The 72,089-nt window shown below is 42.2% G+C and overlaps 6 protein-coding genes across 6 annotated transcripts; 3 read left to right on the plus strand and 3 right to left on the minus strand.

Annotated features, from left to right (window-relative positions):
• Positions 1-9,617: 9,617 nt before the first annotated feature.
• Positions 9,618-10,565, minus strand: LOC134656026 (uncharacterized). Its single transcript, XM_063511542.1, has one exon. The coding sequence runs from the start codon at positions 10,563-10,565 to the stop codon at positions 9,618-9,620; it is 948 nt and encodes a 315-aa protein (XP_063367612.1).
• Positions 10,566-13,017: 2,452 nt separating this feature from the next.
• Positions 13,018-15,648, plus strand: LOC134656027 (centrosomal protein of 162 kDa-like). Its single transcript, XM_063511543.1, has one exon. The coding sequence runs from the start codon at positions 13,018-13,020 to the stop codon at positions 15,646-15,648; it is 2,631 nt and encodes an 876-aa protein (XP_063367613.1).
• An 8,837-nt stretch (positions 15,649-24,485) lies between these two features.
• Positions 24,486-28,751, plus strand: LOC134656030 (uncharacterized). The gene is made up of 3 exons (XM_063511545.1): positions 24,486-24,563; positions 26,141-26,317; positions 27,306-28,751. Exons 1-3 carry the CDS (start codon positions 24,486-24,488, stop codon positions 27,777-27,779), a joined length of 729 nt encoding a protein of 242 aa, XP_063367615.1. The 3' UTR covers positions 27,780-28,751.
• On the minus strand, positions 28,592-31,589 carry LOC134656031 (putative nuclease HARBI1). Its single transcript, XM_063511546.1, has 2 exons — positions 30,461-31,589; positions 28,592-28,686 (listed from the first exon to the last, which is right to left on the minus strand). The coding sequence occupies exons 1-2, from the start codon at positions 31,587-31,589 to the stop codon at positions 28,592-28,594; spliced, it is 1,224 nt and encodes a 407-aa protein (XP_063367616.1).
• Positions 31,590-34,765: 3,176 nt separating this feature from the next.
• Positions 34,766-56,959, plus strand: LOC134655739 (probable 3',5'-cyclic phosphodiesterase pde-5). The gene is made up of 4 exons (XM_063511204.1): positions 34,766-34,964; positions 49,492-49,603; positions 53,146-53,226; positions 56,810-56,959. The coding sequence occupies exons 1-4, from the start codon at positions 34,816-34,818 to the stop codon at positions 56,957-56,959; spliced, it is 492 nt and encodes a 163-aa protein (XP_063367274.1). The 5' UTR covers positions 34,766-34,815.
• A 7,877-nt stretch (positions 56,960-64,836) lies between these two features.
• LOC134656032 (macrophage migration inhibitory factor homolog) lies at positions 64,837-69,069 on the minus strand. The gene is given in 5 exon segments (XM_063511548.1): positions 64,837-64,906; positions 66,471-66,538; positions 66,647-66,754; positions 68,963-69,048; positions 69,051-69,069. Coding segments are annotated over 5 exon segments (351 nt in total).
• Positions 69,070-72,089: the final 3,020 nt, after the last annotated feature.

A 72,089-nucleotide genomic window follows, 5' to 3' on the forward strand; every position in this document is an offset into this window, starting at 1 on the left:
GGGTGCGGCCTCGACCTCAAGAAGAGGCACACTGCACTCAGTGGTCGTAACCTCCACGGATGAACTCGAAACGGGAGACGAGGTCCTAAACAAAATAAGAAAAGCGGTAGACGCAAAGGACGGCTGGATAAAGGTGGAGAGGGTCAGGAAGGCGAAGGACAGGAAAGTTATAATGGGGTTGGAGACTATAGAAGAGAGAGAAAAGATAAAAGACAGGTTAAGGAAAGAGGGAACGAACCTAGTCGTCGAGGACGCACAAAATAAGGACCCGCTTCTGATCCTTAAGAGCGTCCTCACTATAAACTCTGATGAGGATATAGAGAGGGCTCTAATAAATCAGAATAAGGACATCTTCCGCTGCCTCGACGAAAAGGACAGCAAGATAGAGATCAAATACAGGAGAAGGACGCGGAACCCGCACACCTGCCATGTAGTAATATGCGTCTCGCCTAAAATCTGGCAAAGGGCAATGGAGGTGGGAACCGTCCACGTGGACCTCCAGAGAGTAAGGGTCGAAGACCAGACACCTCTGGTGCAGTGTACGCGCTGCCTGGGCTATGGCCACGGCAGGCGGTTCTGCGCTGCACCGGCGGACTTATGCAGCCATTGCGGCGGTCCCCACCTGCGCAACGAATGTGAAGATTACATCGCAAAGTTGCCGCCGAAATGTAGGAACTGTGTGAGGGCCGACATAGACGATACCGAACACAATTCCTTCAGTTCGGCCTGTCCGACGCGGAAAAAGTGGGACGACATAGCGAGGTCGAGCGTGTCATACTGCTAAAGGCACCCCAAAGACCGACTGCCAAGAACTAACGAGCTTGGACCACACTGTCAAAAATTTTAGACCAAAGCCTCAAAAACAGCAGTTAATAAACAGATATTGTATAACAAGCACACAAAGCACATTTAATGCAAACTGGGATCGGTTTCTTGGAAAACCGAACCAGGTTTTGTTGAAGACAAAAGTGATACACAAAAAAGAATACAAATGTAAAGCACAAAACATGACATGGTGGTCCACTGAACTCGATCAAATGGGGAAAAACGTAAACTACATCTGCAACGACACAGAGGTGGAGGGAACGGCGACATATTTAGCTATAGAAAAGAAAAGGATTATATGTACACCGATAAATAAAAATGTAAATAGGTATTAAGAGTATGCTTGTTAAATATAATGGGTATATTTAAAATAAGCATACAACATTAAGATAAGAAAATAACAAAAATATCAATAGTCGAAACAAAGCGAAACTTGTATTGTTAGAAATATGTAAGAAATTGATGTCCCCATATAGAAGATAAGGCCAAGAACATGTAAACCTATATGTTTTAAATATCTATAAGAACAAACTGTAAACTTGGCAAGAAAATAAAAATAAATTGTTGTTTTAATAAAAATTACAACCCCAAAAATAAAAAACTGTAGTTAGAATAGAGTAGTCGTAGCAAGGAGCTCCCACCTTGAAAATTGATGAAAGACGACGAATGACAGAAAGACAAAGTATGTGGAATGATAGTACGAGAGGCATGAAAAGCGAGAACTGGTATGAAAGAGTACATAGACAAACACAGGCTCCGATCATGTTGGAGGTAGAAAGCAAAAAAAAAAAAAAAAAAAAAAAAAAAAAAAAAAAAAAAAAAAAAAAAAAAAACCTAACCTAACCTAACCTTTTTTTAAGAGGGGAAATGCGTTACGCATACCACCCGGCGCGGGGACGGGCCGGGTGGTTATGTGGGACTCCCTGTTGTGGGCTGATGAGACCCCAGGTATACCCACTAAAACCCCTCTGTTGGCCGCCTCATGGCTTTAAAGGCGAGGCACGGGAAACGGCCGGGACCATGCTTCCGGAACCCCGCCAGCGGCTGTCCGAACTCCGGACTCGACTTCGGAGGAACTGTTTTCCTCTACTCTACATATAGTGTGCCATTTTTTGGCGCATTGGCCATCTCAGGGACCCTCGTGTAGGCGACAGATGTCCCGAGCCTGCCGCCCACGGGTACCCTTAAGGGGGAAGTCGGCGGTTGTGCGCCAAACGCCTCCTTCCTACGCGCTTGCGGCGCATCGGTTGGGAGGCCGGATCTTCCTCCCTTTCTCTTTCCGTGGTCTCTTTTCTCGCCATCACGTCTTCGCAAAAAGAGACCACCGCTTTCCATGATCTGTCGCTGTCTGCCATAGTTTTCACCACGGCAGGCAGAGACAGGTCGTGCCCCACTACAGCCACGAGTGTGGCCCGCTGTTCAGTCCAAGCTGGGCATACAGCCAGCGTATGTTGTCCCGTGTCTTCGGCCGCACCACACTCGTGGCATATCGGCGTCGGTTCTCGGCCCAATCTGCACAGATATCGGCCAAAACATCCGTGTCCAGAGAGGACCTGCGTCACTCGGAATGTCATAGGGCCATGGTCCCGGTCAAGCCATTGTTTTAGGACCGGACGTATTGCCTCTATGGTCTGGTGGCCAGCAATTGGCTGCTCCAGTCTCTCCTCCCAAATGCCCACCATTTCCAGCCGAATTTCTTCGCGCCGTCCATCTATTTCCCTCGGTGCTGGTGACTCATCCCTCTCATGCATCTCCTCGCGCCAGCGGTAAACAGCTGCGAGGGCTCTTGCATCGAAGTCCCAGGGCAGGGATCCCGCTAAAGCACACGCAGCATCCGTAGATATGGTACGGTATCCCCGGATTACCCGCAGCGCCATTGCTCTTTGCGCTTTCCTCAGCTGCGTAGAGTTTTGCCTTCCTAGGGCGTCAGCCCAGACGGGTGCGCCGTATAAAGCCATGGAGCGCACGACTCCCGTGTACAAACGGCGGCATGAGGCCTTGGGCCCTCCCAAATTTGGGAGTATACGCCCTAGGGCCGCCGCTGCACTGAGCAGTTTTGGAGCCAAGCGTTGGAAATGGGCCTGAAAGTTCCATTTGCTGTCGAGTATAACGCCCAGGTAGCGCAGGGTCGGCTTGACAGCAATCGAGACCCCGCCTACTATAATTTGGGCTCCTACCGGAGGACCTCTACGGTGGCCATAAAAACAAATGGCCTCGGATTTCTGTAGGCCGACTTCCAGGCCCAACCGCCGTATTCGGCTGACAACGTGGGCAACACCCGCAGTTGTCAGAATTGCCGCATCGCGAAAACTGGGTCCGCGGGCCGTCACCAGCGTATCATCGGCATAGCAGAACACGTCTACTCCAGGTAGGTTTGCCCCCCGCAGGACCCAGTCGTAGCCGACATTCCAAAGTAGCGGGCCCAAAACCGACCCCTGAGGGACACCGCATTCCATCCTTTTCTGTCCCCAATTTCGCTGCCCAGGCCAGGTCACAAATCGCTCACTTAAATAGGCCCTGATAATATGGGCCAGGTGAGGCGGAACCCTGTGGTAGCGCAAGGCCTCATTTATGGTTTCCCAGGGCATGGTATTGAAGGCGTTGGCTATGTCTAACGACACAGCCAAGACAGCCTCTCCCCGAGAGACAGACTCCTGTGCCAGCCTTTTCACCTGTAGGATCGCGTCCACTGTAGAACGGCCGCTCCTGAAGCCGTATTGATTTTCGGCCAAGTCTGGGCCAACCCCTTGCAAATGCTTGATGAGACGGGACGCTATGATGCGCTCGAATAGCTTCCCCACCTCATCAAGCAAGACAAACGGCCGGTATGCCGAAGGCGAATCAGCCGGGCGACCCTCTTTCTTTAGCAGGACCAGTTTCCCTGATTTCCATCCTACTGGGAAGCGGCCCTGCTCCAGGCATGCCGTGAAGAGACGGATAAGTCGCGGCTCCAGCTCTTTCAACGCGAGGGCCCAAGCGCGGCCAGGGACTCCATCTGGTCCAGGAGCAGTGTTTTTGGCTCGCATCTTAGTCACTGCTACGCCGAATTCAACTGCTGTTACAGGTGGCACTTCAGCTTCCTCCACTTCGTCTGCTCGTGGTGGTGCCATTGCTGGCGGCCTGTTATTACCTCCCCTAGGGAACAATGCCGAGACCACGTCGCTGACAAATTCAGGTTCCAACGTTTGGGTGATCGGGGGGCCCCAGGAGCGTAATTTGTTCCTGACGAGCTTGTAGGGCCGGCCCCAAGGATCCGCATTTAAGGTGTCGATAAATGCTTCCCTCGCAGCGTCTATGGCATTTCCTATGGCTGCTTTTAGGGACTTCTTTGCCTCCTTGTACAAGGCGTAAAGGTTCCTTTCCGCATCTTCGTCTGTTCGTCGGCGTCTCTGCCTTGTATACCGACGCCGCGCGGCTGTACAGTCCTTGTGCATTTGTGCAAGCTCAGCCGTCCACCAATACACCTTTCTTTTTTGCGGTGGAGGCTTGGCCCTGGGCATCGCCGTGTCGCATATTTGTGTCATGGCATCCCGGAACCAGGATGCTTCCGTCTCCACCACTACTTCACCTTCCGGCGAAGGGAGCCAAGCCTGCACAATAGCCGCCTCCAAAAGAAGGTCTCGGTCCATTTTACCGAGAGCCCATTTTGGACCTCCGCCGCCAATCGGTAGCCTGCAATTATGGCCGACTTGAGCTACTGGTGACGTGGAGACGTCGTAACGGATGTACAGGTGATCGGACAACGTCTCCACGTCTACCAGTACCCTCCAATCACGGACACAGCGTGCCAGGGCGGCATTTGTGAAAGTCAGATCCACTATTGATCCGCCTTGTTGCCGCACGCACGTGTTAGAGTCTCCCTGGTTGGCTAGGGTCAGCCCTGACGCAATTGCCCACTCTTCAACGACCTCACCGCGCACGTCCGTCGCCGGCGACCCCCACGCAGTGGACTTCGCATTAAAATCTCCGGCGACGACCACTGACCCCCGGTCATAAAGCTGGCTGACTCGGGCGCCTACCTCCACCAGGAAACGTTCAAATTCGGCCAGGCAGCGATTCGGAGAGAAGTAGATGCCGACGAAAGTGACACGTTCATAATTTGCCGCAACATAACCTTTCCCTCTTACGACGCTTTCGAATGTGCCTGTACCTCCTCTTGCCACCAAGGCGACAACTCCGTCTATGTCAGACACCCAATCGCTACGCGGTGGAACCGAATACGGCTCAGCCACGACTGCCACATTTATACTCCACTGAGCCAGGGACTGGAAAAGCAAATCCTGAGCCCTGGCGCAGTGATTGAGGTTAGTTTGCAACACCTTTATCGTCATTAATTGTCGGTTGTTACGATCTCCATCTCAGCCTCTTCCACCGCACCGGTGGAGGGGATAACAGCCTGGGAGGGGGCCCGGGGGCCATCGCCAGCGTGTTTTGCCTTTGGTTTGGGATTGGTGCATGCTTTGGACCCGATTTTATGGTCCGCAGGTTTTCCCGCAGCATGACACAAGATACATTGAGGTGATCCTGAGCAAGCTGACCTCTTATGTCCTGGTTGACCGCAATTGTAGCAGTGGTTGCTGTAGTCTTCAGACGCTATGCATTGGGCCCCAGTGTGCCCCATCTGTAGGCAGCGAAAGCACCTCATGGGTCTTTCTTCCAGCAAGCTAACTTTAGCCGAGAGGCCCCAACCGAGTTCAAGGCGACCAGCCTGGGTGATTTTCTTGGCTGCCGTGACAGGGCAGCGCACCCACAGAGTGCCGAGTCTTCTAAGACCTCGACGAACCTCGCCGGTCTTTACCAGTGCTGCCGGGCACTGGCCGACGCTGGCGATCGCAGCTACTACCACCTCGGGCGATATTGAGTCGTCCAACTCTGTCAACCGGAGCTCTGCGCATTTGACCGGTCTTGATACCCGAACAGCTTCTGGGCCTAGTTTTTCCACCAGCGCTCTGGCCAGTTGGTCGGCCTTGTCACCACTGGTAGTTCCCGGGACCTCTAGAACGGTGCCCCCAGTGATAGCGCGCTTGATCCGTAAAGCAGTGATGCCGAGTCCAGCCAAATCGACCCTGCTCTTGGCCTCCGTAAGGACTTTCGCATACGTTACCCCCTTTTCTACTGCCAATGGGAGCAGTGTCAAAACCACCGCTGAAGAACGCGGGGGTACCAATTTGCGCGCCTTCTTTGGTTGCTGTTTCTGTTTCGGTTGTGTTTTGGAAACAGCTTTGGTCGTCTTCTTTTTCCTTTTGCCCTTGGGGCCTACCTTTTGCCATTCTTCCCCTGTAGAGGGACATGCAGATGCTGGCTGGGTCCGAAAGGTCGCCGTGCTCTGGTTGACATTGGGCTGTGGGACAGCGCTTTTCTTGCCCTTGCCCTTGCCCTTGCCGCTGATCTTTTGCGGCTCTTCAGTATAGTTTGGTGGTCCCTTCTTACCGGCGACAGGGACCACTGACTTCGCGGGCTTTTGGACGACGTTAGCAGCCGACTCTTTCCTCTTGTCGCTTGCTAGTGGTGGACGGAGACTTTGAGCTGGCAATAGTCTGCCTTCCTTCTCTAAACCGTCAAATCGGGCATTAATCATGCTACCTACTTGCTTTGTAACAGCCTGGACAATGCTCTCTATGTCTAGGGCCGCAGTTTCGTTAGGCTTAGCCTTCTTTTTGGATGGCGCCGGTGGATGAGGTCCCGACGGCACAAATTGAGCCTCGTTCATTTCCTCTGTGGGAAGCGAGCTCCGATGCGACATTTCAAAACGTTGCATGTCCTCGCGAATTTTCCGGAGTTCAGAGCGGACATCTGCCAGTTCCGCTTTAAGGCGCTTGTTTTCTGCCTCTAGTTGCCGGGTTTCGTCGGATACCGTGTGTGTCCTCAGCACCTCAAAGACCTTCTTCATTTCCTTGGCTGAGTCCTTCAGGGCCTTTTGAAAGGTGCCCTTAAGATGACTGGACTTTTGGGCCACCATGTCGATGGCTTCCAGGCTGGCACGGACGCGATCGTTAAGGTTCACCTCGTCGTCGGTGGACGTTTCCGATAATCTCACTTGGCGGGTACCTAAGGACCGACAAAATTTCTCCGCCTCTTCTTCGTTGCGAAGCCGCAGTTCTTCGCGCTTCGCCTTATTGGCCGCTTCAACAGCCTTTGCATAACGGACATATTCCCCCGTGGTGGGAGTCCGGCCTCTTCCTCTGCGTGTAGGCGCTACAATTGTCGAGGTACCAGGACCATCGTCAAAATTCGGCGACCTAGATCGCGACCTTTCATTTGAGGCCACAAGCTCGCGGTCGCAGCGGGTCAGCACCACCCGCAAATCCGGGAGAGATTCTCTCCGCGAGGGGGCCGCTGCGATCGGGGGCCCCGCCACGGCCTCCGTGGGCCGTGGGGCGGTCTCGAGTGGCTGCTCCGGCCCCGAGCACCCAGCTCTGGCTCGGGCCGCACCCACACAGTTTCCTCGTCCTCTCTTATTTGGCCCGTAGCCGGGCCTTGCTCCGGAGACGGAAGCATCACCATCAGATGCCCCCGACCCGTCCTCCTCGCTCAGCAGCCGCTTCCGCACTTCCCCGGATTGGGCGGAGGTGGAACCATGCAGCGAGCCGTCGCAGTCGGTCGTCTCGCTTTCGGTGTCTGTTTGCAGCGGCGACCAGTAAACGTCCCCACCAGGCAGGTCGCGCATGTCCACTTTTTGGGGGGAAAAAAATTCCTCGCTACCTGACGGGAACATTTCCAGCCCGCTGCGAGCCCTTCTCCCACAAAACACCCTCGTGGGGATTGGCGTGGGCGACCGCACGTATTCCTGCGGTACCGCACGTAATCCATCTTTGGGGGGCCCAGTGGAGGCTCCTGCCTCCGCCGGACGACTATTCTCCCCATCACCCCCTCCTTGCAGCCTCAAGACCAAATCACTCTGCAAATCGGTGTCCATGAAGTATTTGCTTATGTCGTCGTTTCGGGATCGTGAGTGGGTTGCCCCCCCAGAATACGGAAGGCGACATGTCGCCACAGCATGGGCGATTGCCCGTCCTGTGGCGACATGGAGGATTGGAACCTCCTGGGGTAGTTTTCCATTTTCGTTTCCACTCATTTTGAATGCTATTTTGAGGAGGTATGCCCCTCCCTGACGCTTGTGACTGGACTCCCTCCAGCCACGCATCCCATCGGCACGTCAGACACACCTTGGGATTGGGGTGATTTTTATAGTGGTTTTCTTCCACTTTTCCATCCGCCGCGCTTGGTGGCCGGAGCCATCCCCACTCCTCCTCCACAGCCACTCCTCAATCGAGAAACTGCTCCTCGGGCAAAGATCCGGAATGTGACCCCCCGCAGCCGTCATTGGAAGCCAAGAGCCCCCCAGACGCACAACAGATACGCGCGGCATCCGGTGCGCGATCCTCCCGATCCGCTAACACCGCCGACCCGCCCGGAGAAAAGGATCTGCAATTGGGTTTCACAGAAGCCCAATGCACAATCCTTCCAGACAGCTAGGCAATGTCAGAAAAGCAGAAGGCTCCCCAATCCGGCAACCACCCACATCCACGACGCGTCAGGGAGCCCACAGCCTCCTCCAGCGCCTACGGGGGGAAATCCCCAGACGTCCGCGCGCGAAACAGTGACTTGATTGACACTACACAGCTCCTCCTCTCTGCTCGTCCACTGCGCCGTCTGCTTATTCAGAGGGACGCGTGGAGAGCCATTCTCGGGTACAAAACCCCCCAAATACCCCCCTGGTGTTTGGTTCGCGGGACTACGTCCTACCCCGGCACGACAGCGGGCCGGGGCATTCCCCTATCCACCACCTGGGGACGCGCCACGTCGGGGTTCACCTCCCCGCCCACTCGGACACCCGAGCAGGTCCGTGGAACCTTTTTTTTTTTTTTTTTTTTGCGTTGGAAAAATGCTTTATGCATACCCGCACACCCGGGGGAGGAAATGCGGGTTATGTGGGACTCGGCAAAGGTGCCGCTACCCACTAAAAAACCAACGGTATGCCTGCACGCCGCCAGTGGGGCGTGGCCACGGGTTCTCTATAGTACGCAACCGCAACCACGCCGGCGCCGCCCGCCTGTGCAGCGGGCCCTTCTCTTGAGGAACTTCTACCCCTGCCTCCTCAGAAGGCGCGTGGGCATACCACGCGCGCCCTCTCTGCGAGGCCTATGTAATGGGCAGCGACGCCCCCGCGCCGCTGCCCAGACCTCGCTAGGTGGGGGGGAGGAGATGGGCATACGCTCTCCTCCGGGCCCCTGTGCGCTTGCGGCGGATCGGGTGCGAGGCTGGGTTGGCCTCCCTTTCCCTCTCCGCTGCCTCCTTCTGCGACATTACATCCTCGCAGAAGGAGAGGACCGCTTTCCACGACCTCTCGTCGGCAACCATAGCCTTAACTACGGCTGGCAAGGAGAGGTCGTTCCCCACCACTGCCGCGAGTTCGCGGCGCTGCCCCTCCCAGGCTGGAGGTCCGTGGAACCTTTTTTTTTTTTTTTTTTTTTTTTTTTTTTTTTACGAGGGGAAATGCGTTTCGCATACTCCCGCCCCCCGGGGGGGGTTCGGGAGTTATGTGGGACTCTCCTCCCTTAGGGGGAGGCCTACCCACTAAAACCCCTCGGTGTACCCTCGCTCCGCCTGAGGTAGGGCTAAGGGAACGCTTGGCGCTTACCTCGGCCCTGCCATGTGCGTGTCGCCCTTGCGGGCTCGGCTATTGCGGCTTTTGCCACTGTCCCTCCCATGTGTGCACTTTTTGCGCCTTATCCGCCTCGGGACACTCTCGTCAGGCAGGAGACCCCCCGATCTCCTGCCCGAGGTCCCAGTTAGGGCGGCAAGCGGCGGTCATACGCGGCCCGCCTCCGCCCGGTCCTTTTTCGGCGGATAGGGAGCGAGAGGGGATCGTCCTCTCGCTCTCTCTCCGCCGCCTCCTTTAGGGACATGACAGCGTCGCAGAACGCGACGACCGCCTCCCAGGTGCCTCTGTTGCGGACCATCGCACTGGCTATTGCCGGCAGCGATAGGTCCGCTCCAAGAACCGCAGCCATCTCCGATCTCGGTTCATCCCACGCAGGGCATACGGCGCGGGTGTGATGCGCCGTGTCCTCCTCACCTCTGTCACAGTGCTTGCACACCGCTGTGTCCTCTCGTCGTGCCACTCGCCACAGGTACCTACCAAAGCAACCGTGCCCAGTAAGTACCTGTGTCAAGTGGTACGTCATTGGCCCGAAGTCGCGCTTCAACCAGTCCCTAAGGACTGGGCGTACTGCGCCCACCACCTCGCGGCTTGCGCTCGGGGCTTCTAGCCTTTCATCCCACCTCCGGAGAAGGTCATCCTTGGCCTCCTCCCTCCAAAGCTTGATCTCCTCCGGAAGTGGACGATTTCCCGCCGCCCGCTCTTCCGCAACTTGCCAATACACCGCCGCCAGGACCCCAGCCTCCAGGTCCCATGGTGGGCTGCCGGCCAGCAACGTCGCCGCCTCAAAGGAGACCGTCCTGTACGCTCGTATCGCTCTTGTGGCTATAACCCGTTGGGGTCTGCGCAACAGGGCCACGTTCCGAGCGTTCAGGGATTCTGCCCATATTGGGGCCCCATAGAGTGCCATGGAGCGCACAACACCCTGATAAAGGCGGCGGCATGTGCTGCCCGGTCCCCCGGTGTTCGGGAGCAGTCCCCCGAGTGCTCCGGCTGCGGCCAGCAGTTTTGGCGCCTTCCGCGCAAAGTGCTCAGTGAAGCTCCACCGACCGTCGAGGACAATGCCTAGGTACCGCATCGTCGACTCGACGGCGATGGAGGTTCCCCCGACCACTATTTCCAGCCCAGGAGGCGGTGCGTTTCGAGGCCCGTGAAAACAGAGAGCCTCGGACTTGTTGAGGGCCACTTCGAGTCCCAAGGCCCTAATGCGACTCACCACGTGAGCTACCCCTGCTGTGCCGAGCAGGACGGCCTGCCTGTGGGTGCTCCCCTTTGCGGTGACGAGAGTGTCGTCAGCGTAACACGGTACGTTGACGCCCCGCAGGTTGGTACCGCGAAGCACCCAGTCGTACCCGATGTTCCACAGGAGTGGTCCGAGGACTGACCCCTGTGGGACACCGCACGTGACCGTCCTGCTTGCCCATCCAGCTTGAGTCGGGTATGTGATGGCCCGGTCTCTGAAGTAGTCCTCGACTACTATTCTGAGATAGTGGGGCACACCGTGGTACTTCAGTGCCTCCTTGACAGTCTCAAAGGGCAAAGTGTTGAAGGCATTCGCTATGTCTAGCGACACTGCCAACAGCACTCCACCCCGTGAGACTGCCCCATCGGCGAGGACCCTCAACCGCGCTATGGCATCAATGGTCGACCTTTCCCGCCGAAAGCCGTACTGGCACTCGTGCAAGTCGGGTCCTACCTCCCCGAGGTGTCTGACGAGACGGGCCGCGAGCACTCGCTCAAGGAGCTTGCCCATCTCGTCAAGCAAGACTATGGGGCGATAGGCCGACGGCGACTCAGCCGGGCGCCCGTCCTTCTGAAGAAGGACGAGCTTACCGGTCTTCCAGCTTCGCGGGAACCGACCTTGTTGGAGACATGCGTGGAAAAGGGCCCTCACTCTCTCCTCCAGCTCACCAAGCGCGAGCACCACGACACGTCCGGGCACACCGTCAAGTCCGGGGGCGCTGTCTTTCAGCCGGAGCCTTAACACCGCTGCCCCGAGTTCCCCCTCTGTGACAGGAGGTATGTCCTCCTCTGCCGCAGTGCTGGTAGCGTTCCCACCCATCGCTGGCGGATGCCATACACCTCTTTCAGGGAACAGACCAGTAAGGATTCGTCCTAAGAGGTCCGGCTCAAGGCTGCTGGTTAGCGGAGGGGCCCAAGGCCGGAGTTTTGCCCTTACAGTTTTGTAAGGGCGTCCCCATGGGTCCCGGTCCAGCGTCTCCAGCCACTCCTTCCACGCCGCTTCCCTAGCCTGTGCGATGCCTGCCTGCAGGGCGTGGCATTTGGCTCGGTAGGCGGCGTAGAGCTCATCCTCCCTGGCAGGATCGCGTATCCTTCTCCGTCTGCTCCTGGTGTATTGGCGGCGCGCAGCTGTGCATCCGCTTCGTGCCTCGCGAAGCTCCTCGCGCCACCAGTAAAGCCGGCGCCGCGGCGGAGTCGCCTTAGGTCCGTGGAACCTAACCTAACCTAACCTAACCTAACCCAGTCGCGCGCCATCAGTGGAGCAGAGCGGTCGCGTCCACTGGTAGCTCCTGAAATCTTGCGCCTTTTTGCGACTTTGCGCCATTGCGCTCCGAAGTGCGCCATCGCGCTCCCAGTCGCTCCTTTGCGCTCCGTGCGCCAAAGTGCGTCGCCGCGTTCCGACGGCACCATCGTGCTCCGAGTTGCGCCGCTGCGCTCCGTGACGCGCCGTCGCGCCCAAACGCGCCTGTGCCATTGAGCGCCAAAGTGCGCCATCGTGCTCCAAGTAGCGCCGCTGCGCTCCGAGACGCGCCGTTGCGCCCAAACGCGCCGTTGTGCCGTGGAGCTCCAGGGAGCGCCATCGTGCTCCGAGTTGCTCCGTTGTGCGCCGAGACGCGCCATTGAGCCCAAACGCGCCGTTGTGCCGTGGAGCTCCAGGGGGCGCCATCGTGCTCCGAGTTGCTCCGTTGTGCGCCGAGACGCGCCATTGCGCCCAGTTGCGCCCAGTTGCGACAGTGCGCCGTCGCGCTCCGGGGTGCGCCATCGCGCTCCCAGTGTTCCTCTGCGCTCCGTGCGCCAGCTGTGGCGGTGAGCAGTCGCGCTCCAACGTGTGCCAACGTGCTCCAATTTGCGCCGTTACGCGCCGAGACGCGCCGTTGCGCCCAACTGCAGCAGGGCGCCTTCACGCTCCAGAGTGTGCCATCGCGCTCCGATTGGCGCCACCTGCTCAAACTCGCGCCGGTGTGAACCCCATCGCTGCGCCTTCTTGCGACGAGACGAACCAGCACCAGTTCAGCGATACGAGGGAAAACAGACACTTCGGAAGGACTACAAGATCCAGAAAGCACTACTATAGATTAGTTTAGTTGTTAAGCACTTGATATTATTAAGTTACTACATTAAGAATTGCATGCCATATATAGACACTGCCTCAAATTAGTTTTGCTACTTATTAGTCTACTCACTGCAAAACCAAAATGTCAGCAAAAAACATGAACAATAAAGACAGAAAAAGCCTGGCACAATCCGGGCCAGGTAACGCGCCAGCGGCAAGGACAAGTAGGGGTACCATGGGCACGCAACCTAGAGCCAGACTGCAGGGGCCTGGAGCAGGACGCCTGGCGGAACCCAGGCAACAGCAGCTGGGGCTGGGGCAGCGTGCACGTACACCTAACACACCTACCACACCGACACAAGAAGCCGCAAAAATACACGACAAAAACCCCTCCAAAAGCAACATCGCTCTGGATGGGGACCCCCCCGCAAATGAAGACCAGATATCGCAAACCAACTTAGAAACCGGGGGCTGTCACTCCAAACCAAACGAGCTAGAGCCCAAAGAAGAAGGATCCAAGAGTGAGGGACGGCTCGAGCCGGAGGAAAACTTCGGCGAGAACCACTCATTTACACACTCTGAAGCGGAAGATTTAACATACGAAAGCACCCAAAATAACACGGAAAAAGAGCCAGACATAAGTAAGGAGTCAGAGGAATGGCAAGTAGACACACAGGACTCCAAAAAACGACTAAATAGCGTTATGATAGGATCAACAGAAGTAAAATACGGACAAAATACAATAGCGGTAAGATCGAGCTCACCGCTACAGGACGGGGAGGGATTTATGTCTGTAGAGGCAAGCGGATACATGAAAAAGATAGTATCAATAGCGGCAGATATAGTCACTAAAAAACCCCAACCAACAACACAGGACGCACCAACTAACTCCAAAACCATAGCAACATCACCTTACGAGGGAAACAGCAGCCCGGCTATGGACAGATTATCCTTTGGCCAAGGGGGCATTGCAGATGCACCACGAGAAGCTATGATAGCTCTGGAGGAGGCCAAAGAAGCACTGGAGAGTCGAGCTGCTGGAAACCTAAAGAAAGAGGTAAGACAGATGGTCGTGGACCGTCTCTACAAGATACAAGGCCTTGTATTCAAAGTCTCGGAATCAAGACATAGATTGGGAGCGGAGTTAGAAAGAGAAAAGGCCCTCAGAGCAAGGGAAGTGGCCAGACTCCAACGAATACACGCCGAGGAACTGAAAAAGATAACTGAGCAATACCACACCCTGAAGGAAGACATAACAAACATCAGAGAGGAGTCGGACTCGACGAGGAAAGTAATAGAACACGACGTAGTTCGTCCGCTAGACTTGCTGGCAAAAGAACAGGTGACAACTATTAAGGAGTTCCTGACAGCCTCTAAGAGAGAAACCGGCACTCCGTCAGAAACAGGGCCAACTCATATGAACGAAGAGATGAGAGAACTGAATAGAGAGGTCAAGGAACTAAGGAGGGTAATAGCAGATAGCGCACCCATGGCAGCTGAGAGGCTCGCTAGGGAAGTCACATCTCTAAGGGAAATACTACAAAGTCAAGCCAATGAGCAACCAAAAATCTCCCAGATACTAGAAGAAATAAAGGAGATAAAGTTGACAGGAGAGAGCAATAAACAGATTCTAGTCCCTGAGATGAAGAGCCTCAAGGAGATGATCGCGCACACAAGAAGCGAAGCCCCAAGAAATACCGAACCAAACTCCCAGGTAACACCAAGCCTAGACCTGATACTCCGCACGGAAGTTAGGGAACCTATACGCGAGCTTAGGGAAGAGGTAGGTACACTACGCAGTTCTGCCCCCTTTATGGAAATCCGCGAACAACTCCGGAGCCTGAAGGAGGCGACAGAAGAAGCCCAAATCCTGGGGGGAGCCAATAAAACCCCCCCCCAGGATCAGGAACACAAAAACAAACTCTTGGAAGAAATAGAAGGTCTACGACATGAGATAGCGTCGTACAGCATGACAAAGATGTCGGACCAAAAGCTGCCGACAGACGAGGAAGACGAGAGTAATGATCCCTGGACGAAGGCAGAATCGAGGAAGAAGGCCAGGAAGGAAAAAAGGAGGAGAACGAATAAGGAAAGCTCGCACAGCCCTCCACCCAAGCCTAAGTTTCCGCTGACTATCGAGTCAAAAGATCCCAAAGACACTAGCACCACGGTCATAGACAGGGTTAAAGATAGCGTAGATGTCTCGGTGCTGGGGATAGGGGTGGAATACTTCAGAGGCATAAAGAAGCAGAAAGCGGCCATAGGGTTAACTAGCGAGGCGGACCGCGAAGCGCTGAAGGCTGCCATCACTGAAAAATGCCCAGACCTCAAAACCATCACGACTGAACTCAGGAAACCCCTCCTACGACTAGTGGGAGTAGTCAAAGGCCTCGCAGACGACCAAATACCAGGGGCCATTGTCAGACAAAATTCAGCACTCCTAGGCGATAAAGAGAGGGCAGAAACGCGAATGCGTGTACTGAGGAGGACGCGATCAAGGAAACCGGAGGTCTCAAACATTATAATTGAGGTCGACACTGATATCTGGACATGTCTAAAGGACAGGAAGGTGAGGCTGGGATACCAGGTCGTGCCGGCGTATGACCAATCGCCAGTCATACAATGCTACGCCTGCCTCCGTTTTGGGCACTTTGCGAGGGACTGTACGCACCCACAGGCCTGCGGCTACTGTGCGGGACAGCACGACACAAAGGAGTGCCAGAGAAGGGAGGAGCCCCCTAAATGCGTGAACTGCGGAAAGCAGGGCAGGAAACCAGAGGAACCAGAACACCCGGCCTACAGCTCTGAATGCCCTGAGTGGAGGAAGTGGGATCGATTGGCGAGATCCCAAGTCAGGTATTGCTGAGGGCGACATGGCAGGACAAAACATGGCACAACAAGCTACACGAGTCAAACCGATCATAGTGATGCAGGTGAACCTAGGCAGAGGCTACGCCGCCACAAAGGAATGCTTGAGGGAAGCAGAAGCCACGGGAGTGGGCGTGCTGCTGCTGCAAGAGCCATACGTGGGGTCAAAGGGCTACGTGACAACCACACATAGAGTCGTGCAACGAGCCCAGGGGGAAGGACCGGTTAAGGCAGCGGTGGTAATCCTGGACCCGACGCTAGACGTAGTGATTAACCAAGAACATGTGACAAAAAATATAGCAACAGTAAAGATCACATATGGCTCACTATCGGTAGCAATTATAAGTGTATACTTTGAGGGGGATCGCCCGATACAGCCATACCTGAGCCAGATAAAGGATATAGTGGACGCCACAAGGGGAACCGGAGTGATACTCGGTGGGGACGTCAACGCATCAAGCCACTGGTGGGGATGTGGAACCCAGGATAGCAGAGGGGCAGACATCGTCGACCTGTGCTCGGAGTGCAGCTTGAATATTCTAAACCAAGGGTCAACCCCCACCTTCTACACCCACAGAGGGGACAGGCTGTACTCGAGCATAGTGGACGTCACGGTGTGTTCTGACCGGTGGCTGGATAAGGTAAGGGAGTGGAGAGTGATACAAGAGGACACAGGCCTCACCGATCACAGACGAATAAGGTTCAGCCTATCAAGGGGGGATGGAAGAACGCAAAGGTCTGGAAAAACAACAAGGAAATACGACACGAGCAAGGCAGAATGGAAAGAGTTCTCGGAGTCCCTAAGGCGGCAGCTTGAACAAAGGGACATAACCATTGAAAAGATAGAGAGCATAAAAACACCCGAGAGCCTTGAAACTGCAACTGTGGAACTGATGGAGGCCATCCAAGACGCTTGCATTAACACAGTGCCAATGAAAGGCGAAAACACTAAGCCAAAGAGTACACCGTGGTGGACTGAGGAGCTGGGAAGCATGAAAACCAGGGTTAAGACCCTGAGGAGAAGAATAGCGAAAGCTAATCCGGCACGGAGAGAGGCTGTTCACGCGGAGTACGCGGAGGCCAGAGAAGAATACAGAAAAAGGATTGAGGAGAGCATAACGTCAAACTGGAAGAACTTCTGTTCCCAACAGAAGCGCGAAGCGCTCTGGAAAACATCCTACCGGGTCATTAAAAAGTGCATGACAGAGGATACCAGCATGGAGTGCCTCCTCAAATCCCCGGAGGACGGAAGCATCCTCAGTGAGCTGCAGTCGGCGCAGCTCCTCACAAACACTTTTTTCCCCCGGGACGACCATACCGCGGACCAGGCATGGCATAAGGTGATTAGAGAGGAGGCCAACGTGATCCGGAGGGCCGCAAAAACCCCCCCGCTGGGAGCAGAATTTGTGCCATTTACCGGAGAAGAGGCGGCTCAGGTTCTGGAGGGAATGAACCCCAGCAAGGCGCCCGGATCAGACGGATTGACATCAGACATATGCCACAGGGCATTCCTCACCAGCCCCACGGTCCTCGCTATATTCAACCAGTGCCTCAGGCTGCTATACTTTCCAAAATGCTGGAAGGAGGCCTATATTAGGGTCATTCCGAAACCCTCAAAGGAAGATTATGGGGTACCAAAATCCTATCGCTCCATAGGCCTACTCCCGGTAATGGGAAAATTACTTGAGAAAATGATATTTAATAGACTGACGTGGGAGCTAGCACAGGGGAAAGGCTTAAACCCCAGACAATACGGCTTCACGGCACAAAAGAGTACGGAGGACGCATTGTATGATGTTGTCACCTATGCGAAGGAGGGAATCAAAAAGAAAATGATAACAGCCTTAGTCTCCCTGGATATTGAGGGCGCGTTCGACGGAGCTTGGTGGCCCATCATATTGAAAGAACTAGACACTCATTGCAGGGACCGTTGGATAGTAGGCATCATCTCCAGCTACCTAGAGGACAGGAACGTGACCCTCAATTACCTCGGAGAGACGGTCAGGCGGAAAACTGAAAGAGGCTGCATCCAAGGATCGATAGGGGGACCGCTGCTCTGGAACCTGCAGCTGGACCCCCTACTGCGGGAGGCCGAGGGGGGGATCGCCCAGCTGCAGGCTTTTGCAGATGACATCGTAATAATGGCTATGGCAAACACGACCGAAGAACTTAACAAAACGGTCAACGACGCGCTAGAAATGGTCGCGAGATGGGGCATGAAACATAAGCTTCGTTTCGCCCCACATAAGACACAAGCGATCATTATAACACGCAAACTTAAATACGCCACGCCATCGTTCCGAATGATGTCTACACAAATTGCCCTGGACAACAAGCTGAAGCTTCTGGGCCTCACAATCGATGGAAATCTGGGGTTCGGGCTCCACCTGGAAAATGCTTCCATCAAGGCGCTCAACCTATATAAGGTTGTGAGCAGAATGGCCAAAACTCGGTGGGGACTAAATTCAGAGATCCTAAAGACTATATATTACACGGTGGTTGAGCCTACGATGCTCTATGCTGCCGGAGCCTGGGGGAGTATTGCGAGCAGGGCATATGCCAGGAAAAAACTAGATAGGATCACCAGAGTATTCGGCATTAAAATTGCCAAAGCCCACCGCACAGTTTCCACTGTATCGGCAGCAATCCTGGCACAGATAATACCGCTGGACCTCAGGCTGCAGGAGCAACTGGAGCTCTATGAGGTGAAGAGAGGGAAGCCTCTCCCGGAGATACCGGAAGGGAAACTGCAGTCTAGGGTCCATCCGTCGACCCTCCCGCATCCGGCTGCGAGGAGCCGACCTAACTTTGGCTTCATAAACGCAGAGGAGGACATAAATGCAGGGCCTTCCCAAGTAGACACCTGGAGGTGCTACACGGATGGCAGCAAAATCCAAGGGAGGGTTGGGGGAGCACTCACTTGGTGGTCGGGGGGTGAGGAGCGGGACTGCAAGAGTTTTAGGTTGGCGGACCACTGCTCGGTGTACCAGGCAGAGATGATGGCACTGTACCAAGCCACAAAAATGGCGAAGGACATGGGCTACCGAACGGCTATTTACAGCGACTCGAGATCCTCCCTCCAGGCGGTTAGTGACCCTAGCTCCCAAAACCCCATTGCCGTTGAAATCAGGGCTAATCTAGAGGAGGCCTTATCTTGGGGTAACCCGATAAGCCTATTTTGGATAAAGGCGCACGCCGGCCTGGCGGGTAACGAGAGGGCGGACGAGCTGGCAAAGGCCGCGGCCCTTGACCTGGGGAGCGCTCCGGTCTACAGCAGGTTCCCTCTCTCCTTCGCAAAGAGAACAATGAGAGCAAGAACTATCGAAAAATGGCAAAGCCGATACGAGGAAACCGACAGAGCCTCGGGTACGAAGCTATTTTTCAAGGATGTCCGAGCAGCGAAGAAAATAATGGAAAGACTGGGAAACAGGAACACAATAGCTCAGCTACTGACAGGACATGGGGGTTTCAAGCAATATCTCCATAAGTATAAGTTGAGAGACGACCCCTATTGCTCCTGTGACGGGCAGACTGAGGAAACCATAACCCACATAATCACAGAATGCCCAAGGTTTGGTCCAGAGCGGTATGACTGCGAAAGCGAAATAGGGATCAACATCAGAGAAGAAAACTTTGTGAGGCTATTGGAGGACGACAGGGCCCGAAAACCGTTCGCTGCTTTCGCGGAAAACGTGATAAGGAGAGCGGCGAGATCCAACGGTGCCACGGCAGTCTGAACTGATTGTAGGGTAGGGCGGAATGGGGGGCCCGCTTGGCACATGGCGGCATCCCCGCCGGTGGCGGGCCAGGGGAAAGCGCACAGGCCGCTCTCCAATGACCAGCTACCGGCACGGAAAAGGCGGCCATGGGCGGAGTGGGCGACAAAGAGTTCTGCCCACCATGCGGATACCGAACATGCGGATACGGAATGGGAACCACAAAAGGTGCGCTCCATTATGCTCCATTATGCTCCTCCGGCTAAAGGAGCTCCAAAAGGCTCCAAAAGGCTCCAAAGCACTCCAATGCGCTCCATTGCACAAATGCGTCCCTAAGCGCTCATGGGTGCTCCAAAAAGCTCCGCTGTTTCTCCTGGGGCTCCAAAAGGCTCCGCTGCGCCTAAATGCTCCGCTGCTCCAAACTGCGCATCTAGAGTGCGCCCTCGTGCTCCAAAGTGCCTATGGTACCATAATATTGTATAAAACATTGTATAAAATATTGAAGAAAATTTTTTATTATTGTTATTACTTACTGCGCCTAAATGCTCCGCTGCTCCAAACTGCGCATTAAATAAAATATGTAGATGTAATAATAAAATAATAATATCGTATTAAATTGTATTAAATCATATTAAATAGTAAATTTATAAAATTGTAAACTGCATTAAATTGATAAATGTACAAAATTGCAAATTGTAATAAACTCTAAATCGAACTAAATTGTAAAGTGTATTAAACTGCAAATTGTATAATAATGTAAATTGTATTAAACATTGTATTAAATATTATAGCAAATTTTTCAATTCATGTCAATACTTATTGTAGTAATAAGTATTGACATAATTAAATAATATATATTGAAGTAATAATAAAATAATAATATCGTATTAAATTGTATTAAATCATATTATATTGTAAGGCGTATTAAATTGTAAAATTATAAAACTGTACACCGTACTAAATTGTTAAAAGTATAAAATTGTAAATAATAAATCGAATTAAATTGTAAAGTATACTAAATTGTATAATATTGTAGATTGTATTAAAGTCTTAAACGTATAAAATTGTATTAAATAGTAAATTGAATTAAATTTTTTAAAGTGTATTAAATTGTAAATTGTATAATAATGTAAATTGTATTAAATATTATAGTAAATTTTTCAATTCATGTCAATACTTATTGTAGTAATAAGTATTGACATAATTAAATAATATATATTGAAGTAATAATAAAATAATAATATCGTATTAAATTGTATTAAATCATATTATATTGTAAGGCGTAATAAATTGTAAATTTATAAAATTGTAAACCGGACTAAATTGTTAAAAGTATAAAATTGTAAATACTAAATCGAATTAAATTGTAAAGTATACTAAATTGTATAATATTGTAGATTGTATTGAATTTTTAAACGTATAAAATTGTGTTAAATAGTAAATTGAATTAAAATTTTAAAGTGTATTAAATTGTAAATTGTATAATATTGTAAATTGTATTAAATATATAGAATAGAAAATAAAAGATAGAAAAGAAAGAAAGATAGAATGGAAAAGAACAGAGACAAATGCTGGAAAAGAAACACTAGCAATAAAATAACAGAGGAGGGAGGAGGGAAAAAAAAAAAAAAAAAAAAAAAAAACCTAACCTAACCTAACCTAACCTAAATGACAGATTAAAACAAACGATAACTTACTTAAAACAATACAAAACTGGAATCCACATTAAAATGTATGTATATCTAAAGACCATACGGTATGTATCATTCTATAGGGAAACGTTCAGTATACTTATAACGGTATAAGTTTTAAAGATGGCAATAATCATGCATCTAAAACAAAACTCCAGAGCATAGACAAGCAACTAGTGGACTTTATATAGAGTCAATTCTATGCAATAGGTTGAGATACAATGTGATATGCAATAAAGATTATGAGTTTAATTTAGTAACTCTTACACCGACTGGTAATATACAGCTGTGTGCAATATTTGCCCATTATTTTCAATCGAAGTTTTAGGGTCATTCTCTGATAATATGTCTTAGTCTAATTGCCACGACTCTTTTCATATATTTAGTATGGGTCCTGGCAATTATACAGCAGACATATTTTTTGAGAATTACCCTTTACATTCATTCATGATAATCATGATCCAAGTAGTAAATATGAAACTTTTTTTATGGGACGATCTTCCTCGCAGAGTATATGTAACAATGGTCAATCATTCGGACTTTGTTATCGATTTTTGACCGACTACTTGGTTTGTTTGCTTGCTTTAGTCTCTGGTGACATTGCTGAAATTATTTCCTCTAGTCAGGTACTCTAGGATAAATACATACTTAGCTAGGTATCATATTGCACACTACCGTAGACCACAAATTTCTATGGAAATACGACTTATATGACGCCGCCACTTTTAGGTGATGAAAAGTCAGGTGAGAAAGTCAGTTACCTAGCTTTGTCGGATTATATTATTGCGACTATAAAAATATTTTAATCAGGCTACCACGGATGGACACATACATTAGAACAGGCCAGGCTATAGGTCTACCACTTGTCTCAGGCGATTGCGGAGAAGTTGCCCATTAATTTTCTAGTAGAAAATAACTGAGATAATAATAATAGACTCCAAGTAGTTAATATATTACCTATGTTAATTACTTAACACAATACGTTACATATACTCCATGCAGCAAACCTGTCCGTACCATAATAACTCTTAATAATCCGTCTCAGTCAATCGGCAGACCTATAAAATGTTTCACCGGCAGGCTGAAACCTGATGGGTCTACCGTAGTGTCATCGAATTTTGGCCAACGCCAAGACGGCCCGGGGATATCTGTTGGTACAATGCTGGGTTAAAACCCCGGGAATATGACAAAACGTTCAGAGTAAAATGATAAAAGTTAAGCTGAAGGGTAACTAGGCGGAAAACTTGAAGAACTTGATGGTTTACAGAACATTTAATCCAATTCGTAAGAGAAATTAAGCCGTGAGCCGTGGTAAAATGCCGGGATAACGCTAGGAAGAAGAAGAGGAAATGTAAGAGAAATTAAATTAAGAATACAGCAAGTATACAAATTTTAGTGCCATTAACTGCGTTCATTCATGGCTTAACAGTTGATAAACCTTAAAGCCAAAAATGAAAGAACTAGCACGTGATTAATTGCTAGGATGAGAACTGCATGCATGAACTATGAAGAAGGACTAAATGTCCTTCCTTTTTTGGGGATACAAGGTTACTCAAGAAGACAAACTACTTAAATAGGTGAAGAATAAACGCTTTTCGTATTCCCTTATGAGGAATTGGGGGATAGAAGTCAGGGAATCTTAGCTTCAGTGGCAGACTTGCCTTGGATATCACCAGGCGTCATTGGTGACAAGCCGTCCCGAACCGCGGGGAAGATCTGACGAACAATACCGGGCGGTCTAACTGTACCCAGAAGAATAGAAGAATGTGTGAAACTGAGTGAATATTGGTAAAGAACCTGATGAGCTCTGACTGAATGGAATCCACAACACAGTTAGAGTTAGACCAAGACAAGTCTGCAACTATTTTGATAGCACACGTAGTGCAAGTGTTATTTTATACGTCATACGTCTATGACGTATGACGTTATATTCTTATGACGTATAAATAACACCTGCACTGCGTGTGCTATCAAAATCGTTGCAGGCTTGTCTTGGTCTAACTCTAGCTTAGCAGTTATTTCATACAATTTCTTTTTGACGCATGGAGAACCTATACACCTCCAAATCTTATTAGTATTTTCTATGACTTTGGGGACCTTTTATATCTCTTGAATGTATAATTTACCATAGAAACTTATACATCTCCGTAACATTATAAGAGTATTAGATACTTTCATGTTGACTTGTACTTTAAAGCGCGATGTGTTTAAGTAACTTCTAACTGTCACTTTCCTGGAAAAATGTATGGGGTTTGATTTGACATTGACCGTCAGTCTTGTGACAATTGGTAATCGGCCGCTAATGGTAGGTAGCAGGTGTATTATGGATGTGCAACCACGGATCCACGTAATAAAATAACTGTCACACTAAAACCGCAGGATGGAAAGTGATGGACACATGACGCTGGGTGAGAATACGTTTGTGCCATACGCCACTTACATTGGTTTACAGGAGAGCGAAACGAAGCAAAAAATAATAATTTCTCGAAACGTTTTACATTTAGGAAATATTGAACTTATTTGTCATTTAGGCACATATGATTACTGTTTATAGTACGTACTATACAAATATTGTGAATATAGTGATAATCATGAAATAAAAGCACTTTTATTATTACCATGGACGCGATTCTACGTGCACATCGCCTAAATAGCCTAAAATTAAAATGTCTAAGTTTTAATCATATTTTAGACGGCGGATTTAACAAGTGCTATTCCAGAACGTCAAGCTGACTAAATTTAGCCAGATTTTAGACGGATTCTAAAATTTCTAAGTTGAATTGAGTGTGTTGCCACTTTAAAAAAATAAGTGAACGAATGAATGAATGATATCTGTATAAAAACTGTAAAATCGTATTTTCTTTTGGGTGAAATATGATAATTTAATGAATTTTATTCCATTACATATATTTAACACTAGTGTACACACCTTAGACCACTAAAACGTTACTTTTTAATTATGTAATTAAAAATAATTAATCAAATTTTAATAGGCAACATTTAAAAAAATCTGCTGTCAAGTACGAAGAAGTTTGTAAACTTGTTTGTATTCCAATTTGTTTGGTTTTGTTTGTGGAAAACGTGGAAAATGTCGGTGTCGCGAAAGCGGAGCAATAAAACGCAACAGGAGGTGCTCGTAGAGCATCTCCATGCTAACTTGATGTTAGCAAGAGGTAAGCATGTTTATTTACTAATATGATGTGACATAAGGTGAAAACAATTTGAGATGAAGAAATGAATTCCTCTTTTCTTCATCTCAAATTGTGTCTCGAGTTCGTTCTAGCCGTCGACTCTAGAGCCGTTACCGGCGTTCTGCGTTCGTGTTCCATGGGACCTGAATGTAACGCCAACGCAGAACTCCGGTTACCACTTTCGAGAATGGAGAAGTTTAGGTACCGTACAAATATCGCCACAGCACCGTAACGACAATGCCTTACCGCATCCACTGCGCTGAAACTGAAGCTGCTAAAATAATCAGACCCACGAAAACAGCTGCAAATTCTGTTGTAAGAGCCTTGGAAGATCAACTTACTATAATTTGTAGGAGTAGGCAAGACCAATCTGTATATCAAATTATTGGAAATGTTACTTGTGTAGTGATGGACACCTTTGCACCTGGTACAAATCCCACTGGTCTATTTGACTAGGCTTATATTGGTTTAGTTGTAATGTTAATGATAATGACCTTGTTATAATCAACTACCTGTGTCATGAAGTTTTTTTTTTATTGTATGTATTTGTGTATGGGTAAAATGTGTATCTTTTCAGGAAATACGGCTAGCCCCAAAGTGGCAGCATTTTAGGCGGCCCTAACTGTTACTCTTAATAGTCACGGATGTCGAAGGACAGTGGCGGAGTGGCAGAGTGTAAGTACTGTTGGAATCAAAATAAAATAAATAAATATTAGGGGATTTTTTTACACAAATCAATCTAGTCCCTGTCCCTAAGTAAGCTCAATAAGGCTTGTGTTATGGGTACTAGGTGATGATATATTTAATAGATATATACTTAAATACATAGAAAACTACCAAGTCTCAGGAACAAATGTTTCTGCTCACTACAGAAACAAATGCCCTTACCGGGATTCGAATCTTGGACCTCTAGCTTCATTAGCAGTGTCACTACCAACTAGGCTAAACAGGCCGAGCAGCCAATGGTTTTTCAATTTAAGCTTGATTTTAGCGTGCACCTAGGCACAAGTACATGTTACATGGGAGCAATATTAAATGTGTCAGTTGTCTTAAGGTCATGTGATAAATTGTATCGGCTTCTGAATAATATGAACAGATGAGAATTATCTCTCTAATGCTTCAAGATCCCACACAAGAGGGTTAGAGGTAGAACCAGTGTAAATAACAAAGCAAAGTTTAGTTTGTTTTACTATCTAAGACTATATCATGTTTTTGCAGCTGTTGGTACTCCTAAATATAAATAACAAATAAAAAATAAATTCTTTTGAATTTGTGTTTGAAGATATTAAATTATACTATTTGCCTATTAACATCTAGAGCCCAAAACACAAGCATCATGTGATGGGTAATTTAAATGAAGTGAAAAAGAAATGTTGGTTTATATTGGTAACGCTGGAACTTTCTTGAAGTTTGAAACTTGGCTGAATTCACCTTGCCTTATGAACATAGAGCTATATCCTCATTTTTATATAAAACAAAATTCTTGACTGAAATGAAGTTTTGTACATGCAATTGATTGATTTGCTATATTTTTTATTATACAATCTAAACATAAATATCAGGGGGTAAATCAAATTTAAAAATATGTATCTGTGTGCTCATAAGATCTTGCCATTAAGGCCATCGCATACTTTTTAATTAATTACATTCGCTAATTCCGCGTCAATATTTTCGATTAAGACTGTACACAAAGTTTCATAAAAATCTAGCATACTTATTGCCTATTACTTAAAATTGAGAATGAAACTATGTTTGTATGGAGGGGAGAGGCGAGCTTATGGGGGATAATTTATTAACATAAAAAGGTTGCCTGAGTTCATATACTTCCAGAAGCACAGAAAACATTCTACATATTTCAAATTACATGTCGTAAAATTCCTTTATAATTGCAGATTTGGTCGCAGTGGACACAGAAGGTCAAATCTAAGTACAGAAAATACAGAGATCAAACGGAGGGCACTGGTGGAGGTCCTGCATTAGTCCGCCCACTGACAGACACAGAACTTAAGGTTTTGGAGGTCGTAGGAACAGCTGCAGTGGATGGATTTACCAATCTGGAGACTCCACTAGTAAGTCACCTTTTTTTAGGGTTCCGTACCCAAAGGGTAAAACGGGACCCTATTACTAAGACTTCGCTGTCCGTCCGTCCGTCCGTCCGTCCGTAGACAGTTGAAATTTTCACAGATTATGTACCTATTTCTGTTGCCGCTATAACAACAAATACTAAAAACAGAATAAAATAAAGATTTAAATGGGGCTCCCATACAACAAACGTGATTTTTGACCAAAGTTAAGCAACGTCGGGCGGGGTCAGTACTTGGATGGGTGACCGTTTTTTTTTTTTGCTTTTTTTGTTTTTTTTTTTTGCATTGTGGTGCGGAACCCTTCGTGCGCGAGTCCGACTCGCACTTGTTTTAAATAATAAGATGTAGGTCCTGATTTTAACTTGGATTGTAGCACCTCAAATGGTTAATAAAGCTTAGGATCTTAGGATATACAATTATGATGGCAATAACCTCCACCTCTTGGTAGACTCAGTAAGGGTCAGCACCCATTTTATAACAAAAGAATGACATCCATCCACCCATCACCTACAGAACCTTAGGCTTCCCAACACTATACGCCAAATACATCCATCCGTTCTGGCACGATACGGTGCGCGCCTCTGGCGCAGCTAGTAATAGCCAGTTACGCGGGCGAAAACTGAATTACAGTTTCACTTGTACGCGATTAAGTCCCAGTGGATAATTTTCATATTTTTTCTTATAAAGAAACTGTTAAGTGGCTTTTTGGATTTTCTACGAGATACATTCAGCCAAAGGTAAATTAAACATGTGTATCTGTGTAAGTGTGTGTCTGTCTGCGCCATCATAGCTCCTAAACGGATGAACAGATTTGAGTGTGGTTTTTTTTAATCGAAAGTCTTGATCGCGGAGATGGTTCTTAGCCATGTTTTTGAGACATTAAACTTTGAAATAAAAATGTCGAGGTTTTTCTACTTCTTTAAGTATACGAGTAAATAAAGTATAAATTTATGCACTTGTCACTTTGTTTTAGGTTGGTTCTGTTGAAATTTCAACACCGGCACCAGTTGATGAACAACCACCAGTTGCTGCCCAGCTGCCAATTGCTATCCAGCCATCAGTCGCTGACCACCCACCAGGTGCTGTCCAGCCACCAATTGCTGTCCAGCCATCATCTGCTGCTGTTCAACCTCCATCATCTTCAGCCCAATTGCGGAGTTCTCATAGGCCAGAACGTACTCTTCCTCGCTCATTTATTACCTCGTCGCAACGACGACAGCGGAAAAGACCTTCGCGGCCCAAACCAGCAGAATTACTGCAAGGGTCATTAGACCGGAATCATGAATTATTCCGGTCTACAATAACACAGGCAGCAGAGACCTTAGCCACTGCCATCAGAGTAGCAGGGGAGGCCATTTCCTCGGCTATTAGGAACCATGGTGGTTTACAGAACAATGATGGTGGTGGGCAGTCGGTAGAATATTTAGACGAAGATCTATTAGAGTAACAGTAAGAGCCATCCAATTTGTTGTTTCTTTAGTAAGTTAGCGATATTTATTGTTATTTTTTGTATGAAAATATTTGACCCCTCCCCTTATTCGGGCTTCTCTTCGCTCCAACTTTTCATACAAACATAGTTCTTATTTGAAGACGAGCCAACAAGTCATTAAATGTTTGTACACATATTTCTAAAGGGAATATTCCTTTGCTTTGCTAGCTTTTGCTAAAATTGGAGGTTGTCAATCTACATATCTAAGCTTAATGATTTTTGTTCAAAATGTATTCTCCGTTTAGTTTGAAACAACATATCTTTACAAAATTTTGACAAACCACATGTACTCGTTTTTAGAATATATCTACAAATCTTTATTGACTTTGATGGTCTGTTTTCAATTGAGAACGACGTACTTTTACGTTCGTATGTAAAGTGAAGCGGAAAACTAGCGTTTACTTGCAAAACTAGTGACATTTTGATTTACCAACAACAAGCGGAATAGAGTTGCAATTTTGCAAGTACGGTCGACCAAATTGATTTCTGGGCCACTTCGTACCTTGTCACAGTGAAAATCAATTTGAAGCTGTTAGAGATCTCTTATTATTATCACTGTGACAACGTACGAAGTGGCCCAGAAATCAAATTTATCTATTTAAATTGTTATGTTTGAAACATTTTATCTATAAATGAAAATAGTAGGCCATTCTATTTTCTAAAATCATTATAGATTGCATGGAGCGGAATTTTAGTTGTCAGTTTGGGGTTCTTAGGAGGTAAACAACCTAAGAGTACCCGACCCTGAGAGGTCAGCTTGACCCCTAAATTCATGATGTAAGCTTGAAAAGCACAGAGCGCGGCACAGCGTCGTTGCGTGGCGGAGACGGTTTTTTGGTGAAGCCAACGCGGTCCGGGGGACGTCCTATCAAAAAATGAAGCAGTAATGACAGTCGATAGTTTCGGAAAGATCAAAAATGCAAAACCGCCTCCGCGCCGCACCGTTCCGCGCCTGCTCTGTGCGTTTCGACCTGTAGGCTGCAGTAATGATTTGTTAATACTTAGTAATTTTATTTTGTATATTGATAATTTGTTTTATTTGTAAGGAAGCGATATTTCATTTTAATTTTATTGTAATCTTTTCTTTTCAACGCTCTGTCAAATACAAATAGGTGGCACTCACACGCCATGACATCAAAATATCAAACACGTCGCAGTGACCGATATATCCGTCGTTGGCGTTGAACCGATGGTGCGGATATATACGTCGTTGGCGCCCAAATGGTTAAACTACAACCGTGGCAAACAAGCCCACGTGGACGATTCTGATTTCAAAAACAATCACGAGCGCGCTGCTTACCCTTTTTAACCCCCGACGCAAAAACGACGGGGTGTTATAAGTTTGACGTGTCTGTGTGCGTAAATGTGTATGTGTCCTTGTGGCATCGTAGCTCCCAAACGGATGATCCGATTTTAATGCGGTTTTTTTTTGTTTGAAAGGTATATCAGTCGAGAGTGTTCTTAGCTATGTTTGGTGGAAATCGGTTCAGGTCATCAGGTCGTTTGTTATTTTTGGTCGGGGGTTTTTTAAATTTTAAATTTAGGTTAGGTTATTGATATGAGAATTCGTTATATTGACAGCTAGAGACAAATGCAGGTACCCCAATCTCAAAACAACGTAGTTCCGGAAGCTCTGGAGACCCCTGGAAGTCTGTAATGTGTGCACTAGTGCCACTCGTAAATAACTGTGATTTAAATTTAACGTTAGATATTGAAACGAGGGGAGGCCTACGTCCAGCAGTGGACGTCCATCAGCTGATATGATGATGATGATTTAAATAACTAACCAACTCAGGAAAGTTGGTAAGCCCCTGACATTTTCATTTCAAAGAACAACATTTTCCTCAAAAACGGCTGGACCGATTTGATAATGATAAAACATGTCTAAGAACCATTGCTCTACAATACAGACATTTATTATTTTCCAGTTGCTTAAGCATTATTGAGAGGCTTGCTCAGATAAATATTTAAAATAATCTGTTTAGATATAAGTATTTGTACCTTACTACGTACATTTATGTTTGAAACCTTGGAAATGCTCATAATGAACTCGACGGTATAGACTGATAGCAGTACTTTTACCTATATACTGCTATCAGAATGAAATATCGCTCCGCAAATGGGTCTAAATTTCCCAAAAAAAACCTGTTTCCAGTATAGAATGTAGAACATTTTGTCAGCTTTCAAATATTTTTCTAGGCATATCCTAATAAGCGAAAAACAATAACTTGATTTGCCTTAAGGCTCATTTTAATTTACACAGAGATGGCAAGATTTATTTCAAAATATTACTTAAACTATAAGTTATGAAGGAATGTACCAAACTGTAATTGTAATAAGTAATAAAAGACTATGATAGTGTTAACTTTGTTTTTAATACATAAATATTAGAAAGCATTTTTTTACGCAAGTCGAACTAGTCTCATAGTAAGCTCAATGAGGCTTGTAGTGGGTACTAGATGATGATATATTATAGACATGTATACATAGAAAACATCCAAGTCTCAGGAACAAATGTTTTCTCTCCTCCAGCTTCATAGGCAGCGTCACTACCAACTAGGCTAAACAGGCCGACAAATCAAATAAAAAAAACAGTTGATGTTTTAATCAATTAAAAAATCTATTAATTAAAAATGCACGTCGTCCACGGGCTTCATTAAAAAAATTGACATCATTCTCTGGTTGTTGTGGGAGATCTTCAGGATCATTCTGTTCTTCATCATCCTCCTCTACTTCACTTAGATCTGTGATGTCTTCGTCACTCTCAGAATCGTCACTGCTGTCTGAATCATGATTAATTTCTAATTCATTAATCATATTATAAATTGTGCAGCATGATATTATAATTTTGGCAGCTTTTTCTGGACTGTAATGCAGCGTTCGGTGGCGATGAAGGCATCTAAATTTGTTTTTTAATACTCCAAAGCACATCTCTATGACCCCTCTCGCCTGTGCATGGCACCTATTAAATCTTGCCTCTGGTGACTCGGCAACTGGGTCAGGATGAGGTGTCATCAGCCACGGGAGAAGTGGGTAGCCTTTGTCCCCAAGAAGCCACTCCATCGCTTGGTTCTGAAGATACTGCCCTTCGAGGTGCTGGTGCACATTGCTGCTCCTCCAAACAGCAGCATCATGGGTTGAACCCGGAAAGTTAGGGTTTACGCTAGTGATCCGACCTGTGGCATCGCACACCACTTGACAATTTATACTATAAAACCCTTTTCTGTTGTAGAAAATATTACCCGGGGCTATAGGGTGGTTATTTGGGGGTTTGTGTATAGGGATGTGACTCCCATCTACCGCACCCAATGTATATGGCATTCCAAAATTGTCCTGGAACTCCCGCATTGCCCTGTCTTTCTCCAGTCTGGTCACTGGGAATTTGATCCACTGTGGGGTCAACCTTTCTATAATAACAGGACACACATCTGCCAGACTGCGGCTTATTGTTGGCTGACTTTGAGCTAGTATATTAATTTCTCCCACAGCAGTCTGGTAGCTGCCATGGGCAAAAAAGTTCAGTGCACTTAGGACCTTTAAATGTGGTGGCACCGTCCCCGCTCGTAGCGCATCGCCTTCACACAGAGTGTCCACTACGTGACGGCCCATGGCCCGCGACAGCCTAAACAATTTACGGAACTTCCGCTCGGACCGGTCAAATGGGTTAGACCCGTCTCGCAACCTCTTCAAATACATTTTTTCACCCTCGCCCTCGCCATACTCCCTCTCTTCGGCCACCACAGCAGCTATGACGTATTCTTCATCCATTTCGAACAAGAAATTCTGCAAAACTTGACTTTTTTGTGTTATCGTATTTTAAACGGGACTATTTTATTCGCCGCTAAAATTAGTCAGTTTAGCTTGACGTTTCTATGTTTTTGTTTAAAAAAGACATGTACTGAATAGCATTTAAGCAGCTAAACCTAAATTGAATAGACCGCCTAAATTAAGAAACGTCAGATTCAAATTGGTGTTGTCATTTGATTATGACAGCTGCTCATAGAATAGCAAAGTGGTTTAGCGACGCCTAAATAAAATTAGGAGGTTTAGCGGCCGCCGTAGAATCGCGTCCAATATCCGTTTTGATGAGTAAATGTTAAACGTACAATGTTTTGGATATGTCACACCTTTGTGATAATTTTCTGTTAACAGAGTGTAATTATCCTATAGTTACATTTTTGAAAAATATGTTTTTCCAAAAACCGATTAGTGTCAATTATATAGCATATTTTTTGTTATTTTAGAAATAATTAAAAAACGATTTTGCTCATAAATGGATATGGCACAAACGTATTCTCAGCCGGCGATGATGGACACTATTTTATCACGCTGTCACGTAGACCAGAACGACCATAATAGCCGTGCAGAAGTAAAAATGCCCCTACCATGAACTGTTGCAAATAAGATAAGAGAAGAGTTGCTACCTGGCATGATGGCAGCTGGTCTTGTCGTCGGCGGTCCATCATCGCGATTGGGGAGCGGCCTGCTTGCCTCTCCAGGTCACCCTGGCAATTTGTTAATGAAATGAAATGAAATGAAATTCATGTATTTGCAAGAATGCAGGTCAAAAACGTTACAAAAAGGGTAAATACAGAGTTCCAAATACATTCCGCCACATAATGGCATGCAATATTATTTACATTCTTAATTTAATTCTAAGCTTAATTCTAGGTGGAGTTCAATATTAAATATTAATTCATTCTAGGTGTCTGTCAATTATATTAGATTCAAACAAATGTCAAAAGAAGTACAAATATACATTCAACATGCAGTGTTATCAATATCATATTAAAATCAAAACAGAAAGAACTAGGTAAATTTAAACAATGCCAATGCGTAATAATAGGAATTTAGTAAATATAAATTGATTGGAATACTCAATGACTAGTACCTAGTAGTTTCAAAATGTTCATTAATTGCATAATATTGTTTATTTAAACACCAGTTCAGTAGTTTAGACTTAAATTCAGGGAAATTAGACATCTTTATATCCTCTGGCAGATGATTGAAAACTTTGATTGCCATGTATAGTATACTATTACGGTAGTGTTTTGTTTTACAAGGCGGGTACTTAAGATTTAAACCGCTGCGTCCAGAGACTTGGCTGGGATTTCTCGGCGCAGTGGTAAACTTTTCAAAATTCCTTTTTGTATATAGGCATGTCTCATACACATAAAGAGAGGGCAGGGTGAGAATCCTATGTTTGTGGAAAAGTGGTCTACAGGAATCTGTTGAGCTAGCACCACACACTGCTCTTATGCATTTTCTTTGCAGTAGGAACACCTTCTGCATATTACTTGAGCAACCCCACAATGTAAGGCCGTATCGGAGGTTTGACATTATATGTCCGTGAAACGCTAGAAGAGCAGCCTTCTCTGAAGCCACATCGGACAATCTCCGTAGAGCAAACACGTACCGACTAAGCTTTTGAATAAGGTAATCTGTATGTTCCTGCCAGTTACAATGAGAGTCAAGCATGATGCCTAAAAATCGAGTAGACTTGACGTTTTCTATTTGGTGGTTTTTATACGAAATTTGAAGGTTCATCGGTTGACCTTGCGGGGCATAAAATTCCATAAAAACAGTTTTAGACAGGTTAACCTTAAGTTTGTTTCTTTCTAACCATGTATTAACTTTCTCAAAGACATCATTCGCTTCTACTTCATAGGATGCTGGGTTATTGGCGCAAATCAGTATAGAGCAGTCATCTGCAAAAAGAGTGATTTTATGATGTGTTATACCAGGCAGATCATTAATGTAGGCAAGGAAAAGCAGTGGTCCCAGAATACTACCCTGAGGCACACCGCGCTTAACAGTTTCAAAATTAGAATTATGTTTGATTAGGGCTTTTTTATTTGGGCAATATTTTGATATTTGCGTGCATTGTCGTCGGTTGCTTAAGTAAGAATCTAGCCAGTCATAACCAACCCCCCTAATTCCGTAATTGAACAGTTTTTTCAACAATATATCATGTGACACGCAGTCGAACGCTTTCGACATATCCATGAATATTGTAGCAACAGGTATCCTTTGGTCTCTACTGATGGTAATTGTTTTCACAAGTTCGTATATTGCTAGGGTAGTAGACCTATTCTTTCTGAACCCAAATTGGCTGTCAGTAAGAATTTTATATTTGTCTAAGAAATTAATTAATCTACTGAACATAATCTTTTCATAAATTTTTGATATTACCGGTATGATTGCAATCGGTCTATAATTATCTGAGTTATCGACATCGCCCTTTTTAAAAATGGGTTTAATCAAAGTGATCTTTAGTTTCTCTGGAAATCTACCATGCTTCAGTGAATTATTGATGATATGACTAATTGGTAAAGCGAGTGTTTCTGCATTCTCTTTTAGAGACGCAGTTGTTATGTCATCGTACCCGAACGATTTAGAGTTTTTGAGTGACTTTATCACCTTTACTACTTCATATGGACATGTAGGTCTGAGGTAAAGTGTGGAGTTGTTGTAAGTACCCAACGTAACAGTTGTTGGAGGGAGTGCATCAGTATCCTTGCCTACATCAATGAAAGCCTACATCAGCGCAAAACGTCAAATGTATGCGTAACGTAAAAATAGCCATGTCAGATAAACGTCAGTCCATACATTGTGTATGACCGTTGGCCGCCTATTTTCGACAGAGGGGAAAGCCTGTTAATGGCTACTCCGTTTAGTTGTATCCTCCAAGGTATAAAGCGCACTAAAATATTTCGTGACTTTTATTTTTAATATTAGACCTTGCTAAAGTCTATTTTTTTATTCGGTAGACTAAAATGACATTTCATAGTATGAACATCATGTGTCATTTCATACTATGAAATGTCATTTTAGTCTACCGAATAAAAAAATAAACTTTAGTTGCTAGTATTCAATTTTAAAGTTGCTTTCTTCAGTAAGTATATTAATCTCAAATCTTTGCAGCCTAACAGTTTTAGCCATTTCTGAAATATCCTTAATATTTTCCCAGGATGGTCACAATATTTTCTATCAGATGTCGAGCGGGGAATACAAAGATGTCCTGGACTCGATTCGCCAGTGTATTCTGGCCACAGATCTTGCTGCATTTTTTCCTAATTTAAAGAGGATTAATAAACTCGTTTTGGAGACATCCCAGTTTGATTGGAACGATGAAAGTCATAGGTACAGTAAAATTTATGTAGGAGCCTAATTTGTATTCTTTCTTAATTTTATTGTAACATCTATTAATCCGGAACGCGCCTATTAGCGTGCGACAAGGAGCGAAAGTGTGGGAAGGAGAGGGAAGATGAGAGCTATGGCGGATTGTGAACTGTAACTGAAATGGTGAAAAAATAAAGAAAAAGTGTTTCCAGTGAAAGTTTTGTTTAATTTTGGACTCCATCCTACAAATCTCGTCCGGGATTGCTCGAATGAAGTGGAAATAAGGTGTAAATACGACGATTAACGAAGAAGACGACGACGACATAACCTCAAAGACGCGTGGCCCGGCGCGAGCGGCGGCGGCGCCGGTAACGAAGCCCATTAAGAAGTCGATCACGAGAAGGAATCAAGATGACAGACGAGACAACAAAACCCATGAGCGCATTCTTCATGACCGAAGCCGTTCCAAAATTCAGCGGCGAGGACCTGACCTACAGTTCGACAAAATGGACACAAGACATCGAGGACAATGCAGAGATATTTAGCTGGACTGCACAACAGAAGTTGATTATTGCACGTAAATCTCTGACGGGTACGGCGGAGCTGTGGTTGAAAACCGAAAAAGCCTTTAAATCGTATGATGATCTCAAAGCGGCACTAGTGAAAGAGTTTCCTGATAGCATCAATTCAAAAGAAATGCACGAAACCATGAGTACGCGGAGAAAGAAACCCAGCGAAACCTGTTATCAGTATATGCTAACAATGAAAGAACTTGGGAAAAGGGCTAAGTTTCCTGACTATGTGTCCATACAGTATATCATTGACGAAATTCCAGATAGTCAAGTCAACAAAATGTGTCTATACGGAGTGACTACGTATACGGCTTTAAAAGACAAGCTGGCTATTTATGAGGCCATGAAACTAAAGATGAAACCTCGTCAAGAGTCTCGGAGTGAAGGTACGCGCACTGAAAATACAACAAAAAATAATCAACAGAGATGCTTCAAGTGTGGTGAGCCGGGGCATTTGGCTAGTGGGTGCTCGAGCGGCATTAAGTGTTTCCGGTGTAATTCCTACGGACATATTGGCGTTGATTGCAAGGCCAGCATCAGTGGAAGTAAGGATGGCGGCCTAGCAACAGCATCGACTCCGCATAATGTTGGCAATACAGGCGGAAACAACGTGCGCGATCGGCGATCGATGTTTGCCGAAACCGAGTTCACAGAGGGCGCTGTACGTAAGAACTAATGTAAATGCTGCGCGGAACAAAACGCTCAATGGAATGAAACGTCACAGGTCAGTTCAATCATTCTATTTGACACTGACGTTTCTGACAGTGACAGTTATAAGTTGGAGAGACCCAATGTTTTTAATGTGAATGACGACGGTTCGTTTAATAAATCCACGAAGATGATTAAGATTGCTAATATTGAAGCGAAGTGTTTAATAGATACGGGCAGTGACCTTAACTTGGTTTCGTTTGATTTGTTTACAGACTTGAACAATTTGAACGTGAACATTCAGTGTTGTGAACGGGAGGAGACGACTTTGACGGGATTAGGTGGTAAGGTGCATGCAATCGGTAAGTTTACCTACAATTTAGTAATGGATGGTCATCGTTATGATTTTATTTTTTTTGTTGTACCTACGGGTACCATGCCTTATGCAGTTATTTTGGGTCAGCCTTTTATTGCCAACACAGTGATTATAATTGATGGAGGTGCAATTGCAGTGAGGCCACGGACAGGTGATATCATAGACTGGTGGTGCTTGTTTTCGACAAACGATTCTGAGAGTCCTTTAGTCCAGGAATTGAGAGCATCTTACCAACCAAATAAAATAAAAGATGCCCCTATTAAACTGAGAATAGTGTTAAAAGATGATATCCCAGTTGTGCAACGACCACGGCGATTAGCTCTTAAAGAAGAAGAAACAGTGAGATCTCAAATCGAAGAATGGTTAGATAAAGGCATTATACGACCTAGTTATTCAGAGTATGCCAGTCCTCTGGTGTTGGTGAAGAAAAAGGATGGAACTACCAGAGTTTGTGTGGATTACAGAAAAGTCAATCAAAAGATGATCAAAGATGAATATCCACTTCCAGTGATTGATGACCACATCGACAAATTGAGTAAAGCCAGGGTCTTTAGTACGCTAGACCTCAAAAATGGATTTTTTCACTTGCCAATTGAAGAGGACTCAATAAAATATACATCATTTGTGACCAGTAACCCAGAGGGCCAATATGAGTTCCTGCGTGCCCCCTTTGGTTTGTCGGTATGCCCGAAATACTTTATGAGATATATTAACATCATCTTTAGAGAATTGGAAATTAAATTGGAAAAAAACTCAGTTGCTGCAACGAACGGTGGAGTATTTGGGCCACATTATAACGAATGGAATGGTGAAACCTTCAAAAGATAAGACTCGCGCAGTACATGAATTCCCAGAGCCCACCAGCCTAAAAGAAGTACATAGCTTCATAGGACTCACATCATATTTTAGGAAGTTCATTCCGGACTATGCTATAGTAGCAAGGCCATTGACTGAAATTTTAAGACTGGGCGAATTTACCTTTGGGGTGGATCAGAAGCGTTCATTTGAGAAATTGAAGGCAATACTATGCAGTGACCCAGTGTTGAAGATATTCGACATCCAGTTGGAGACAGAGCTGCACACAGACGCATCAAAGTTGGGATATGCAGCAATTTTACTACAAAAAGATCCTATTGATGGGCAACTTCATCCAGTCCACTATATGAGTAGAAAAACCACTGAAGCACAAAAAAAAATGCAGTAGTTATGAGTTAGAAGCCATTGCAGTGGTAGAGGGAGTAAGAAAATTCAGAAAATATTTAATAGGAATACCATTCAAGATAGTTACCGACTGTGAAGCTTTCCAGAAGACGCTGACTAAGAAGGAAGTATGTGCAAAGGTTGCCAGGTGGATCATGTTCTTGCAAGATTTCGATTTCACTATAGTACACCGGTCTGGGGAAAGAATGCCACATGTAGACTCATTAAGCAGAAACATTTGTTTTGTTAATTCAGAATTACATGCCCGTATACAGAAAGCACAAGAAGAGGACGACCATTTAAAAACCATCAGAGAAATATTGAAGGAAAGGTCGTATGAAGACTATTTTGTGGAAAATGGGGTGATTTACAAGGGCATAGAGAGAAAACTGGTGATACCAGAAATCATGGATGTGGAAATTATTCGAAGAACTCATGGAGTAGGACATTTTGGAAAAAAGAAGATCATGAGTATTTTGGAAAAGGATTATTACATAAGTAAGCTGGATAGGAAAATTGATAAAGTTTTGTCCACATGTGTACCCTGCATATTGGCCAGCCGTAAGTCAGGAAGAAAGGAAGGGCTTCTCAACCCTATAGACAAAGGAGAGACACCTCTGGCTACTTTACATTGTGATCATCTGGGGCCCCTGGATGCTACCAAAAAGTTCTTCGGCCCATACCGAATTATAAAAGAATTGGGAAGAGACAGGTATGAGGTGATAAAAGTGGATAATAGCTCAGAGGGACCAAAGAAGACCACAACCGCTGTGGATCACATGAAACGGTGGCCTTAGTGCAGCAGTACCAGTCAATATAGGTGTTGGCAATGAAGGGTGTAACTGTAAATTAACTGTACAGACTTAATTTAATAAGCCTTGGCTCAGGCTGTGGGCAGCCTGAATTACAGGACGGCCGATTGTAGGAGCCTAATTTGTATTCTTTCTTAATTTTATTGTAACATCTATTAATCCGGAACGCGCCTATTAGCGTGCGACAAGGAGCGAGAGTGTGGGAAGGAGAGGGAAGATGAGAGCTATGGCGTATTGTGAACTGTAACTGAAATGGTGAAAAAATAAAGAAAAAGTGTTTCCAGTGATAGTTTTGTTTAATTTTGGACTCCATCCTACATTTATGTGCCTTTATCTACACATTTAACATTATTTTGGAATTTTGGACTGTTACCAAAAATTATTTTAGGGTGGCTATACTAAAGATTTTAAGGCGAGAAAAGAAAAAATACAACCACTGTAATTACAACGTTTATTCTATTATAAAGAAAGACAGGGAAAGTTATTACTAGGGCCTTAAGGGCCTTGCAAACACTGCAGTTATCTTAGTCTAGCTCTTAATTTTATTTAACTTGAGACTCCAATAAGGTCGAGGGAGCGAATGTGGGTTTAGCGGCTAAAATCTTATGGTTGAACACTTTTACTCAAATATTTGCAATTTAACTAGAATAATGTTGGGCGCCGTAGGAGTAAATTAAAAGTTGGAAGGAGCTGACCTGGTCCGCAGAGTTTAGGGTACCAACAACACCGCCACGTCGTCAACCTCTCAGGTACAGGCCAAGGCAGCACCCGCCGATCACCAGTCAACGTTGTCAACCGGGCACACAAGTAAAACCCGCGCCAGGCGGATTTGCAGGTAAAAGGTAGACCCTGGAAAAGTTTTCAAATAGTAAGACAAGAGTACACAACGCTTTAGCAACGCTGGAACCTAAATAACCTTGCAACAAAATGGAGTCCAGACATACATAATTTCGAATTTGGAACGACACGCGTCAGGTCAAGGTTAACATTTGACCAGCGCGGCGGAAGGTTAACTCTTAAAAAAAAACAAATGATAACTTACTCGCTGTGGAAAAATGGCCCGCAAAAGGTGCTTTGCAACATATGTCGACACAAGCGAGGGCTATAGAACACGGGCATCAAGGGCCACTAAATTTGGGGCGGCATGGCTCCAGTTTTTCGCCTGGGCTGAAAATAAAAATCACCACACTATTAAACTGAATCTTACACACAAAACCGTCGCAAAAATCACTAAAATACTCACTCAAAAGGGAGATGTCTCCCGATTGGGTTAGAAATCGCCTGAACAGGCTTTTTGGTTGCGGAACAACACCCACGAAAATGCTCGTCCTTCATTTTGGCAGAATAATGACAGACCAAATGACAGAGTTGCCACAGCCCGAACTGGATTCGTGCGATCCTAGGTGATTTTGAAAAGGAAACATTACCCTTCTTCTTTACTTTATTTGGACTAATATTAAATAGAAAGAAAGAACAATATTTGAAGACAATTTTAATTTACAAACCCCTTTTGATTAAAAAAAAACCAAAAATATAGGAAGGCACCGAACTTATTTTTAATCTAGCAACCCGGACCATGTTGTTATCGACTGTGCTCGCTAGATGGCGTTAAGGGTATCAAGCGAATATGGGTCACATACCGTTTGATATTGAAAAAATAAAGAAATAGAAATTTAGTTGTTACAGTGCTCCCCTTCCCGAAGAAAATTTTGACTACGGCAAAATTTTGAGCTGGTCCCCAGCTCGCAAAACCACCCTAGTATTTTCTAGACAAAGTCCCAAAAAAAAAATCGACACTAAAGGCATAAAGGAAATCAACGACCACCCAATTCGAACCCACGCATTAAACTATAATAAAATATAAGCACAGCCGAGCTGTGCACAAGTCACCACATACAAGCTATAATATTCCTGTACTGTAATCTACACTACGATACCCTAAACGTATATTAACCTAAACGAAACTAAACACTAATAAGCGAAGCTGCAAAGCTCCCTACCTACGCACTGCATCGCTGTATATCTTGGCGGCGCAGCGAGCGACCTGGGTCGCGGGCTGCACGTCCAAGCTATATGGCGGAATGTGCGTAAGGTAACAGATTATTCAATAATCTGCGGTAATGACTGAGTACAGTCAATTACCCATATGTGTCAAGGACAGTGTCCGATAGCTCGGCTAAAGAGCCACTGAGCTACCAGTCGACACTCTTCACAGGAACACTGGCCCTGCAGTGCGAAATCAGGGATTTCGCCCTGCACTGCCAACGCTCTCTGTGGATAGACGGCTTATAGCCAATGAAATTGATCACGGATCAAACCTTTTAAGATTCCGGGCATGCCAGGACCCTAAATTCTTACCCGTATAAAAATCTTCCAACTCGTATACTAAATTCGAGAGTTTACGAACTATGCGACACTTCACGTATTTAGGAGCAAGCTTAGCCATAAAGAATTTACCGGCGTCACTCAAAGGAAAGGTCTTTTTCATAACGACCTCGCCCTCACTAAACTCAACCGACTGTCGGCCCCTATTGTAATAACGCGCCCCTCTATCATGAGCTTTTATTAATGATAACTTAACCCTATCGAAAACTTCCTTTAAGCCGCCTAAAGATTCCGCGTACCGATCTGGAGAGTCAATTGATAGGTCCAGTTTCGAAGTCTGGCAATCTCCATAGACTTTACCGCAAGCAACAGCCTCCCTACCATGAACCAGAAAGAATGGAGAATAACGAACCGTTTCGCTGGTGGTGGAATTCATGGCGAACTGTACCTTCGGCAAGGCTACGTCCCAAGCTCGTAGTATTAAGTTCTTAGGGTGTCCCATGATACCTATAGGGGGCTGCTGTGAATTTTTATACGCAGCGCAAACCTCACACCCTCGAATAAAATTAGCTACATCCTGATACATTGAAGGCCAGTAATAATGTAACGATAATCTTTTATAATTTTTAAAAACTCCCAAATGGGAAAGCTCCTCGTTATGACAAGTTTTAATTAATTCTTGTCGTTGACTCGATGGTATCACGACCTTCCAATCAAATTCCCCTGAAAGCTTGAATTTACTTTTACAGTAACGCATAAGTTTATTATTTTGAATCGCGTAATTCGGACACGAGCCTGGGGATACCCGGCAACGTTCAAAAAGCTTATCATACCACTCACAAGTATGAATTTCCAACACGGGTACACTACGAGATAAAGCGTCCGGAACTACATGTTCTTTACCTTTACGATGTACGATTTCGAAGTCATAAGGGGATAACCTACAACCCCAACGTGCTAACCGGCCCGTCGGATTGGTTAAATTAAAAAACCACTTTAAACTGGAGTGATCGGTAATTACCTTAAATCGTGGGCCACCCTCTAAGTATGGCCGAAAATGCTCGATACTGAAAACAACGGCAAGTGCCTCGCGCTCGGTCGCGGAATAATTGCGTTCGGCGCGGTTTAACAAGCGGCTCGCGTACGCTATCGGATGCTCCAGCCCGTCCTGCATTACTTGGGTCAAAGTTCCGGCCACGCCATACCCGGACGCATCACAATGTAGAAGGAACGGCTTCGAGAAATCTGGGCACGATAATATCGGTGCCGAAACTAGAGCCGACTTAAGTTTTTGAAAGGACTCCTGAGCTTCCGTCGACCACGCAAAAGGAGGAGCATTCTTCCGAGTACTAGTCAAAGCATTTAAGGGGGCTGCGAGGTCACTGAAATTTTTAATAAATCTACGGTAATAAGATGCAGTACTTACAAACATTTTAACTTCCTTACGGTTGGTAGGAACGGGGTAATCTACAATAGCTTGAATTTTGGAAGGATCGGTATGCAGTCCACGCTCGTCTACTACATAACCAAGGTATTTAAGTTCCTTTCGAAAGAACTGTGACTTCGCAAAATTAATAGTTAAGTTAGCAGCCGACAAACGGTCTAATACCCTAGTTAATAACGCAATATGTTCTTCAATTAAATGTGTAGAAGACATAAATTAACTGTACAGACTTAATTTAATAAGCCTTGGCTCAGGCTGTGGGCAGCCTGAATTACAGGACGGCCGATTGTAGGAGCCTAATTTGTATTCTTTCTTAATTTTATTGTAACATCTATTAATCCGGAACGCGCCTATTAGCGTGCGACAAGGAGCGAGAGTGTGGGAAGGAGAGGGAAGATGAGAGCTATGGCGGATTGTGAACTGTAACTGAAATGGTGAAAAAATAAAGAAAAAGTGTTTCCAGTTGTTGGTATGTAGAGGGTGTATATGCAATCGACACTGGCTTGACACATTTAATTTGAATACAGAAGCTCAAGTTTGAATGATGTTTAATTCAAACTTGAGAATGTCAATTACTCTACTTCCAAACGCCGTCATGTAATGTTGTGTTTATAAAGTTTATGAATTAAATAATAAATAATGTATTGACAAACTAAAGTGCCTTCCAGTATTTATAATAAACCTCCAAAGACCTCCTGCAACCAATTAAGAGGTTATGGAGCCCACAAGATAAAGTAAAATAAGTAATTTTAGTGTTTCAGGAAAACGATTCAGCTTTCGTACACAAATATTTCAGAAGATAAGCCTAGCAACGGAGTTGTTTACAAAATAAGGCTAGCAACCAGTTTGACGTTTCAGTAAACCGTACGTAATTTTAAATGATGAAGAATATGGATTGCCTAAACAAATTGAATTTAAATTCCTCCTATCCTACGTGGCGTAAATTAGCAAAATTATTTCTGGACGCCAAAGGAGTTGGAGAAGACAGCGAAGATAAAGGTAAAGCCGCAAAGGCTAAATATTTTATTTTAAAATCAATAGATGAGAATATCTTACATTATGTTATTAATTGCTCAACTACAAAGGATATCTTCGATAAGTTAGATGTTGTCTTTAATTACAAAGTGGAAAAAGACAGCCACCTAAAGGTAATTGAATTCTACAACTATAAATTCAGCGGAGATATACTTCAGGATATTAGCAAACTTCAAAATATGTGTTTCGAACTACAGTCTACCACAAATAAAATAAATGATGACATGCTTATACAAAAGATTTTAACAATCTTACCAGCTAATTTAAATTTCTTTAGAACTGTATGGGAGGTAACTCCAAAATCTGATCAAACCATACATACTCTCATTGAACGTATTCAAAAAGAACTTAAGCTATTTGATAGTAGTCCTTCAGAAATACTTCCACAAACAGAAGAGGCCATGAAAAGTAATGAAAAGAAGTGCTTTAACTGTAATCAACCAGGTCATATTGCGAGATTCTGCTTTAATAAAAAGTGCACCATTTGCAATAAAAGTGGACACACTTCCAGTGAATGTTTTTCTACAAAAATATGCAGGAAATGTAATAGGAAGGGACACATTGAAAGGTTTTGCCGTACGTTCAGCCTGGTGAGTGAACAAATAAAACACACGACTAGTACTAGAGCTATAATTGATTCAGGTGCTTCTTCCCACATGTTTTACAATAATGATATCATAAATTCCACAGAAAATATAAATGTAGATATAAGATGTGCCAATGCAGAGAACCTCGTCGCTCAAGCAATAGGTACAGTCAACACAAATGGTTTTGAACTGGAAGATGTACTATATGTTCCTGCAATTTCTAGAAACCTGATATCTGTAAGTTCAATCACTGATCACGGTGCATCTGTACTCTTCGCTGGAAATAAGGTATCTGTAAAGAAACATAATAATATTATTCTTACTGGTTATAAAACTAGAAACGGTCTCTATGAAACAGAATTTTCTGCAAATATCGTTCGAGAGGTATTGTTCTCCGAGAATGTCGATATCTGGCATCGCCGGCTCGGTCACGTATCGGATGTGCCGCGTCTAGCTAAATTGGTAAACGGTATTAAAATTGGGGGGGAAAATCAAGAACATTTTTGCGAAATATGTGTCAAAGCGAAAATGACTAGAAAACCTTTCAAAAACAATAGAATTCAAGCTAAATTCCCTTTGGAAATAATTCATACGGATGTTTGCGGTCCAATAGAAACTCCCACTTGGGATAACAAAAAATATTTTATTACTTTCCTAGATGACTTTACACATTTTTGTGTCGTTTATTTAATTACTTTTAAAAGTGAAGCCTTTGACAAAATAAAACAGTTTGTGACTTTAGCGGAAAATCATTTCAATTCAAAAGTGAAAAAAATAAGATGCGATAATGGACGCGAATACTCGAACAATAATCTAATGTCTTGGTGCAACTCTAAAGGAATAATTCTAGATCTAACAATACCCTACACGCCACAACTGAATGGAAAAGCGGAGAGACTGAATAGAACCCTGTTAGAAAGAACTAGAGCATTAATATTCGATGGCCGTGTTCCAAACTATCTATGGGGCGAAGCACTTACAACTGCCAGCTTCCTAATAAATAGAAGCCCCACCGAAGGTAAAGACAAAACTCCAGCTGAGATGTGGTTTGGCTTCAAACCAAATGTATCGCATATAAGAAGATTTGGTTCAACAGCCTATTATAAAATAAACTCAGGTGTACGAAAGTTAGAAGTTAGATGTAATAAAGGAATTCTGATTGGCTATATCAGAAATGGTTACAAAATATGGGTGGATGAAACGAAAACAATTGTAAGAGCCAGGGATGTAAGAATAAATGAAGACGAGCAAGGTGTATATCTAAATGAAGAAAATGATGAAAGCATTAGAGGTTTTTGGAAGATATTCGAAGAGAATGAAGAGACGGTTAGGGAAGGCACAACACGAAATAAAGAAGTTAATAGACAGGAAGAAAATCAAGGTGGTAGAGTCAACAATAATGAAGGTCGAGAAGGTGAAATGTTAAGAAAAAGAATGAGTAGTAGAAATATGGAGAGTGTTCGAGAAGGCGATATTCATTTGAGAAGATTGAGTAGTGAAACAAATGAAGATGAAACAAATGAAGTAGAAACAAATGAATTCGAAACAAATGGCAATGAAACAAATAACAATGAAACAAATGAAGTTGAAATAAATGAAAGTGAAACAAACCGAGAAGTAGAAGAAGAAGAAAGTAATGAAGAATACTATGATGGGAATGAAGAACCTGTTGATACTGAACTAGTTGAAAATCGAGTTGAAAGTAATCGTAATCGAAATAATGATAGTGATAACAATGAAAATAGAAGAGTTCAGCCTGCCAGAGAACGTAGACTACCCGATAGATATAAAGATTATTTAATGAATTATGACACTGAAGCATCGATGTTGACCTACGAGGAGGCAATAGAATCAAAAGAAAAGGACAAATGGAAACAAGCTATAGAAGAAGAAATTAAATCACTTGAAGAAAATAAGACGTGGTCATTTGTGGATGAACAAGAAGCAAAAGGAAGGAAATTAGTTACTAGCAAGTGGATTTTTACTGTCAAGTCTGATGGTAGGTATAAAGCCAGACTAGTTGCAAGGGGCTTTCAACAAAAGTACAAAATAGATTATGATGAGACATATAGTCCGGTAGTCAATACTACTTCTTTAAGAATTCTATTATCAATTACGGCAGCGAAAGGTCTAAAGATGAAGCAGTTTGATGTGAAAACGGCCTTTTTACATGGAGACTTGAAGGAATGTATATATATGAAGGTGCCTAAAGGCTACAATGACAAAGAAGGCAAAGTATGCAAACTAAACAAGAGCTTGTATGGTTTAAAACAAGCTCCACTAATGTGGAATATCAAGTTTACAGAGTTCTTAACAAAGATGGGTTTTAAACAAATGAAACTTGATCAATGCATCTTTGTCATGGAAGGTGAAAGGAAAATTATCCTTGCAGTATATGTCGATGACGGATTAGTACTCGGAGAAAGAGAAGAAGATCTATTGCATATAATAGATACAATTCAAAAATCCTTCGAACTAAGAATTTTAGATGAAGTAACTAATTATATAGGTTTGGATATAAAGCAAGATAGGAAGGGGATTAAAATTTTTCAGAAGACATATAGTGAGAAAATCATTAAAAAATTTAATCTTGAAAATGCAAAAGAATGTAAATGCCCAACAATTATGATAGAAGAACATCCATCTGTTAAAGTTGATACAAAGTCTCATGAGCTTTACCGCGAGATGATAGGGTCATTGTTATATCTCTCGAATAAAACGCGACCAGACATTAGTTTTCACGTAGGTTATTGTTCGAGGCATCAAAATTCTCCAAATTTAAATGATTTAAACAATGCTAAAACAATTTTGCGATTCCTTAAAGGTTCAGCAGGAAAAGGGATTCACTTTAGTAAAGATGATAAAGTTCTCAGGGGTTATTGTGATTCGGATTTTGCGGGAGATCCAGACACTAGACGCAGCACTTCTGGTTTTGTGATTTGGCTGAATGGTGGACCAGTGGCATGGAGCTCAAGAAAACAATCAGTAGTCGCATTAAGCAGTACAGAAGCAGAATTTATAGCAGCAGCAGAATGTTGTAAGGAACTACTGTTCGTAAGGGATCTGATCTATGAGATAACCAAAGAAAAACTCGAAGTTGAGATGAGAGTGGATAATCAGTCTGCGATTTGGCTTATGAAGAAAGGAATCATGGGAAAAAGAAGCAAACATATAGACGTAAAATACTATTATCTAAAGGAGAAAATCGACGAGAATCAGATTACAGTAAAATACTGTCCAACTGGATCACAGCTGGCTGATATACTAACGAAAAGTTTACCAGCTGTAAAATTTGAAAAATGTCAACGAAGATTAGTGTTTTAGTGATAATGTGAGCTATTGAGTGTAGACAATGTAGTATAAGTGCGGGCTAAAGTGAACGTTAATAATTATTTCGAATAAATGTCGGGGTTTTTCTTTTATATTATATCGTAGTATGTAAGTTTTTTATAGGGTGTGTAAACTTTTATATTATAATACAGAAATATATACTTATTGAAAGAAAACTTGAGGATCAAGGATTCTAGAAACAAAGTGTATTCAAAATTGAGGGGGTGCTTAATAATGATTCACTTAAGGGGGTGTAAGTGTAGAAAGTGTAACTGAATCATTATTTAACCTCATCCACCAAAAAAGAAGAAGAGTAACATTCCCTTTAATAGGTACATTTTACATCGTTTCTGATAAATATCCTTGAGTTTTTTGTTTCTAAGTCTGTATTTTAATATTTTATAATTGGTATTAGAATTGTTATTAGGTATAGATTATTAGTGATGTTGAAGAGTTGAGTCGGTGAATAAAGGTTTTATTTTATATAATATGATTAGTATGGAAGAATCGAGTGGGAGTATAAAGGAAATATAGAAGAGGATTATTGTTGATGAGTCGAGCAGGAGAATAAAGGATTTATTAAAGAGTGGAAGAATAAAACGTTTATTATAGATAATTTGTGGTGACGTATCGAGTGGAGGAATATTTGAGTACTTATCTTGTTGAATGAGAATTTACTGTAATGTATTTGTTGAATGGGGATTACATGTATGTAATATGTGGGAAATATACAGGGTGATGTAATATGTTGGAAATATACAGGGTGATGTAATATGTGGGAAATATACAGGGTGATGTAATATGTTGGAAATATACAGGGTGATGTAATATGAGGGAAATATACAGGATGTGTTATGTTTTTTCTGGTTATTGTACTTATATGAAATTATTTATTGGAATATTGTCTTAACTAAAGAATAGCGCTGTAAATTAATGCTTCAAGCAGAGTCGATTGAGGGGGTGTGTTGGTATGTAGAGGGTGTATATGCAATCGACACTGGCTTGACACATTTAATTTGAATACAGAAGCTCAAGTTTGAATGATGTTTAATTCAAACTTGAGAATGTCAATTACTCTACTTCCAAACGCCGTCATGTAATGTTGTGTTTATAAAGTTTATGAATTAAATAATAAATAATGTATTGACAAACTAAAGTGCCTTCCAGTATTTATAATAAACCTCCAAAGACCTCCTGCAACCAATTAAGACCAGTGATAGTTTTGTTTAATTTTGGACTCCATCCTACATTTATGTGCCTTTATCTACACATTTAACATCAATCGCACATGATAAATTCAAAAACAGCACAAATACATTTCTTATACTAAGAAATGTTTTATCTGTGAAAATGTTAGCGCTGGTGGCCTAGCGGTATTAAGAGCGTGCGACTTGCAATCCGGAGGTCGCGGGTTCGAACCCCGGCTCGTACCAATGAGTTTTTAGGAACTTATGTACGATATATCATTTGATATTTACCAGTCGCTTTTCGGTGAAGGAAAACATCGTGAGGAAACCGGACTAATCCCAATACGGGCCTAGTTTACCCTCTGGGTTGGAAGGTCAGATGGCAGTCGCTTTCGTAAAAACTAGTGCCCACGCCAATTACTGGGATTAGTTGCCAAGCGGACCCCAGGCTCCCATGAGCCGTGGCAAAATGCCGGGACAACGCGAGGAAGATGATGATTCAAATTTCGAACATCTCTGAAGAACAAACGAATGTGATTTGATCACATTTCTAGTATCACATTTCGAGTTGACGTTTCATTTAGTGTGTTATCAAATGCTGCAATGGCGGTCGTACCATACGGTTCCTGAACACATATGAGAGAGCTTATTATAATATGTCTGTAGATAAAGCAGTGTCTGAACCTGTATAATTAGAAACACGCGTGTGATGTTTTCATGAATTTGCTTTCAGCTTGTTTCATAAGCTCAACTGCACACTCGTATTTTAATGCCTATCATTATATAGCAGTCACATAAACTACTATTATTCTGCCGCCATGCGAATTGGGATTTTAAAGATTCCACCTTGATATTTAAGAGGATCCGTTACCGGAACAATTAAGATAACACATACAATAGATTCACTTGGGTAAAATCATTCCGGCCTTCTGAAAGTGGAGTATGTGTACAAGCGTTAAAAGCTAAAAAGTTTGTAGGCGGTCTTCTCTTATAGACGATATTTCGCACATTGACCTTAGCTGTGTTTCGCAGGGTCCTTGGCCAGAGTTTCTGCATGACAGGCGCGGACCTCAGCGCTTCAGCGAAGCCGTTCGAAGCCCAGCTCCAAACGGTGGAAATAATTTTCGACGAGTTCTATCAACAGGTATTTGTACTATGTAATATTTCTTGCTGGAAAAGGCTGGTAGTAGCCGCTCAAGATCGCGCCAAATGGAAATTTCATCTGCGAACCCGATTGAGGAAAATACATCATCATTATGCCTTGGCCAATTTCAGAAAACTATTATACTTTTGCGTGTACTTATACCTTTTCACGGACGTGGCAATTAGACTACAAATACCTACGTATATTTTCTGAGAATTGTTGTAAATTCTTCTGTATGATGATTGATGGCGCACGCCGTACCTAAGTATGTTGAAAATTATATACTATGAATTTTATCATCTATCTGTGGCCTGCTGCCATAAAGTTTTCATCATACTCGTGATACATACTGACAATCAATTTCAAATTCTATTATTAATTTCTGTTTTCTCATAATTTTCCATAACTAGTTTTATTTGCAAATACGAGCGACTAACAATGGTTTTAAGGTTTTCCCTAGTTTCGTAGTTTCTTGAAATTGAACTATAACTGATCCTAATAAGTGCTTTGACGTTTTTCACGAATTATTTCTTCTTTTTAGGGTTCCGTAGCCAAATGGCAAAAAACGGAACCCTTATAGATTCGTCATGTCTGTCTGTCTGTCCGTCTGTCCGTCTGTCCGTCTGTCCGTCTGTCTGTCCGTCCGTATGTCACAGCCACTTTTCTCCGAAACTATAAGAACTATACTGTTGAAACTTGGTAAGTAGATGTATTCTGTGAACCGCATTAAGATTTTCACACAAAAATAGAAAAAAAACAATAAATTTTTGGGGTTCCCCATACTTCGAACTGAAACTCAAAAATTTTTTTTTCATTAAACCCATACGTGTGGGGTATCTATGGATAGGTTTTCAAAAATGGTATTGAGGTTTCTAATATCATTTTTTTCTAAACTGAATAGTTTGCGCGAGAGACACTTCCAAAGTGGTAAAATGTGTGTCCCCCCCCCTGTAACTTCTAAAATAAGAGAACGATAAAACTAAAAAAAATATATGATGTACATTACCATGTAAACTTCCACCGAAAATTGGTTTGAACGAGATCTAGTAAGTAGTTTTTTTTATACGTCTTAAATCGCCTAAATACGGAACCCTTCATGGGCGAGTCCGACTCGCACTTGGCCGCTTTTTATAATTTGTGCTTTCCTTACACTAATATGAAGATTAAGCAAAACAATAAACTAAAATGGGCCTCGAAAGGCATTAAAATTGCCTTAAAAAATAAAAGAAAGCTCCATCTAAACTATATCCATTCGAGATCCCCAAATTCAAAGATAGCATCTAGGAACCTCTACAAAAAGTATTCTACGTTACTAAAGAAATGTATTAGGAATGCTCAACGACTAAGTAACTACAAGTGCATAATGAATGCTGAAAATGTCGCCAAAGCAACTTGGAATATCATAAATGATAACGTAGGAAATCAACAGCCAAGCCAAATGATTGATAAAATGCGATTTGGAGATCGACTCATTTCTGACCCTGTCGACATGGCTAATGCCTTTAACAAGCAGTTCATTGATGTAGGCAAGGATACTGATGCACTCCCTCCAACAACTGTTACGTTGGGTACTTACAACAACTCCACACTTTACCTCAGACCTACATGTCCATATGAAGTAGTAAAGGTGATAAAGTCACTCAAAAACTCTAAATCGTTCGGGTACGATGACATAACAACTGCGTCTCTAAAAGAGAATGCAGAAACACTCGCTTTACCAATTAGTCATATCATCAATAATTCACTGAAGCATGGTAGATTTCCAGAGAAACTAAAGATCACTTTGATTAAACCCATTTTTAAAAAGGGCGATGTCGATAACTCAGATAATTATAGACCGATTGCAATCATACCGGTAATATCAAAAATTTATGAAAAGATTATGTTCAGTAGATTAATTAATTTCTTAGACAAATATAAAATTCTTACTGACAGCCAATTTGGGTTCAGAAAGAATAGGTCTACTACCCTAGCAATATACGAACTTGTGAAAACAATTACCATCAGTAGAGACCAAAGGATACCTGTTGCTACAATATTCATGGATATGTCGAAAGCGTTCGACTGCGTGTCACATGATATATTGTTGAAAAAACTGTTCAATTACGGAATTAGGGGGGTTGGTTATGACTGGCTAGATTCTTACTTAAGCAACCGACGACAATGCACGCAAATATCAAAATATTGCCCAAATAAAAAAGCCCTAATCAAACATAATTCTAATTTTGAAACTGTTAAGCGCGGTGTGCCTCAGGGTAGTATTCTGGGACCACTGCTTTTCCTTGCCTACATTAATGATCTGCCTGGTATAACACATCATAAAATCACTCTTTTTGCAGATGACTGCTCTATACTGATTTGCGCCAATAACCCAGCATCCTATGAAGTAGAAGCGAATGATGTCTTTGAGAAAGTTAATACATGGTTAGAAAGAAACAAACTTAAGGTTAACCTGTCTAAAACTGTTTTTATGGAATTTTATGCCCCGCAAGGTCAACCGATGAACCTTCAAATTTCGTATAAAAACCACCAAATAGAAAACGTCAAGTCTACTCGATTTTTAGGCATCATGCTTGACTCTCATTGTAACTGGCAGGAACATACAGATTACCTTATTCAAAAGCTTAGTCGGTACGTGTTTGCTCTACGGAGATTGTCCGATGTGGCTTCAGAGAAGGCTGCTCTTCTAGCGTTTCACGGACATATAATGTCAAACCTCCGATACGGCCTTACATTGTGGGGTTGCTCAAGTAATATGCAGAAGGTGTTCCTACTGCAAAGAAAATGCATAAGAGCAGTGTGTGGTGCTAGCTCAACAGATTCCTGTAGACCACTTTTCCACAAACATAGGATTCTCACCCTGCCCTCTCTTTATGTGTATGAGACATGCCTATATACAAAAAGGAATTTTGAAAAGTTTACCACTGCGCCGAGAAATCCCAGCCAAGTCTCTGGACGCAGCGGTTTAAATCTTAAGTACCCGCCTTGTAAAACAAAACACTACCGTAATAGTATACTATACATGGCAATCAAAGTTTTCAATCATCTGCCAGAGGATATAAAGATGTCTAATTTCCCTGAATTTAAGTCTAAACTACTGAACTGGTGTTTAAATAAACAATATTATGCAATTAATGAACATTTTGAAACTACTAGGTACTAGTCATTGAGTATTCCAATCAATTTATATTTACTAAATTCCTATTATTACGCATTGGCATTGTTTAAATTTACCTAGTTCTTTCTGTTTTGATTTTAATATGATATTGATAACACTGCATGTTGAATGTATATTTGTACTTCTTTTGACATTTGTTTGAATCTAATATAATTGACAGACACCTAGAATGAATTAATATTTAATATTGAACTCCACCTAGAATTAAGCTTAGAATTAAATTAAGAATGTAAATAATATTGCATGCCATTATGTGGCGGAATGTATTTGGAACTCTGTATTTACCCTTTTTGTAACGTTTTTGACCTGCATTCTTGCAAATACATGAATTTCATTTCATTTCATTTCATTAACAAATTGCCAGGGTGACCTGGAGAGGCAAGCAGGCCGCTCCCCAATCGCGATGATGGACCGCCGACGACAAGACCAGCTGCCATCATGCCAGGTAGCAACTCTTCTCTTATCTTATTTGCAACAGTTCATGGTAGGGGCATTTTTACTTCTGCACGGCTATTATGGTCGTTCTGGTCTACGTGACAGCGTGATAAAATAGTGTCCATCATCGCCGGCTGAGAATACGTTTGTGCCATATCCATTTATGAGCAAAATCGTTTTTTAATTATTTCTAAAATAACAAAAAATATGCTATATAATTGACACTAATCGGTTTTTGGAAAAACATATTTTTCAAAAATGTAACTATAGGATAATTACACTCTGTTAACAGAAAATTATCACAATATAAATTATGTGACATATCCAAAACATTGTACGTTTAACATTTACTCATCAAAACGGATATGGTAATAATAAAAGTGCTTTTATTTCATGATTATCACTATATTCACAATATTTGTATAGTACGTACTATAAACAGTAATCATATGTGCCTAAATGACAAATAAGTTCAATATTTCCTAAATGTAAAACGTTTCGAGAAATTATTATTTTTTGCTTCGTTTCGCTCTCCTGTAAACCAATGTAAGTGGCGTATGGCACAAACGTATTCTCACCCAGCGTCATGTGTCCATCACTTTCCATCCTGCGGTTTTAGTGTGACAGTTATTTTATTACGTGGATCCGTGGTTGCACATCCATAATACACCTGCTACCTACCATTAGCGGCCGATTACCAATTGTCACAAGACTGACGGTCAATGTCAAATCAAACCCCATACATTTTTCCAGGAAAGTGACAGTTAGAAGTTACTTAAACACATCGCGCTTTAAAGTACAAGTCAACATGAAAGTATCTAATACTCTTATAATGTTACGGAGATGTATAAGTTTCTATGGTAAATTATACATTCAAGAGATATAAAAGGTCCCCAAAGTCATAGAAAATACTAATAAGATTTGGAGGTGTATAGGTTCTCCATGCGTCAAAAAGAAATTGTATGAAATAACTGCTAAGCTAGAGTTAGACCAAGACAAGCCTGCAACGATTTTGATAGCACACGCAGTGCAGGTGTTATTTATACGTCATAAGAATATAACGTCATACGTCATAGACGTATGACGTATAAAATAACACTTGCACTACGTGTGCTATCAAAATAGTTGCAGACTTGTCTTGGTCTAACTCTAACTGTGTTGTGGATTCCATTCAGTCAGAGCTCATCAGGTTCTTTACCAATATTCACTCAGTTTCACACATTCTTCTATTCTTCTGGGTACAGTTAGACCGCCCGGTATTGTTCGTCAGATCTTCCCCGCGGTTCGGGACGGCTTGTCACCAATGACGCCTGGTGATATCCAAGGCAAGTCTGCCACTGAAGCTAAGATTCCCTGACTTCTATCCCCCAATTCCTCATAAGGGAATACGAAAAGCGTTTATTCTTCACCTATTTAAGTAGTTTGTCTTCTTGAGTAACCTTGTATCCCCAAAAAAGGAAGGACATTTAGTCCTTCTTCATAGTTCATGCATGCAGTTCTCATCCTAGCAATTAATCACGTGCTAGTTCTTTCATTTTTGGCTTTAAGGTTTATCAACTGTTAAGCCATGAATGAACGCAGTTAATGGCACTAAAATTTGTATACTTGCTGTATTCTTAATTTAATTTCTCTTACATTTCCTCTTCTTCTTCCTAGCGTTATCCCGGCATTTTACCACGGCTCACGGCTTAATTTCTCTTACGAATTGGATTAAATGTTCTGTAAACCATCAAGTTCTTCAAGTTTTCCGCCTAGTTACCCTTCAGCTTAACTTTTATCATTTTACTCTGAACGTTTTGTCATATTCCCGGGGTTTTAACCCAGCATTGTACCAACAGATATCCCCGGGCCGTCTTGGCGTTGGCCAAAATTCGATGACACTACGGTAGACCCATCAGGTTTCAGCCTGCCGGTGAAACATTTTATAGGTCTGCCGATTGACTGAGACGGATTATTAAGAGTTATTATGGTACGGACAGGTTTGCTGCATGGAGTATATGTAACGTATTGTGTTAAGTAATTAACATAGGTAATATATTAACTACTTGGAGTCTATTATTATTATCTCAGTTATTTTCTACTAGAAAATTAATGTGCAACTTCTCCGCAATCGCCTGAGACAAGTGGTAGACCTATAGCCTGGCCTGTTCTAATGTATGTGTCCATCCGTGGTAGCCTGATTAAAATATTTTTATAGTCGCAATAATATAATCCGACAAAGCTAGGTAACTGACTTTCTCACCTGACTTTTCATCACCTAAAAGTGGCGGCGTCATATAAGTCGTATTTCCATAGAAATTTGTGGTCTACGGTAGTGTGCAATATGATACCTAGCTAAGTATGTATTTATCCTAGAGTACCTGACTAGAGGAAATAATTTCAGCAATGTCACCAGAGCCTAAAGCAAGCAAACAAACCAAGTAGTCGGTCAAAAATCGATAACAAAGTCCGAATGATTGACCATTGTTACATATACTCTGCGAGGAAGATCGTCCCATAAAAAAAGTTTCATATTTACTACTTGGATCATGATTATCATGAATGAATGTAAAGCGTAATTCTCAAAAAATATGTCTGCTGTATAATTGCCAGGACCCATACTAAATATATGAAAAGAGTCGTGGCAATTAGACTAAGACATATTATCAGAGAATGACCCTAAAACTTCGATTGAAAATAATGGGCAAATATTGCACACAGCTGTATATTACCAGTCGGTGTAAGAGTTACTAAATTAAACTCATAATCTTTATTGCATATCACATTGTATCTCAACCTATTGCATAGAATTGACTCTATATAAAGTCCACTAGTTGCTTGTCTATGCTCTGGAGTTTTGTTTTAGATGCATGATTATTGCCATCTTTAAAACTTATACCGTTATAAGTATACTGAACGTTTCCCTATAGAATGATACATACCGTATGGTCTTTAGATATACATACATTTTAATGTGGATTCCAGTTTTGTATTGTTTTAAGGAAGTTATCGTTTGTTTTAATCTGTCATTTTGACTTATGTATTTGTAAGACAGGGATAAAACATAAATTAGCTCGTTAAATTTTATGAATTATAATAAAATAATAATAAAATATATTTATTTTCACCTCAAAATGGTGGTATTTAATTTCTTGCATGTCATTGCAACAAATTCGGTACGTCCAGATAAGTGTCCAATTTAAAGTATGAAACTTCATCTTATCAAGCCGATTCGACGTTGACAAATGCGTAGAACAGTTTTCAACCTAACTTTGTTCCTTTCGGTGTCGAGACCCTCGGTCCGTGGGGTCCGGGAGCTCAAAATTTATTTACATATTTGGCCTAACGGCTGGTCGAAGTCACTGGGGATAAAAGAGCTGGCAGCTTCCTCGCTCAACGAATAAGCGTTGCAATTCAGCGAGGAAATGCTGCCAGTGTCTTTGGTACTATGCCCCAGGGGCCCTCTTTAGATATAGATATTTAGTTTTCCTTTTTTAAGTAGTAGTTTTAGTTTTGTAGGTAGTTTTAATTTTATTTAGGTTATTTTATTGTTATTTTATACTTATGTTGTTGTTCAATAAAGATTTATCAAATTATCACACTTTGTCTTACAGGTCGGATTCCTGAGCCAAATATGCCTGCCATGCTACACCATCCTAGCAGCCTTGTTCCCCAAAACCAAACCAATGGTGGAAATGGTCACCGCTAACCTGGAGAATTGGAAGGCGAGGTCAAAAGAGCTCGAAAAGAGTAAAGAGGAATAAATTATAGCTGGTCAAGCAAATTTAGTCAGTAAAAAGAGGCGCGAAATTCATATTTTCTATGGGACGAAGGCCCTTCGCGCCTACATTTTTCAAATTTGCCGCCTTTTTCTACTGACAAGATCTGCTTGACCAAGTATACATTCACATCACTCACGTTCACTTCAATTATTTATGTGATATGAACTCTAGTGTATAGTGAAACAGATATAAAGTTAAAGGAACGATATGAGGTGAAAATGGAACTACTTAAACTTTTTAAGTAAAGTGAAGGGTACCAGAAAACCAATGAACGAATGCAAATGTATATTAATTCGATATTTTATATCCATGTAGAATTTTGGTACCTAGTTTAATAAGTTAATAAAATTAATAATATACATGTATTCATGTATTCTGCGTTGTGCGTAATTGTATTATTAAAATATTATAACACGCATATTTATAAAAGTGTATTTAGGTAGGTACCTACGTACTTGTTATTTTAGACTCTGTTAAATAGCTGTTAATTTTAAAATCGAATCGGACAATACAATTGCTACTTGTACCTTAACTATGTATATATATGTACCTACCTCAAATCTGTATTTATTACTTAAAACATATCTATCAAAACCAACGGTTTTAGCCCAGAACCCCTAGAGTAGATTTTATTATATTTAGACATTTAAAATACTTTTCATGTCTAAAGAATGTATGACAAGTAACAAAAATGAATTTGTACACATTTAAAAAGCGGCCAAGTGCGAGTCGGACTCGCCTATGAAGGGTTCCGTATTTAGGCGATTTATGACGTATAAAAAAAAACTACTTACTAGATCTCGTTCAAACCAATTTTCGGTGGAAGTTTACATGGTAATGTACATCATATATTTTTTTTAGTTTTATCATTCTCTTATTTTAGAAGTTACAGGGGGGGGGACACACATTTTACCACTTTGGAAGTGTCTCTCGCGCAAACTATTCAGTTTAGAAAAAAATTATATTAGAAACCTCAATATCATTTTTGAAGACCTATCCATAGATACCCCACACGTATGGGTTTGATGAAAAAAAAATTTTTGAGTTTCAGTTCGAAGTATGGGGAACCCCAAAAATTTATTGTTTTTTTTCTATTTTTGTGTAAAAATCTTAATGCGGTTCACAGAATACATCTACTTACCAAGTTTCAACAGTATAGTTCTTATAGTTTCGGAGAAAAGTGGCTGTGACATACGGACGGACAGACAGACGGACAGACGGACAGACAGACAGACAGACATGACGAATCTATAAGGGTTCCGTTTTTTGCCATTTGGCTACGGAACCCTAAAAATAGAGTCTAAGGAGAAAAGTTGAAAATAAATAAAAAATCACCTGTAAATGGTGTTTAAGATAAGTTTAAGATAAGGATAATAATCACTGCCAATCGTCAGGGTTTTTTAGGGTTCCGTAGTCACACTTGTATAGATGTAATTGTAACAATACTAACAATAGAAGACCGAACATTCTCCATCTAATACATACTAATTACCACGACCTACTCAAAGTCATCGCAATATAGGTATGTACTATACTTCTTACGTCAAATGATGGCCATATGACAGTTCCGTCAAGTCACTTCTGGCTGGGCTTAAAAAATAATAGAGAAATATGCTTTCACCGTATATTTATTCGTTACAGAAAACATACATTTCTAAGTAAATTATTTTTTTATGTAACACCTACTGTCTCTCCATATATTGATATAGGTATTGTTTACGTCGAAATAAGTCATTTTCTTTTTTAGACCGCTATATTATAAATGTGTTAACTTAAAAAAATGATTACAATCATTTTACGTGTCAGCTGTTCCATATTATTTTAAATGAACTGCATGTTATATGAACATCATTCGATGGTTAGGTGTGATTACCAAGTCCTGCTCGAGGTCATGGTAATTAGATTGTGATATGTCAGATTGCCTGTTTTCTAAACTAACTACAACTACATATAACTATAACTTCTAAACTATTTACAATGATAAAATTATAAAAAATAAATTTTTCTATTTTATTTTCTCAGTTACCTTCCAAAAGTCTATGGGTTAAGTACAGAATTACATTCAGCTTTTGGTTCAGTAGTTTCGTAGCAAATAGGCTGTGACAGACGGACAGACAAACAAACGCAAGAGTGATCCCATAAGGGCCCCGTTTTTTCCCTTTTGCGATACGGAACCCTAAAAGTCCATGTTTGTTAATTAAAATACAATAAAACCAGGGTTTAAAGAACTATCCAGAAGAAGAAACATATTCGTCCAAGTAATTAGTTATAAGATTGTTGTTAGTATTAAATAATATTTTTTCTACTCCAGCACTTAAATGTGTCAATTAAATGACTGACAGTGATATCTAAAGCAATGTCATTTGAATGCTTTGTCTATAGGCTGCTAGCAGTCATCTTATGAGTATAATACAACTGCTTTATTTTTTTTAAAGATACAAGTTCCGATCATCTTGATTGAAAGAGGTATGTTTTCATTTACAATAATATCTTTTTTTTTAAATAATAACTCTTTTTTTTAAAATAATAACTCAATTTTTTTTAAATAATAACTCTTTTTTTTAATAATAACTCTTTTTTTTTAATAATAACTTTTTTTTTTAATAATAACTTTTTGCTGCAGCTGTCATAGAAAAAGTAATGTATGCAACAGCTCATAATTGGTTCTTAAAATTCTCGGGTCTTTTTTTACAAAACTCGACTACGTCTCGTTTTGTAACTTCGACCCTTGAATTTTAAGAACCCTTATTATATCACTGTTGCATAAACTACTAAAGTACTCATCACCACACGGGATTGTTACGCCATTTAGGATCCTAGCTAAATTGGTTGTTCTATACTCACGCTATGGAATGTCCAATTTAGCTAGAACCCTAAATGGCGTAACAATCACGAAGCGTGTATTATGTAATTGTTTTCTGCTTAGGTACATGTAATCTGGTTAATTTTCAGTAGGGAATAAGTATAAAATACCGTGTACCAAAATTACACCATACCATACCAAAATTCGTAATTTATTTATACATAATTATTTTTAAATTATTAAAATTAGATTAGTGCCAATTTTAAGTAGACCATTACTACTATCATGTTGTAATACTTTAATGAGGTAATGATATAGGTACCTACTTATATAGTTTTCATATACATAATTATAAAAACTGTTGGAGCACAATTGCACTTTTCAACGACATTGTTTTCAACGACTTTTTAACCGACTTCCAAATCTAAAAGGAGGAGGTTATCAATTCGGTTGTATGTTTTTTTTTTTTTTTATGTTTGTTACTCCATATCTCCGTCATTGCTGGACCGATTTTGAAAATTTTTTTTTTGATTGCATGTATATGCTTACAGATTGGTCCTGTTTTTGTCAAAACCCAGTTCTGATGATGGGATCCATGAGGAATCGAGGGAACTCCTCAAATCTTAAAGGCATACATATAGTGATTTTTGTATTTTTATCAACAAATCAAGCATATACATTCAAAAAAGTGACATTTGATGATGTGGAACTGCTGATGATGATCAGAACGGAACTCTTCAACGACGCATAGTACACGTTTGACGATTTGTCCTCTACGTTATGTTTGTTAAGCAAGTTAAGTTTTTAAGCCACATTTTTGTCAAGCTCGAGTTCTGAAGATGGGATCCATGAGGAATCGAGGGAACTCCTCAAATCTTAAAGGCATGCATATAGAGATTTTTGTATTTTCATCAGAAAATCGAGCATTTTCATTAAAAACTGTCGCATTTGATGCAGCGGAACTGCTGATGATGATCAGAACAAAACTCTTCAACGACGCATAGTTCACGTTTGGCGATTTGTCCTCTTCGTTATGTTTGTTAAGCAAGTTAAGTTTTTAAGCCACATCTTTGTCAAGCTCGAGTTCTGATGATAGGATCCATAAGGAATCGAGGGAACTCCTCAAATTTCAAAGGCATACATAAATAAATAATAAATAAATAAATATTATAGGACATTATTACACAAATTGAATAAGCCCCACGGTAAGCTCAAGAAAGCTTGTGTTGTGGGTACTCAGACAACGATATATATAATATAATATACAAATACTTAAATACATAGAAAACAACCATGACTCAGGAACAAATATCTGTGCTCATCATACATATAGTGATTGTTGTGTTTTTATCAACAAATCAAGCATATACATTCAAAAAAGTAACATTTGAGGAAGTGTAACTGCTGATGATGACCAGAACGAAACTCTTTAACGACGCATAGCTCGCGTTTGGCGATTATTCCTCTTCGTTATGTTTGTTAAGCAAGTTAGGTTTTTAAGCCATATTTATGTCAAGCTCTAGTTCTGAACACGGGATCCATGGGGAATCGAGGGAACTCCTCAAATCTTAAAGGCACACGTATAGAATTTTCTGTATTTTCATCATAAAATAAAGCATTAACATTAAAAACTGTCGCATTTGCTGAACTGGAACTGCTGATGATGATTAGAACAGAACTCTTCAACGACGCATAGTACACGTTTGGTGATTTCGAATTTCGACTTTGACTTGGACTGGGACCCGGACTCGGATCCAGATCCGGACTCGTACCCGGATCCGGTTCGGACCCGGACCCGGACCTGAACTCGGACTCGGACCTGGACTAGACCCGGACTCGGACTCGGACACAGACCCGGACCTTGACCCGGAAAACCACTATGATACCTAAACTAAATTAACCACTATGCTTACCTACCATAAAATGTAGGTATAAAGTATGATGAGGCCAAACCCCTCCTTCTCAAACCCCCGTACACCGCACCGCATATGCGCTGTTAAGTGGGTTAGGTTAGGTTTGAACTGCTATCCTCACAGAACCGAACAAAAGTGGGTTAGGTTAGGTTAGAACTGCGAGCCTTACAGAAACGAAATGCTACTAGAAAAGTGGGTGGTTTTACCTCCTTTTCTACATAGCGCACCATCTACAATAATCTTTCACCGGGCCGCATATAGTCGGTTTTTTTTTCTTAAAAATTATTTTTTCAAATTATGAGGTTGCCAGGCCACCGACATTGTTTTCAAAGTATTATGAGGTTGCCAGGCAACCGATATTGTTTTCAAAGTATGAGGTTGCCAGGCAACCAACAATGTTTTCAAAGTATGCGGTTGCCAGATGCCAGGCAACCGACATTGTTTTCATGCGGCGTGTGATCCAGGAGGTCCATTTTGACTTAACTTTTTTATGGTTATGATCTAACGTTTAAGTTAGCGCTGCGTAAACTCGATCGCAGTCTATCTCGCTCGCCTGTACGAAATTCTTCGTGCTTAGCGTCCTTACTTCAACCAATGTTTCCTGACCAAACGTATGCTATCCTAGTTTATAAACTTTTTAAATGTTTATACAGGGTGCTTCCTGTAACATGAGCAATAAATTAAACCGTAGGCTGTACTCCTCAAACTGACCAACATTTGTTCAGCAATTTTTGAAAATAACTCGTGATTTGATTTTTATTACACTTTAAAGTTTATTCTAAGACGCAATGTATTGCAAATTTTGTTATGTTTAAAGCGTGACAAGCAACGTCAAACACACTGATGTCAGCGTACATTGAAGGCAATATTTATTTTGTATGAAAAAGAGGAAGTCTAAAGGATTCATAATTTTTAAAAGTTGCTGAACAAATGTTGGTCAGTTTGAGGAGTACAGCCTTTAGTTTAATTTATTGCTCCTGTTACAGGAAGCACCCTGTATATGTCGTAGCTTAATGTTATACAATAAAGTGTTTAATGTCCATTCATGTAATTTTATTAATTTTTGAACGTCTTTACCATCACGGTACAATGGCGTTCCGGACCTTTGGGAGGCGTGCACGGAGCCGAAGCCAACACGTAGATGCCCTTTTGATTTGACGCACATGATTTGCGCACGGAGCGGGCGCACGCTCGCGGGTGCCATTGTAGGTAAAATCCGTCGCACGCGTCCGCACCAGTTAGCAAAGCTCATATGTGACATTATCTATGAAAAGGGACCTTATTGTCGATGGCACTTACGCCATTATTAACGATGCTCCGATATAAATACAATGCCGCGCGACGCTGTGCGGCGTAAGCGCCATCGACAATAAGGTCCCTTTTCATAGATAATGCCCCATATGTACTATATTTTGCGTTATCCCGCTCACCCGCTCCGTGCAACCGCCCTTTTTATCTCTTGTCAATATATCTGTGCAAATATTAAGTCAGGGAGAACCTTGCTATGATGAAACTGTCAGGCGTCAAATTAAAAGTAGGTAGTTAAAAAAAAGGAATAGAAAAAGCGGCCAAGTGCGAGTCGGACTCGCCCATGAAGGGTTCCGTATTTAGGCGATTTAAGACGTATAAAAAAAACTACTTACTAGATCTCGTTCAAACCAATTTTCGGTGGAAGTTTACATGGTAATGTACATCATATATTTTTTTTAGTTTTATCATTCTCTTATTTTAGAAGTTACAGGGGGGGGGACACACATTTTACCACTTTGGAAGTGTCTCTCGCGCAAACTATTCAGTTTAGAAAAAAATGATATTAGAAACCTCAATACCATTTTTGAAAACCTATCCATAGATACCCCACACGTATGGGTTTAATGAAAAAAAAATTTTTGAGTTTCAGTTCGAAGTATGGGGAACCCCAAAAATTTATTGTTTTTTTTCTATTTTTGTGTGAAAATCTTAATGCGGTTCACAGAATACATCTACTTACCAAGTTTCAACAGTATAGTTCTTATAGTTTCGGAGAAAAGTGGCTGTGACATACGGAGGGACAGACAGACGGACAGACGGACAGACGGACAGACGGACAGACAGACAGACATGACGAATCTATAAGGGTTCCGTTTTTTGCCATTTGGCTACGGAACCCTAAAAAGTAGCTTATTAGTTTTAAATTTTAGGATTTTAATCTAGATGATAAGCTTAAAAATAAAAATCGTACCCCAGAAATGTAGTGCAGTGTAATACCCCTAGTGTATGAGCGTTCGCGTTTGCGTTGTCTTTTTTAGGGTTCCGTAGCCAAATGGCAAAAAACGGAACCCTTATAGATTCGTCATGTCTGTCTGTCCGTCTGTCTGTCCGTCTGTCTGTCCATCTGTCTGTCCGTCCGTATGTCACAGCCACTTTTCTCCGAAACTATAAGAACTATACTATTGAAACTTGGTAAGTAGATGTATTCTGTGAACCGCATTAAGATTTTCACACAAAAATAGAAAAAAAACAATTAATTTTTGGGGTTCCCCATACTTCGAACTGAAACTCAAAAATTTTTTTTTCATCAAACCCATACGTGTGGGGTATCTATGGATAGGGCTTCAAAAATGATATTGAGGTTCCTAATATCATTTTTTTCTAAACTGAATAGTTTGCGCGAGAGACACTTCCAAAGTGGTAAAATGTGTGTCCCCCCCCCCTAACTTCTAAAATAAGAGAATGATAAAACTAAAAAAATATATGATGTACATTACCATGTAAACTTCCACCGAAAATTGGTTTGAACGAGATCTAGCAAGTAGTTTTTTTTAATACGTCATAAATCGCCTAAATACGGAACCCTTCATGGGCGAGTCCGACTCGCACTTGGCCGCTTTTTTTGTATGGGATTTTGAACAGCACGACAAGCGGGACGGTTTGGGTCAAAATCCCATACAAAACGTTTAGGTACGTCACGTCACGCTATCGAATGAAATTTACACTAGGGGTACTGGATTTTTTAATGATTTTTCGGTATTTTGTCAAATAGCCAATACAAAAAACCAATAAAATAATAATAATAATAAAAAATATAGGGGAATGTGGGTTATATTCTTATGTTCAAGGGTAAAATTAAATATATATTTATATACATATTGGTGTTTTATAATTTATTGTTGTAGCGTGTCACCGCCTTTTACAATATTGGTGCCTTTAATATCGTAAATACTTATGAAAAACCTGAAACAAAATAAAAGTATTAGTAGTTGAATATTTATATACACATTTTCAGTTTTAGTTTTAATACAAAAGGAAAAACTAAGCGGGCATTTTCATGCCCATTCCAAAAAGGTACGTGATGCTATTTTTTGCATGGAAATAGTACATTATTGCAGAGGCCGGGAAAGGGCAATTCGTGGATGAGTTTCGATTTTGTCGGACGACGCGTAGCGGAGTCCGACAAAGAAGACGAATCCACGAATTGCTATTCCTGCCGAGGCATATATAGTGCTTTTCTCCAAAACATGCGAGGAAATAAAGTAAAATAATAATTATTTAAGCATCGAGCATCACTCAAATCGAAACTTCACATCAAAAACGTCAAAAACAATTTCCCTCTTTAATTTATTTTTAAAAGTTAAAGGCACAAACTTATTCTGCCATTCAGTACCATTCAATATTCGTTCATTGAAAATATAGTTGACCAAAACATGCGAGGAAATAAAGTAAAATAATAATTATTTAAGCATCGAGCATCACTCAAATCGAAACTTCACATCAAAAACGTCAAAAACAATTTCCCTCTTTAATTTATTTTTAAAAGTTAAAGGCACAAGCTTATTCTGCCATTCAGTACCATTCAATATTCGTTCATTGAAAATATAGTTGATCAAACCAAATTGTCAGTAAATAAGAACAAAAAACTATACTCATCCTTTTCTTTTGGGTTCTAGTACTGGTGTAAGACAAAGATAGTATGATTCTCTCTGTCTATGTCAAACTATAATTGTGCAATATAAGCTTTATGAACACGGATGAGATCCTTAAAAAAATATAAAAATAATCTTTGATTTTATTAAGCAGTATTCGCACGATTATACACGAGCACAACGGTCTTGTAAGAACGAGACGTGTAAGGTCGTTTATATTACTATCTCACTCTATCCTATAGCTTGAAATGATAGCTGATCGGGTCGTGTAGACGCGGCCCGCGGCTGTAATAATTGGCTGTTTGCGTTTTTTATTTTAAAAAAGTAAAAAACACTACAGTAATAAGTTATTACTGTAGTGTTTTTTTACTTCCCGTCCGCTAGAACAGGACAGCGATAGTTTTATTTTTTTAAATTAGAGTTTGACAATAAAGAAGTACTTCCGGTACTATTTTTGCTACAATAAGGTGAACATTTCCGAGCATATTGGAGAAAAATATATTTACACTATTTATTGTATGTAGGTATATTAACCATTGATGGGTTTGATTTTTTTAGATTTTTTAATATTAAGGCGGGATTCCACCAGTGTGCGGCACTGTTTGCACAAGCATATTCAGTACAAAAATGCTATATTCGCAACTTGTGTCGATTTAAAACACTCCCTTCGCTCGTGTTTTAATTTACCACCACTCGTTGCGAATTTATATGTAATTGTGCTATTATGAGCAAACAATATTTAAGAAGAAACTGTAATTATAAAACTAAACGGTAAAACAGAGTAACCTGCAGTGATTAAAAAAAAACTGCTTTAAGAGGAAACAGTATTAAAGAAGCAGTATTTATGTTAAGAGGAAGCAGTCTTAACCCGTCACCTGTCAGGGTGTATTCCCAGCTCCTTCTGTACAAACGCGGACAGGTCCCGCCCGATCACTCGATTGTCCTCCGGCGCGACTAGGGTTTGCACGACGGATCCGAAATGTATGAGAAGATCCGCGGATCCGGATCCAGATCCGGATAATTGCATACATTTCGGATCCGGATTGCAAACCCTAGGCGCGACGTGTCCTATGGACTCGAGAGTGGAGACGGCCCCTGGTTGGGACGAGTCCCCAGCGAAGGACACCTGGCAGTCCCCTGATATCACGCATGAGAACTTCTGGAAAAGGTAATGATAATACCGTCAACCAAGGTTTTTTCTTCATACAAAAAATACCGGTATTGTTAAGTTCTTTTTCGTTCTTTGGCTTATTATTTCATGTTTAATGGGACAATCTGATAATACGAAGTTGTTACCTAAATACATGATTCAGTCGTACGTAAAGAGCATAAATAAATTAAAAATATTGGATTATTATGGGTTTAATAAAAACCGGTTCCGAGCCCTGCCGTCAACCAGGGTGAATAGGGACAAAACTTAAAAAAATGTGATTTACCTGACAATTTTATAAAAAAATACACACACTTAAAATGTATCATTCTATTGAAAATTATGTTAGATTTCGTAAGATAAAATTTTTGTGGCTAGTTATTAAGAAATTGCCAGGTACCTAGGTAAATAACATTTTCAGTTTTGTCCCTATTCACCCCTGCCAACTCTATTCACCCCGACCCCGGTTGATGGTAGTTCTTGAAAAACAATGGACTTACAAGAGTTTTACCATCTTGGTTATCAATGTAACATATAAAATGATATATTATAATTAAAAGCCAACCTACATTAAATTACCTACCTGCAACGATTTTGATAGTGAAAGTATTAGGTTTATACGTCATAATTTCATAGAAGTTTGACATTGAAAATAATATGCACTGCGTGTGCTATCAGTATCACAATCTTTGCAGACTTATCTTGCTTAAGTACTTATTATGATTTCGTCATACAAAAGTTTTGGTTGATAATGATTCGGTCAAATTGTTTTTTGAAAAACGAATTAAAACCAGCTTGAAATGAATGTAGTAGGTGAAGCGTACGAGCTGCTTGTTAATTTAGCGAGCCCGAAGAAGCCATCTGATCTTACTTACGCACAGGTAGTAAGTAAAGCTTATGCAACTACATCTCCAGCCGAAGCCGTCCGCATTAGCAGAGAGGTACCGTTTCCGCCAGAGACGTCAAAATGTCAATGAAAATGCCACTTCCTACGTGGCGGAATTAAAAAAGTTGTCACTACATTGCGAATTCGGTGCAAATCTTAGCGATAATTTACGCGATCAGTTTATATGCGGATTACGGAATGACGTCATCAGGCAGCGCCTTTTTGCGGAGGATGACACAATCTCGTTCGCATAAGCAGTGAAATTAGCATGTTCACTAGAGGCGGCAGAGAAAGATGCAGCAGTAGGTATAATACTTTTGGGTATGGTGCTTTACGCACACTGGCGTCCCGGGACATATTTCATGCTAAAAAGGGGGGTTGCGTCGGGGGAGGGGGATACATTCATTTCATGCTGGATATTATTTGTTTGTCTTGCCCATACATTACAACAAACTTGACCGAATGATAAGCACAGAATAAGTAATAGTATTATCATACAGAACGGACACGCACCGCTTCGCCCCGATTCGGATTACCTCGCCCGCGACAGGCCGCGACATGAATGTGTGCGTAAGTCGCTCTACTGAGAGCATGTCAGGATTCCGTCAGAAACTCAATGACGCGTGTACAGACGTGCCGCGCACACATATAAACGCAAATCATTTTTAGGGTTCCGTACCCAAAGGGTTAAAACGGGACCCTATTACTAAGACTTCGCTGTCCGTCCGTCCGTCCGTCCGTCCGTCTGTCACCAGGCTGTATCTCACGAACTGTCTAGCAGTTGAAATTTTCACAGATGATGTCTTTCTGTTGCCGCTATAACAACAAATACTAAAAACAGAATAAAATAAAGATTTAAGTGGAGCTCCCATACAACAAACGTGATTTTTGACCGAAGTTAAGCAACGTCGGGCGGGGTCAGTACTTGGATGGGTGACCGTTTTTTTGCTTGTTAGAGCAAAACAATTTTTTGTTGATGGTGCGGAACCCTCCGTGCGCGAGTCCGACTCGCACTTGGCCGGTTTTTGATGTATGGTGTGTCCGCCCTGTGTCATAAGGTCTATTAAAGTATCAATTTAATTGAACAACAACACAAGTATAAACTAACAATAAAAACCTAAAATTAAAACTAGGACCTACAAAACTATAGTTTAGTTTTGTAGGTACTTAAAAAAACTAAAAATGTGTACCTACAGAGGGCCCTGGGGCATAGTGCCAAATATACTGGCAGCATTTCCTCGCTATTTTTTCAGGCATATTTAAATTTGCACTAGGGGTTCTGTCATAGGGACCAACCTTCAATTCGAGTGATATTATAGGTTCATCCTTACCTCAACGTCTTTCCTAACAGCCTTCGCCAACACAGGAATAATTCTATTCACAAAATCCTTAGGGATTTTACTATTAGGAACATTAGGATTCTCCTTAAACACGGCATGTCTAATAACTTATTTGTGACCAAATGAAGATGTGTTATGATACTTATCTTGCACGTATGTATAACATTTGATAACGCTATCACTATACTTATCTATAGTTATTATATTATTTACCAGTAGGTATGCAATGTCATGGGTCACTTATCTTCTCGGGTCGAATGGTCGTATTGATGGTCTATACCGTAGGTACAGTCGCACTCAGATATATCGGAGCGGCCAAGGTGTTCACAATATCTGAACACGCACTCTAACGCCCTGACAATAGAGGCGTGTTCAGATATTTGTGAGCGCCTTGACCGCTCCGATATATCCGATAGCGACTGTACCTCCCTCCCATACATATTCTTATTTGTTACTTATTACTAAGGAATCTGTACCCCTAGTGTAAATTTCATTCGATAGCGTGAAGCATAGACTAGGAATCCTCTAGACTGAGTTTATCTGAGCAATTATTTCATGAAACCGATGCTGCCAAAAATACGGGGGTGCGGGGGGACGAGGTGAGCGAATCCCGTGCCGTGATTGGTCCGTTCAAAGACACGGACCAATCGCGGCACGGGATTGACTCGAAGATGGTGTAAAACTACCGTATGAGTGGCAGAGGGGGTAGCGTTACTATGCTCAGTCTAAAGGGTGTCTTGTCTGTGGCGTGAAGTGACGTACGCGTTTGCGTTAAGTGTCCTGAGGGGCTACCGCGCAAACCGAAATTCGCATTGCGGGGATCTTTCTCCTTTACTCCAATGAAGGCGTAATTAGAGTGAAAGAGAAAAATGCCCGAAATTTGCGAACTTCGATTTTCGCGGTTATAGCCCTGCTGTGTCGGATTTTGAGTCTCCAAAACGTCCCGCTTGGCGCGCTGTTCAAAATCCCATACAAAAATAGACGTAACATAAATGCGAACGCTCGTGACGCTATTGAATGAAATTTACACTACTTCTGATGTGTGAGTAGGTACTTTAAGCTTCTGGTACATTACATAGTACATAGTCATACTGCCGTATTCAAACTTCAAGATATTCACAAGAGACGACACCTACTAGATCCATTCTAGATACGTTATAGTTTAGATTTCAACTAGTTCTCTTTTGCAGCGCAATTCGGGCAACCAATGTCACTTTTACGATAGATCGTGTTAGATATCTATTAGATGTGAATTAGATCTCTAAGTAATATCTTGTGGAAATCGTTCAAGAGTATCTCCAGAATCGCGGAAATGTCAAATTTGACAGGTTAGATCTTAAACATATCGTTATCGTATCTTGGCGATGTCTAAAAGATATCTATTAGATGTCTATTACAAAATCCGAATCGGGCCCATAGTCATAGTCATAGTCAAGATATTAAATTATCGACACGGAAAAAGCGACAGAAGTACATATTTCTGTCGCTTTTTCCGTACCTTAATGTATTTATACATATTAATGGAACTTATAGCTTCCTCGTCTCAACGAAAAATTAACCTTCATTGTTACTATTTTTGCGTTTTCCTTTTTATCTATCGCTTTAATCGCTAGTTAGTCCGAGTTGATTGTCGGCATAGGTTCTAGCGTCATTGTTTCGCTTTCTAGGCCCGGTGGCACCGCTGCTCAAAACTAACGGGAGTTTATACTACTTTATACCTCTCGCGTCGAATGAATGTTCATGTGATCAGCTGACGTACTTTCCACCGCAATAAAACCGACAGACTTTTTTTTTAATTCAAGATAACATCTGAACTGAACTTATGACGAAGTATCAACCGGGAGGCGATGACTGACGATATATGCTGAATATGCTCCTGGCCCGTGGTCTAAACGAGATTGGCATTTTTTTTTCAGGGATAAAAAAACTGCCAAGTACGTATCGTAAAATCAGGTAACTTTGGTCCACAACTTACACTATCTATAAGTATTTTTCAAATTCAAATTATGTTGAGTATATAGAACGGGCATTATTGTATCTACAATAAATGTAACGAGTACAAATCATAAGGGCTCGTTAATGTACTTAAAGAATCTAGTTACCTGATCTTACGGTACTTACAAATACTTGTAAAATGACTTCGTTTTCCCAAATTTCTCCAATACCTTACTTACTATTTACCTGAGTTCACGGTACCTACTTACTTAAGTGGTCCACTAACTACCGTTTTAACCAGGGTTTGGCTGTCGGTGTCACCGGGCGGTAATCCGAGGAAGCAGTGGACTTCCTGGTCTGCGTTCCCATCATTACTGGCAAAGATTAATGTTGCTAGAACCGACAGCAATTCTACCTGCGATTGCAAGAATGACGTGATGACATGACAGAATGTTGTGTCGTTCGTAATAGAAAGTCAATAATGATATAATCGATCTAATACCTTTAAACGAGCAATTTTTGTGTTTATTTATTTATTTATATGTAGGTATGTATCTATATATAATTTGGGGATCTCGGGAACGGCTCTAACGATTTCGATGAAATTTGCTATATGGGGGTTTTCGGGGGCGAAAAATTGATCTAGCTAGGTTTTATCTCTGGGAAAATGCGCATTTTTGCGTTTTTAGGGTTCCGTAGCCAAATGGCAAAAAACGGAACCCTTATAGATTCGTCATGTCTGTCTGTCTGTCTGTCTGTCCGTCTGTCTGTCCGTCTGTCTGTCCGTCCGTATGTCACTGCCACTTTTCTCCGAAACTATAAGAACTATACTGTTGAAACTTGGTAAGTAGATGTATTCTGTGAACCGCATTAAGATTTTCACACAAAAATAGAAAAAAAACAATTCATTTTTGGGGTTCCCCATACTTCGAACTGAAACTCAAAAAATTTTTTTTCATCAAACCCATACGTGTGGGGTATCTATGGATAGGTCTTCAAAAATGATATTGAGGTTCCTAATATCATTTTTTTCTAAACTGAATAGTTTGCGCGAGAGACACTTCCAAAGTGGTAAAATGTGTGTCCCTCCCCCCCCTAACTTCTAAAATAAGAGAATGATAAAACTAAAAAAAATATATGATGTACATTACCATGTAAACTTCCACAGAAAATTGGTTTGAAC

Source organism: Cydia amplana, chromosome 17, assembly GCF_948474715.1.
Source record: "Cydia amplana chromosome 17, ilCydAmpl1.1, whole genome shotgun sequence".
In the NCBI taxonomy this organism is placed as follows: domain Eukaryota; kingdom Metazoa; phylum Arthropoda; class Insecta; order Lepidoptera; family Tortricidae; genus Cydia; species Cydia amplana.

Excerpts from the sequence above, each read along its gene's own strand:
- LOC134656031 (XM_063511546.1), bottom strand. The coding sequence starts at position 31,589 with ATGGATGAAGAATACGTCATAGCTGCTGTGGTGGCCGAAGAGAGGGAG. Across the intron at positions 28,687-30,460 it reads TAATGAAGCCCGTGGACGAC|GACGTCCCCCGGACCGCGTT; the intron begins GTGCATTTTTAA and ends ATTTTTTGATAG.
- LOC134656027 (XM_063511543.1), top strand. The coding sequence starts at position 13,018 with ATGGGCACGCAACCTAGAGCCAGACTGCAGGGGCCTGGAGCAGGACGC.
- LOC134656030 (XM_063511545.1), top strand. The coding sequence starts at position 24,486 with ATGCCTTACCGCATCCACTGCGCTGAAACTGAAGCTGCTAAAATAATC. Across the intron at positions 24,564-26,140 it reads AAACAGCTGCAAATTCTGTT|ATTTGGTCGCAGTGGACACA; the intron begins GTAAGAGCCTTG and ends TTATAATTGCAG. Across the intron at positions 26,318-27,305 it reads CCAATCTGGAGACTCCACTA|GTTGGTTCTGTTGAAATTTC; the intron begins GTAAGTCACCTT and ends ACTTTGTTTTAG.
- LOC134655739 (XM_063511204.1), top strand. The coding sequence starts at position 34,816 with ATGTCGAGCGGGGAATACAAAGATGTCCTGGACTCGATTCGCCAGTGT. Across the intron at positions 49,604-53,145 it reads TCGACGAGTTCTATCAACAG|GGTGACCTGGAGAGGCAAGC; the intron begins GTATTTGTACTA and ends ACAAATTGCCAG. Across the intron at positions 53,227-56,809 it reads ACCAGCTGCCATCATGCCAG|GTCGGATTCCTGAGCCAAAT; the intron begins GTAGCAACTCTT and ends TTTGTCTTACAG.
- LOC134656026 (XM_063511542.1), bottom strand. The coding sequence starts at position 10,565 with ATGCGGTACCTAGGCATTGTCCTCGACGGTCGGTGGAGCTTCACTGAG.